At 41.0% G+C, this 71,410-nt stretch overlaps 3 protein-coding genes across 5 annotated transcripts; 2 read left to right on the forward strand and 1 right to left on the reverse strand.

Annotated features, from left to right (window-relative positions):
- Positions 1 to 1,550: 1,550 nt before the first annotated feature.
- Positions 1,551 to 5,949, reverse strand: MRPL32 (mitochondrial ribosomal protein L32). Its single transcript, XM_042914355.1, has 3 exons — positions 5,727 to 5,949; positions 4,173 to 4,354; positions 1,551 to 2,085 (listed from the first exon to the last, which is right to left on the reverse strand). Exons 1-3 carry the CDS (start codon positions 5,854 to 5,856, stop codon positions 1,831 to 1,833), a joined length of 567 nt encoding a protein of 188 aa, XP_042770289.1. The 5' UTR covers positions 5,857 to 5,949; the 3' UTR covers positions 1,551 to 1,830.
- An 84-nt stretch (positions 5,950 to 6,033) lies between these two features.
- On the forward strand, positions 6,034 to 16,633 carry PSMA2 (proteasome 20S subunit alpha 2). The gene is made up of 8 exons (XM_042914354.1): positions 6,034 to 6,137; positions 9,848 to 9,924; positions 10,918 to 11,050; positions 12,506 to 12,628; positions 13,382 to 13,463; positions 15,090 to 15,163; positions 16,207 to 16,264; positions 16,352 to 16,633. The coding sequence occupies exons 1-8, from the start codon at positions 6,097 to 6,099 to the stop codon at positions 16,466 to 16,468; spliced, it is 705 nt and encodes a 234-aa protein (XP_042770288.1). The 5' UTR covers positions 6,034 to 6,096; the 3' UTR covers positions 16,469 to 16,633.
- Positions 16,634 to 21,374: 4,741 nt separating this feature from the next.
- On the forward strand, positions 21,375 to 24,133 carry CA2H7orf25 (chromosome A2 C7orf25 homolog). Of its 3 annotated transcripts, none has more exons than XM_042914357.1 (2): positions 21,375 to 21,486; positions 22,473 to 24,133. In XM_042914357.1, the coding sequence occupies exon 2, from the start codon at positions 22,494 to 22,496 to the stop codon at positions 23,757 to 23,759; it is 1,266 nt and encodes a 421-aa protein (XP_042770291.1). In that variant the 5' UTR covers positions 21,375 to 21,486; positions 22,473 to 22,493; the 3' UTR covers positions 23,760 to 24,133. The 3 variants fall into 3 exon arrangements, with proteins under 3 accessions (XP_042770291.1, XP_042770290.1, XP_042770292.1); XM_042914356.1 differs by lacking the exon at positions 21,375 to 21,486 and adding an exon at positions 21,665 to 22,007; XM_042914358.1 differs by lacking the exon at positions 21,375 to 21,486 and adding an exon at positions 22,078 to 22,288.
- Positions 24,134 to 71,410: the final 47,277 nt, after the last annotated feature.

The raw sequence follows: 71,410 nt of genomic DNA on the forward strand, positions 1-71,410 counted from the left end.
ACTTCTAAAGCTTATCAACATTAAGAAATAATGATCTGTAGATGACTGCCTTCATATGATTACCCACATAATTAATTCTTCCAGACTCTTAATTTCATGCTTGGATAGAGTCAAAAGTTACTTACTGGGATTCCAGTACTTTGGAAGTTTTAAGGATTTGCTTTTACTAAATTGTACCACAATGCAGTATTGGTCTATACTGTACCTCATGAAATTGGTTCATTTCACTTCTAGGAATACTAACATGGATTACTGCATCACAGAATCCTCACTATGAAATCCCATGGGAGAAACAGCCCTCAGGTTTGAGTATGAAGAATGTGGTATATTTCTGGATCATGTGTCTTACCTTGTGAGGGTTTATCCTCGTAGGTTCTTTCAAGGAAAAAGTTCCTAGTTGAATTCCCCGCCTACTTCCAAAAAATATTCAGGCTACAGTGGCATGCATTTAAATGTATCTCTAGGTTTTATATTATTTTTTCTACTAATTTTCCATTTAATTGTAATTCCCTTATTTATCTGTGTGTTTTTGTGTTTTAATAAGTTTTCTTACTTTTTCTTTTTTTTTGATGAGGCAGGAGACACATAAAATAGCCAACTTCAGGTTCAGGACAGACACAAGAATGGGGCATGAAGAGGGAAATTTGAAATGAATTATGTTAAAAATGCCATTGCTACAAAGAGATAAAGTGAAAAATAAACTAAAAGGACATTCTAGAAGAAAAACACAAAAGACAACATTCTTAGTACATTTTCTGCGGACTAGTGAATTTACTCACATCTTTTAAAAATCTCTTCCAGGGGCGCCTGGGTGGCTCAAGCCACGGTCCGTGAGTTTGAGCCCTGCGTCAGGCTCTGTGCTGACAGCTCAGAGCCTGGAGCTTGCTTCGGATTCTGTGTCTCCCTTTCTTTGCCCCTTGACTGCTTGTGCTCTGTCTCTCTCTCTCTCAAAAATAAAATAAAAACATAAAAAATAAAAATAAAAAAAAAATCTTTAAAAACTATAAAGTACAAATCTCATGAGCTATCCAATAAATTCTGAACGTCATTTTGATTTAATGTAAAATATGAAGAGATTTCTATCTAAATTAACATAATATACCCATATAAAGTGAGTTCCACCAAAGGAAATTCTAATTTGCTAAAACAAAACCGAACAAACCTTCTCTTACTGCCACTACCACCATTTGAAGAAACAATACCCAGAATTCAAATTAACCTATTTTCAGGTGTTACTTAACCAAAAGTATCTGTGTATTTTTGTGTAAGACAAATCACTAGAAAACAAAACCAGAACCAGAACACATACTTTTTTTTTTTTAATTTATTTTTATTTATTTTGAGAGAATGAGACTGAGCAGGGGAGGGACCAAGAGCGAGGGAGACAGAATCCCAAGCAGGCCCCTTGATGTTACCACAGAATCTGATGTGGGGCCCACCCTCATGAACCCGAGATCATGACCTGAGCTGAAATCAAGAGTCAGACGCTTAACCGACTGAGCCACCCAGGCACCTCCAAAACATGTGATCTTTGCTAAGAATTTTACATAATTTTTCTGTACTAGAAATGTTAGGTTTACTCAAAACCTTACAGTATAACAGAAATGCACATATTAATCCATTGTGCCTCTGCATAAACAAGCATTTTCAGAGTTTACTCCTGGTATATTCTTCAAATTAACCCATATAAAAGTAACTGCTTTGAGAGAATGTTTTAAACTATACTGGTGATTTTAAAACAAGCATAAAATCAACATGAAAACAAAGCATCTTCCTCTCTTCCAGGACAAGTGTTTTATATGAAGTTATCCTCCTCGAATACCTTTGGTCTTAATGCTGGGTGAACCAGGACGGTCGCTTCCTGTCTCGTTCAATGATTCTCTTACCCTGATCTTGTTCAGATGGTGCCTCTCCTGTGTACAGCACCACAGTCTCCATGGGAGGAGCCTTGAAAGGTCCCCCTTCTTGTTTCCCTATCTGTCTTCTGATTTCTGCTGTCTCCTTGCACACCTTCTCATAGCAATAGCCACAAAGGACGTGCTTCAGTTTCAGGTGACCACATTCAGGACACACGTCAATATTGTTCTTTAAAAAATCAAACAAAAAAACAACAAAATCCTGTTTTAACAAGAAGCATAATAATGCACATCAATCACAGACAGGAATGACGCTCACACTTGAACTTTCTTGGAATGTTCACGTTGCATAAGGTCATGCACCATGTAGTTCAACCTCATCTTAATAAGGAAACAGAGGACAAATGAATTTCAATTAATAGAAAAAGTGGGACTAGAACTCAGGTTTACCAAGTATGAACTTGGTACATTTTTCTTAACCATACAGGCATATTATGTAAAATGAACTCTATTACCCAACCTTCAAATACTAAACATCTAATAAGGAGTCCTTCAACACAATGGGGAGATCCATATGGCCGGCATCTAATGTGGCCAAGGGATATGGAACTCATTTTTTCTTTCAATTTACTGTGGGGAAAACAAGGCGACAAACATTAAAATTGGCTTCCCCTATTTATCGGTGTACCCTAAATTCCTGTATGAAACATATGGTATAATAGTATATGTATCATATATGGTACAATAGTTGGCATATGGCATAATTTTTCTTTTTAAGAATGAAGACTGTTTGTAATCCTTAACATAAAACTCTCTTGTTATGCTACAATTTGAAAGTAATTTAATGAGTTTTTATACACGTCTGCCCTACTTTCATAAGGCATTTATAACCTCTATAGAAATCTCTTCAACAATGTTCTAAAGGTAGATTTCAAATAGAAAAGAAAAATTGTAAATAGGAGCATCAAAGAAATTCCAACCACTTCATGAGATTAACATATAAACGTTTGTGAGGCAAGGACAAAAACAACTTCATTTTTTGAAAGGAGCAAAGAACCCTGCAAATGACTTGCCTTGCCAATTTCTCATTTTCCTCACGACACTGGACTGCATGTCTAACCAGAGGTACAGGAGCTATACGTGAAGTCGGTGCTCTCTTCCCGACCACGACAGCAGCATAATGTACCGTGTGTGGCAGAAAACAATTTAGTGAGGAAAATGAATACACAGGGTGATATCCTTTTCCCTCAGAATAAAATCATGTCGCAGACTGGTATAGGCTCTCATTCTGAAAATCTTTGGTTCTCTCAACCAAATTGTATAAATTATTGTTGCTTTAATTAAGGACATACTTTTCAGCTCCAGACTTTAGGTCCAGTTCCAAATGTGACTCAGTAATACTTTTTGGCTTCAGTTCTAAGGGTGTGGTTTAATACTGAATGTGGAAGTTTATGCAAGTCGATTCTCTGTTCTTGAGTTTCACCTGTACTGAGCTGCTGCGGAATGTTATGGAGGAGAACCACTCAAATGATGGCTGGTAAAGCCTTAAGTGAACAAATCAAAGGTAGTAAACACTCTAATTTCTGTCTACTAGATTAATGAAGAGTGTATCTATGGGGGCAGGGAGCGGGTGTGGAGACCTGGAATTGTCTGAGGACAGGAACACACCAGAAAGTTTCAAGAGAAGAATGTGAGTTCAACAATCAGACTGCCTAGGCTTAAATCCTGGCTCTATCACTTGACAGTTTGTGACTACAGTCAAATTCTTTTTGCAGTAATGTCTTCATCCTAAAAATGAGCAAAGCTATATTTACTTTGGAGGGCTGTTGTGAGGATTCGATGAGATAATTCACATAAAGCACTTATATCCATCGTAGGTATTTAACAGATATTAGCCATTTTTATTACCTACCTAAGGATTTTCCTTCACAGCATTTTAATGATCACAGTGAAGAAAATAAATACGTAAGGGCTAGTAAAACACAGGACCCAATATATCTACTGCTTCTGACTTTAATTTTAGGTTCTGCCCTAATTAAGATGTTTACCCACATATAATTCCAAATCACCAGCTCCTAACAAAAGTCACACAGGTTCTTCACAACCCAGTCCTCTGCCCAGATTCCAATCTCTCCTCAACTGTGGTCCTAATATTTAGGCTATAGGACAATTGACATACATACATACATAGCAAGAGGCCAGAGCAAAGTACACATATAAGCTCTAAGGATGATTTACTGATAGGCCATATAAGTACCAGAAGACATGCAGTGGTGGATATGAGAGAAAGCAAACCCACAAAAATCAGTGTATTACCTTAACTTTAATAAGCTTCTGAGGGTTTCTTCTCCTACAGCGGTTAACTTCAATGCTGCGTCTGTTTTTAGGAGCTGCCATCCAAAAAATACTATCCAAAAGGCTGGAGATCTCCTTACTTCCGTTAGTATCATTTGCTGGTTCTGTAAATACTGCTGGACCTTGGACTGCTAATGCTGGTCCTATAAAAACAAAACATGGAAATGCAGAATGGATTTCTAGCTTCAAAATGACTGTTTACAGGTATCGTTCTCCTTAACAATCAACAGTGATGTCAATAGCCATATATAAAGTTTAGAATATTACATTCAATAGGCATTTAACAGAAACCTTGGCTATTAAAATACACTAAAACTTATACACAATTTTAAACAACACAAACAGAATTTTTCTTAGAGGCACCTGCTGAAATGAATCTGTGAAATTCTACCCAGACTTCTCACCTTTTGAAATACAGAACCCACGGGTTTGGTAAACATGAATAAATCACTCAAACTCCACATGCTACTTGGTAGGCAGTTCCTATTTACTTTACAAGTCAATCTAAGCTTGAGATTCCCAAAATGTACTTCCAACCTTCACTCAGTAACTGTCTATTGCCACCCTGCCCCCGCCCTTTTTTTATATTCCAATTGAATTAGCTCCTTTGTCATATAACCTGGTAGGCCCTTTAAATCACTTAGTTCTTCATAATATTTATTATCCGTTCTCTAAAGAACTCACCACTCTATATAATACTTATATGACTATCAACTATCAGGTTTTGTTTTCCTAAATGGCTGATCAAGTCAAAAAGACTCCTTTATCCTTTTCCTGCTGTTCCTCAGACCTGGAATACTTCTTATGGTTTTAGGAGTTCTTAAAAATACACAAAGCTAACATTTAACAACCGGTATTCCTTTTCAGTATATCTATAGAAGTATTGTTACGCATAGCTCAGTGGTTAACAGCTCGGCCCGTATGACCTTGAGGCCCTCGCGAGCCTACTTCTTCCGCTGAAAAGCAGTGGTACCTAAAGGGATGGTGTGGAGATTTCCGAGGAAGCACATGTAGACTTTGGCATATCGGGGACTCTCGGTTCAGACTCCCGGGGTATTATGTTCGTAATACCTTAGAATTAAGGATAGATGTAAATGCCAAAGCAATGACAATTTTAACCTTCAAGATACTTCTAACTGAAATTAGTTTCCAGGGAACACACCGATATCAACAGTATTCAACTGCAGAGCTCAAACACCACAAAGGAGGGCAAATTGCTTCAGGGGTTGAGAGGCTGATAAGGAAACAGGATCCAGATAGTAGCGCCCCTGATCTAAGATGGGCTTCGGTTACATTCCTTGTGCGAAAAGGACACAGAACGTTTTCTGTTTTTCAGGGCGAAGGGAAGCAAAACCAGCCGTTTTTAGTTTCTAAGTAAGGAATTAACCCGGACAACGTCCCCACCGGCGGCAGCGGATCAAAGCGCGGGAGGAGGGCGAAATATGAGCAGCGCTCACCACGATGCTTGGGGTCCTCTCATCCAATCCCTCCTCCACGGCGGCATAGCTTACGTACCCCACGAAGAACTGGGAAAGCCTCGCCAGCTCTGCCAAAGTTTCCGTTGCAGTCGTTCCCAACAGTTCCGGAGGAGTCCCCGGGCTGCCGGCCACGGAGGAACCGCCAGGACCAGCATGGCCGACGCCATCTTCCTCGCCTGAAGACCACTCCCACCTGGCTATTGGCTCCCGGCCCCATCTCGAGCATGCGCACAGATGCAGAGTCTGACAAACCTGGCTACTGGAACTACAACGCCCAGCAGGTCCCTGGAACGGCTCTGACTCTCCTCCAATCAGAGAGAGAGAAAGGAAGGAGCGGGGAGGGGAAATGAAAAGAAACCGGCGCCAGTGCGCATGTGTGCGGATGTGCTTTGGCACTCCAGGCAAAGATGGCGGAGCGCGGTTACAGCTTTTCGCTGACTACATTCAGGTATGGAAGGGGCACCGAAAGCCCTCCGCGTAGTCGAGGTTGCAGGAACTCCCCGGCTCCTAGTTTTTTTTCCGGCCTAGTTTCTGGCTTAATGCTTCCGGGGGGCACAGTAGGAAATAGGGATGGAAACGCGAGTTTGCAAAGTCATTTGCTTGGCTCGCCCGCGGCCTGAAAACCCCGATGCCGGGAAGCCGCGGGAACGCGGTTTTGGGGATCCAGGGCGACCTTGGGGCTGAGGGAGGGTAAGGCCTTCAGTCAGGGATTTGCTTTCTCTTTGGAAACTAGAGAATAAGGCAGTTTTGGATTAGCTGTCTCCGGGTGTCCCGTTCGGAACTCGGGATTTCCTTCCTGACCCACCACGTAGGCCTGATTGGGGAGCTTCTGGAGCTTAGAATCTTGGTCAAATCTCTGAGGTCCCCTTTTCTCTTCTGAAAACCTCACCGTTACAGTTTGGTCTGAGTCTTAGTCTCCATTTGGTACTTAGAAACCTCTTCCCGCTTCCGGTTTCTTCCATGCCCCTGTTAGAAGTTTAAGGACTAAAAAGGAAAGCGCGAATCTCTCTGTGTCGCTTAGTGTTTGTGGGCCCCAAACTACTAGACTACATTTACATTTGGGGCGGGGGGAGGGGAATGTCTTTACTTTGCAAAAGATTGTAGGCTTTTCTGTTTTAGAACAAAGGATTAAAATAATACGTATACTTTTCAATATTGTTCACAATGTAAGAAACCGTCAGCGCAGCGAAGGGTTTAATAAATCGACCGGGTAATGATTCAGTTTTACCATTTTCTTACGGATCGGTAATCTCCCATTTAGCTGAAATGTAGTTGTATCTGGCAACTGAAGGCAAGCAGGATCCAACTTGTTGAGTACTTTATGTGTGGGTGCAACTTAACCTACTCCATTTCTTCCTCCTATTATGTGAGATAAACGTTATCTCAACATCTTACAGATGAACCAACCACAGGTTGGTCAAATTAAGTTACTTGTCCAAGGTCTTACATGAGTAGCTGAGGTCACATTCAAACTGGGTTCTTTCTGATGACAAAATTAATACATTTCCTATTACTGTTAGATGTCTTTTTAAAATAGTAAAATAGTAATATACTAAAAAGTAAAGTACTTTCCAAGTGTAAACTTCACAGTTTTCAGTGGTAAATGAGGGTGTTTTAACCTTTGTATATGTGCTGCCGAAGCGAGCACTGGTGTTTTAACCTTTGAATGAAATGAAATTTTGTAAATCAAAGGTGTTATATACAATGATAGAGAACACTATTTGCTAAATAGTCACTGTTCATATTTGTGAACAAAGCAAACTTGGTTCTGTATCTTTAAGAGAGTGTAATCCTTTCTTTAGAATAACTGGAGCCGAAACAATCAAATATCATCAGGAGCTAAATCCTTCTGTAATAATGTCTTTAGTAAAATAAACTTTTTTTTAACATAATGGTTCAACTCTTTTAGATTTTAAAAATGTGTTTCTCGCCTCTTGTAATTAGAATTAAACTCTTAATGATGGAAGTGATGAGGCTGTGTTATAGGATGAAAAAGTGTTCATGTGAATTACATTCAGTTGAGGATATTGACAGTAAATGAGTAAACAAATTGGTGTCTACTAATACATTCTGAAAAACGTTTTACTCAGGAATTTTATTAAAAGAGCCTAAAAGAAGCAGCATAACTGTAGATTGGATAGTCAGGAAAAGCCAGTGCTTCAGGGTGGTTTTTGAGACAAGAAGGTGAAAAAGAGCAAACTATTTGAAGATTTAGGGGTAGAGAGACTTATGGACAGAGGAAAGAGGATAAATGAAAGTCCTGAAGTTGGAAAGAGCTTGAACTCTTACAGGAATTGATAATAAGGCCAGTGTGCTAGAGTATAGTGAGCAAAGAGTTAGTGTGGGTAGGGCCAATCTTGAAGAGCCTGGCAGGCCAGAAGAAGTTTGTATTTTAAGTGAACCAGGAAGTTATATTTAAGTGACAGGTGACCTGGTACAAAGGTAACTGACTGGTGGGATAAAAGTAAGGGTGGGAAAGAGGAAAACTAGTTAGAAGGCTGTATCGGTTATCCCAGCTAGAGGTGCTGGTGCTTTGGAATGGGCTAGTTGTGTGACTGAATACACAGATGGTTGATTGTTCAGTGAGCTCACAGATGGGCGAGCTTTCATACAGGAAGATGTAACAGTAGATGTTCATGCAGGTGATTGTGGGGAACAGTGAAAAGGTAAGTTTAAGTTTACCTGAGCCTTTAAAATGTTCCCAAGTGTATTTGAGCTCGATGTTGAGCAATAATTGAAAGCCAGATGGACCTAGTGGGTCATATGATTATTGAAATAGTGACTAACAACTACAGCCTAATTTTAAAAATTTAAATACCTATTAATGTTATTCCACTCAAGTTAACTGCTTTTGTCACTTAAGAGTCTTTAAACTGTCACACTTAGGTTTATCCCTTAAATAGGTCTCCTTGTGTCTCTGTCAGCTAAATGATGCGGACTCCTGGTACTAGGTTGTACGTTAGGATACTGACCAAACAGAGCTTAGACTTTGTTGAGGAAGGCGAACATTGTATGAGTAATTTAAGCATGATGAATCTTAGCCAGAGAGGAAGTATGGGGCACCATAGGCATGAGTGTGTGGGATTCAGCCTAGTCCCTGTGGCCAGGACAGCTTCTTTAAGGACATGAATGACATTTCTACTGAAGACTGAAGGATGACCAGGAGGAAAGAGTTCACCAGACAAGGGTGAAATGCATTGCAGACAGAGGGGGTTAGCTTGTCAAAGGGGTTTTTGAATTCTAAGAGTAGTCTGTGTGTCCGGAACAAAGCTGAGGCTTGGGTGACAAGAGAGTATCCATAATTTTATGAAGATAAATGACCTTCTGAAACTCGTTTTATTTTCACTAGTAGACTAGAGACACGGACCAAGCTATGTCATTCTGGACAAACTACTTTCAGTCAAAAACTTTTTAACTGTGAAATCAGGTTAGTTTATGATGATTTTAACTCAACAACTGGTTCGAAATAAAGTATGATCTTAAAAGCCAGGTTAGGGCTAGAATCTGGCTCCCAAACCCATGAAATCAGATATGTTAGGTATCACCAGCTCACAGCTTCTAGAAATAGCTTATATAGAAGATACTTTGTCCTGGCTGATAACCATCTAGGTCTTACATCTTAGGCCATGCCTACTTTCTAAAATGTGGAACTCCACCCATATGAAATCTATGCTGTTGTTTGGTATTTAACAGACATATACATGTTCTTAATAACACTATTTGGTATTTACTTGCTGCTGATTTTGTGCCAGGAACAAAAGGCATCCCTTTATTTAATCTTCACAACAAACTTCTGAAATGGCTGTAGTACTATTATCCCCATTTTATGGATGTGAAAACTGAGACACAGCAGGATTAAGTAACTTGCCTGAAGTCACAAGGTTGGTGAGTGATAAAAGGCAACAGTAATAATGATGGTGCTTAAAGAGTCAGACAAGAAGGAGGGGGAGAAAAAGGAAAGCTAAGTGCTTTACTATGTATATGTACAAATTGCCTGGTATCCTCAATTTCTGTACAGCTTTATAACGTGAAAGCCCAGCTATTCCTTGGTATTTGGTTAATGGATTTGACTTATATATCTGCCCTCTCTAAGAGATATTCCTATTATACATATTTGAAAATATGTGAATTTAGCAAATACCTTTGTTTCTTTTTAAGCCCATCTGGTAAACTTGTCCAGATTGAATATGCTTTGGCTGCTGTAGCTGGAGGAGCCCCTTCAGTGGGAATTAAAGGTAATTAAATGTTTCATTCATTTCACATGCCTGTTAATAGTTATCTTAAAGTGCTTTTGGAATTAATTAGTGATTAATATAAATAAATAGGGCAGCATAATTTTTAATAGTTCTTTCTGTTGATTTACAGTATTTTGAAGTTTATAGAAAAGTAATAAGCCAATGAGTACAAGAAGATGATTAATTTTTTTTTCAAAATAAATATAGCTCCTTTATCTTTTAGTTGTAATAACCCACAAGTAGTCTTTCCCATTGAGAAAAACTGAGCATTCTTTTGTTTTTCCACTGATAATAATCACTATTCTGTGGCAGTTTTTATCCTTTCTATAATTTAGAAAAATTTAATTATAAAACTTCATCTAAAGATACCCTTTTTTTAAAAAAAGCCTGTATCATTGATTTTAAATTTCAAATTACAAGAACAATAGCCAAGTAAGCAGAATTCTAAAAGGTACAGACTCTTCGGACTCTTCGGTGTCCTGGAATATTGGGTAATGCATTTACCTATAGGGATTCCTTAGCATAATAGAGATGACCAATGAGGGAAAAATGGATTTACCATTTAAAAAAATTTTTTTTTGATTATTTATTTTTGAGAGAGAGAGAGAGAGAGAGAGAGAAAGAAAGAAAGAAAGAAAGAAAGAAAGAAAGAAAGAAAACAAGCAGGGGAGGGGCAGAGAGAAAGGGAGACACAGAATCCAAAGCAGGCTCCAGGCTCTGAGCCGTCAGCACTGAGCCGGACAGGGGGGTCAGTCCCATGAACCCTAAGATCATGACCTGAGCCGAAATCAAGAGTCAGGTGTTTAACTGACTGAGCCACCCAGATGCCCTGAATTTATCATTTCTTAGGTGATTTTAATACAGAAAAAGTTTTATAAATAAGAAATAAAGGAATTTGGGTAAAATGCATCCATAATTAGAAAACTGTTGAAGCAGAATCTTTAAGTGACTAAACATTTAGCACTGTTTTTTTTTTTTTTTTTTTTTTTAAAGCTGCAAATGGTGTGGTATTGGCAACCGAGAAGAAACAGAAATCCATTCTGTATGACGAGCGAAGTGTACACAAAGTGGAACCAATCACCAAGCATATAGGCTTGGTGTATAGTGGCATGGGCCCAGATTACAGGTACTTTGTACTATTTGTTTTTCCTCACTGTTTTATGAGCTGCTTGTATACTTTGAGGAGAAAAATCAAGGGATGTTTTTCCTTTAATCTCCCAACTCTTCATTTTTGTGCTTTGCTTAGCAACAGCAGCATCACGGGCAGCTGAATTTAGTCTGTCTGCATGGAATAGACCAAGGGTTGCTTTAAGGATAACTCAGTGCCACTGCATTGTAAAAGAGGAGATCCAGTAATTCTCTTATCTGTTTAGTGGTTTTTCCCCTCTGATCACACCCCTTTTTTTCCATCCAAGGACTGGGCTTCAGAGGATTTGCTGTTCTCTCATGTATTTTAAAAACCAAAGCAACACAAGTTATAGTAAACTATATTTAAAAAAAAAAGTTACAAGGCAGCAAAAGAAAACATTGCCATCCCATTCAGAGTTTTCCCCATTATATTTTTGTTCTTAGCAAAGGGACAAAATTCTCAAGGCCCCTGAAACATCAGGGTACCAGCAAGTTGAAAGAGATTGGCAACTTTGTATGTTTGCCACTTAACGAGTAAAGCAAAGGAAGTAAAGAAAGTAAAGAAAGAAAAAACAATTAACTTCATTCCTGATTTTGGGGGAACAAGACAGAGCCAAAGTTTCACTTTCATGAGTTGGAAAAAGCCACAGTTGCTGGAATGTGGTCAAGCCTCACTACAGTGGATCCCGTTGCCACTGTGTATAGAAGGGATGCTGCAGTGCACTGATGGGGTAAAGTGTGAGGACAGGACAGCGGAAGACAAACTGAGTATTACACTGGGGGTGATGGTTCACATGAGTAGTTTACGAGCAGGTAAAGGTACATCTATTTGTCTTGCTAATTTGATTATTATATAGAATATTCTTAATACTATTTAATACATTTGTTATTTTTTTATGTTCTAAGTAGTTTCTTGCTGTTCCTTAATCTCTTAAGGGTACTCTTTGAAGTGCAGAGTAGCAAAAAGATTGAAGTAGAGTGAGAAAGATATGCCCCAAATTGTGTGTGTGTGTGTGTGTGTGTGTGTGTGTGTGTGTGTGTGTGTGTGATCGTGTGGGCATTTATGTGTGTTGGCTTGACTAAGATACAAAGACAGGGTGACTGCCCTCAGGAAAGGGGGCACAATCTTGAAGAAGCCATGGAGGGAGATAAGGCTCCCATTGTGTATGCTAAATCTGTTAGTACCGAGCTGACTGGTACCCCTTGTCCCTAATTTTCTTCCTTTTGCCTTGTCCTTGTCTCATCTCCTGTGGCTCAGCTCCTCTGTGTGGCTCTGTTTTCGTGTAAGATAACTGTAACCAGATGTAAGAGCAAGACTGGCTTTGAGCTGATCGTTACTATTCCATAGAAGCATGTAAGACTTGTGCTGTAGGTATATGCCTGTAGAAGAAGAGTCGTTAAGGAGCCGAGTGTCAAGATTTTCATGAAGTCTTATTTCTTCCTTGTTTGTTAGAGTGCTTGTGCACAGAGCTCGAAAACTAGCTCAGCAGTACTATCTCGTGTACCAAGAACCCATTCCCACAGCTCAGCTGGTACAGAGAGTAGCTTCTGTGATGCAAGAATATACTCAGTCAGGGTAAGTTGATTTTATTACTTGAAATGCAGCATGAATTAGAAAAAAGAAAACATTTTAGAAGAGTAGGTGTATTTAAAAAGAGGACTTACTATTCCTGTATTTATTGAACAAGTAGAGAAAATTACTATGATGAATATTTCTGATCTTAGTTGGAGCTAGAATATTTTTTAAGGAAGAGATTGGAGTGTTTTCTTGCTGTTGATCTACTAGCAAAATGCGGCTTCCACATAAAGCCCTTTTGCCAGTGACTGAAACACTTCCCTATGGGCAGGCAGTTATTTCTGCTTCCAAGTTTATCTTTCCAACTATAAATGATTATAAGCACATAATGAAAGCAATAGCTGTTGGACACATCCATATTCATTGTAATTCTCTTGAATCTGGGTATACACGTGGATGAGATAGTATAAAAGTACTTGCTAACATGTAAAGCTAGTGGAAAAAAACTGCATTTGTTGAAAGTTGTTCTTTGTTAAGACACAAAATGTTACTCCACACTTATTAACTCCAAAATTTGTGTCACTCCATTTACCAAAATGATTTGACTAGTGTTCCATAGTACCATAAAGAGAATTCGTTTTTGAATTGATTTGTTCAGAAAGATACTAAATACTGTTTAAGGAACTTAAAAGTCTAATTCATTTTACCTGATGATTTGCTTTGTTAAGACTTGAAAGTGTTAATAAATTCCTACCTTAGGTTGATTTTAACACCATGAAGATGCCAAATAATTTTTGTTTCTCCTTTCTTTAGTGGTGTTCGGCCATTTGGAGTTTCTTTACTAATTTGTGGTTGGAATGAGGGGCGACCATATTTATTTCAGTCAGATCCATCTGTAAGTATTATCAGATATACCGGAGGGATTAAAGTACTCTTTGAACAGCTAATAAAAACAAAAACCATAAAAAGTTTAAAATTTAGCAGTATTTTCTTTTTTTTCTTTTTCATTTGGGCTTTAGAACATATGGAGTAGTGCATTTGTACATTTAAAATGTTGGTAATTCAGTCTTCTGATTGAAGAGGGTACATTAGGTCTGTGCTCTCTGTTCTTCTTCCTTTTTGTATTCATTAAGTTCACACAGTGGAATGATTTCTTGAAATAGTTATCAAATCTCTTTAAATCTGTGGAGTTTTATTACTTTGAGAAATATTCCGATGAAAGATTTGGGTCTAGAAGACAGTGCTGCACTCCTTGCCATCTGTTTAATCCTGGGGCCGACTTGGAGTATGACTCTAATTACACACACAGACATGACTCTTGAAGACAGTGTTGTGCAAAGTGGGTGAGTCTGTCTACTCTAAAGCAGGAGATCGGCATCTGAGTTAGAAGGCATTCAGAGGGGCTACTACTGCTCTGCAACTGTGTGAGGAAGTTTCTTCCACAAGTTTCTTCCTTGTCTGAGGAAAGCCGGAAGAAAAAACAAGTATTCTGGGAGTTCTGACAGTGTCTGTTACCCCATCTCTGAGCCTCTGAAACTAAATGACATGCCCTCTTAGCTTTCTTCCCAGTGGGTAGCAGAAGCCATCATCACTGGAATCCAGGTTTCATCTTTTGCCCTTTTCTTCCCTGCTTTATTTCAAAGGCAGTTGTTTCTTTTAAAGAATGTTTGGTGTATTTCTTTCAGTATTTTTCTTAATGTGTGTGCATATGTATTTTTTTCAACAGATGAGGCCATGTTATATACAACATATTGCTGCTTTCATTAAACATTAGATTACAAAATATCAAAATTTCAAAATATTAAAAAAAAATTTTTTTTAAGTTTTATTTATTTTTGAGAGAGACAGAGACAGTGTGAGTAAAGACAGGGAGAAAGAGAACCCCAAGCAGGCTCCGCACTGTCAGCATAGAGCCTGACACGGGGCTTGGACTCATGAAACCATGAGGTCATGATCTGAGCTGAAACTGAGAGTTGGACATTCAACTGACTGAGCCATCCAGGTGCCCCAAAACTTCAAAATATTTTTAATGAAATACTGTCTCTTTTTACTTTGTTCAGCAGTGATGATAAAGACTTGATCACCATTTTTCTCACGTGTGTGTGTGTGTGTGTATGATTCTAGAGTCCTTCAATCCTAATATGCTGAAATATTACTTTTGATTATTTGCTGTAAGTGAACCTGTTGCCTTTAACTGACTTTTTCACATAAATTGTAACCATAAATCACACATATGCAAAGTGTACAATTTGATGAGTTTTGATGGATGTAAATAGCTGAGAAAGCTGTCACCACGATCAAATTACTGAACTTCTCTATAATCTCCAGAGGTGTCTTCGTTCCTCTTTGTTATTTAGCTCTCTAATCTTTTTAGAAAGTAGCCTCTCTTGTGACATACTTCATTGTATTCCAAATATTCTGTGAACTGTTAGAGACTAATTTATAGACCTAAAAAAGAAACGGCAGAGTGATATAACTAGATTAATGATTTAAAATGTGTTTCCCTTCTCTTCCTGATTAGGGAGCTTACTTTGCGTGGAAAGCCACAGCAATGGGAAAGAACTACGTGAATGGGAAGACTTTCCTAGAGAAAAGGTAGGCTTACTGAAACTCAGTTTCTTAGCAATCTCACTTTATGGTTCTCAGTGTTTTTAAACAATTAGTATCCCGAATCTAAACACATTTATTACTTTATATTCAAACACTCATTTGTTTAGCCTAGTTACAAATAAAGTAAAAACTTCTCTTCACCCTGGCTCCCTAGTCTTCACAGTATATTAAGTGGTAATATTATCTATTTATTAAGAACTTTTATTTCTGCATTCTTTGGGTTTTTTCCTAAATTTAATTGTTTTTATTTTTTACTTCATTTTTCCTCCTACAATCTCAAAGAAAAAATAGTTGGAATTGGAGTAAAAAATTGGGGAGGAAAATTTAAGTGACGTAAGTGATAACCGTTTACCTTATGACAGTTACAGAAAAAAATGGTGAAGCTCAGTTCCTGGTATTGGCAATAGATTGTTGTATGTGCTGGATGAAAAGTGCGGTACCGTGTAAAAATCTGCTGTCACTGCTCTTATTTCCAGCTATCTTCTCAGCATTGGTCCACCGAAAAATGTCCTACACGCATTTTGAACGGCAAAAATTTATAATTAACTCTATATAACCGGCAGATGAACCTTTCAGTACATTTTTTCACATAATGTTAAAAGATTATGAAAAATTTTAGACATGGGATTAATCAGTAAACAAATAATTTTAAGATCTTTCCTAAAGCACTTTCCTTTTCCTTTTACGTATTAATAGTCTTCAGACATTTCACATGAAGTTAAAACTTACAAGAACAAACAAAAGAAATTTTAGCAAAGGTCTGATTTCTTTATTTAAAAAAATTATAATATTCCCACCACATTCTGATTATATTAAAATATTTATACTGCTGTTAGGATTACAAGCGTCAATTTATTATTGGGGGACAGCTATCGCAATGAGTGGACTAAAAGAATTAATCTGTAGCTTAGTATTTGTAGGAGTGTTTTAGATTTTGAGAAATTCTTATGTTGCCGCTGTCATGTTTAAGTAACCATAAATAATGTAAGTTCTGCTATAAATCATTGCCTTTTCAAAAAATTCTTTAGATATAACGAAGACCTGGAACTTGAAGATGCCATTCACACAGCCATATTAACTCTAAAGGTTAGCACAATTTCTAACAATGGGATTTATAATGAGTTTATAATTAAGTGCTTGGAAAACTGACCTTTTGCCCTTCGTCTTCAATAGGAAAGCTTTGAAGGGCAGATGACAGAAGACAACATAGAGGTTGGAATCTGCAATGAAGCCGGATTCAGGAGGCTTACTCCGACTGAAGTTAAGGATTACTTGGCTGCAATAGCATAATAATGAAGTGACTGAAAAATCCGGAATTTCAAATAAGCCCTCTACTTAAACATGTTTAAAGTATGTTTTGTTTTGCAGACTTTTTGCATACTTATTTCTACATGGTTTAATGGACAGATGTTTTTAAAATGACACTTATAAATCATAATAAACTGTTAAATCCAACTTCAGCTTTTTAGGAGTTAGTAAAATTTTAAAATAGTTATCTCCTGCTTTTTATCACAGTTGACTTCTGGAAACTACATTGCAGAGCAGAATGGTGACACACTCTTTAATCTTCATGCAATTTTGGTTAAGTCAAATCTTGTTAACCTCTTTACTATCAGATGTTGTCCATGTTTCAGGAAAGCAAAATGCTGATTTTGGTAAACACTGCTTTTAGAGCTGGGAGAATCTGCAGGCTTTCATGGATTCATGAGACAAGATGGGAAGCGTGGGTGCTTTGTAGGCACCATTAGGTGTGGATCAGTGAAACTGTAGCACACTGAGATTGCACTGGAGCTGTGAAGAGTGCCAGGCCAAAGAGTCTCCTATAGGAGATACATGATGCAAGTGGATAAAAATGATGTACTGGTTCCTATTGGTTTCTCCATCACAAGTAGGTAAATGTATTTAAAAGGAGTCCCTTAGATTCTACTAGACTTTTTAAACTCGAGGATAAACATGAGTATGGAAATAAAATCCTAATACTTAAACATCAAAACTATGGCTTAAGGGTCTCCCTTATTCATGTTATCTCAGTGTAATCAGAACCTTGGCTTTAAATTAAGGCCCATACAAACAGGCAAATAACGCGATCTCTGGTTTCATCAGATGTGTAGACATTTGCTTAGTTTTTTGTTTTTTAAAGCTTCTTAGGATAAGAGAAATCATCATTAGTTTGGCTCACAGAACAGAGGTTATGAACATCATTCTTACCAACAAAGATACAGTATGTAGTTCTATGATTTAAATGTGGCTCAAAAGATCTTGATTAAGATTTAGCTGAGTGTAGGAGAAAAGAGTCTTACCTTGGACAGTTTGGTCAGGATTCCCAGTTCTGCTCCCACAATCACGACAGCACCATATCTTAGCATAGGCAGCAGCAGGATTATTATGAAAGATGGAAGATGGCAACTTGATATCCAACATCCAGATGTTGGTCTTGAAGGCCTTCTCTAATCATCTGTCCTCATGTCATGGGCGCTTGGTATACTGCACACTGGAAAGAGAACATAGTGGTAAAAAGGAATGGGTTTGGGGTCAGATCTTAACTCTCATTTACAGGCTAAGTGACTGTACAGGTAATTATCTCAGAGGGTTTTCTAAGGACAGAATTTGATGATGCCAATGAAAGGCCTGGCAGGGTTGACGGTCAAGTACTCTAAGGTTTAGCTGCCTTTGATTTGCGTAAGCCCTCCCTTCTATCCAATATTCAAAAACCAGAGGAATGCCAAAATCCTACAAATCAAAGAAGGGAAACATAAGGCAGGCATATTAGGGACAAAAGGAAAATGTGTGTAAGATTCCCAATGGGGGCTAACAGAGTAAGTCCACAGAATAAAGGGAGGAAAAACTCACTGAAGCAGATTTATGTCCATATTCTGTTCTTGCCTCTTGCCCCGTTAAATGCAAAGCCTAGTTCAACTGAAGCTGCCTAGAACACTTTTACCTTTGTTCTCAGTTTATTCTTTTCATTAACCTTAAAATTAAGCCAATCCTTTTTGTCTCAGTTCTTGGGGAACTCAGTTCTTTGGTCTTATGACCCACTGCATCCCAGAATGCCCCACAACCCTTCAGTCATCGCTAGCTTGTGGAGTTGAGCTGCTTTTAATCCACTTATGTGTCACAGTGCTCCTCATGTGCACAGCCCCCCTCCATTCTCAGTTCATTTTGTATCCTCCCAGTCTTAAAAAGTTTGCCTCCACTTGTGCTGTCCATCCTCTTTTCTAGTTCCTCACTGAAGTTGGCAGAATAATTAGTTATGAACCATGGAAGTGTTTAAAATTCACATGTGGGGGCAGGAGGGAGTTGGAAAGGCGAGATAAGGATGAGGGGCAATACTGACCTTTATAGTTCTCGAGCACCGGTTCACTGGGCACTGACTGGATGATAAGGAGGATCAAAAGAGCTTTCACATGTTCAGGGACTGAAGCCGCCAACTCAGCCCCTTAACCCCACCTCTGTCACGTAACTCCACGTGAGCGACAGCTTCCTAAGCATGAGCATATTTAAAAAGTTCGATAATTCTAACACTTCATCAAAGGCTGTGCCCCTGCGTTTCATCACTTTGAACTTTTCTAGGTTTTCCAGCAGGTACTGTCCTCCATATTTCACACAGTAGGCTTACCCAGTTATCTCCGGATTCCTGAAGTTGAGCCACTATATAAACTTTATATCCTGCAAGATGGGAATTCAGAACTCTCCCTCCCTTCTCTCTGCCTCAGTTTAATTAGATCATAATATTCAGTTTAAAAGTTTCTGTTACGGCTGTGGAAGTATGCTGTTACCCCGTTTCCTAAATAATCTTCCTGCAGGTAATACTGCTTCACTTCTTTGTGTTCTGTGTAGCCATCACCAACTCCCAGATTCCCGTGACAGGATCGTAAAACCTGCATACCGTTTTCCTCAGTATATCGTGTTAAGTGACCTTAACGGTTCTCTCCTCAGTCCTCCAATCCCCCACCCTGGTCCCACAACACCTCCAGAAGTTTCTGTCTTGGAACCTTCTGTCTTTCTGCCCTAATCCAGCCAGTTGCAGGTTTGAAACTATGTTCTCTCTCCATTGGCTGGTATAACTTTTTTCTCCTTTGCAGTTCTTAGGACTTTTATCTGCAGCATTTTGAAATTTCACAATGACATGTCTGTCTTTGGGTTTCTTAACTCAGGAGGCCTTTTCACTGTAGAAACTAAGATCTTTCAGTTTTGGTAAATTTCATAGTGTTTGAGAAATATTTTTTGCTAAAGTTTTCACCTGTCTTTATTGTGCATTCTAGTACAGTTTTACCCATTCTTCCTACTCTTTCATTGATATTTTAACATTGGCGATACCATTTTTAATTTTGAAAAACTCATTCTTGGGGCGCCTGGGTGATTTAGTTGGTTAAGCCTCCGACTTGTGCTTAGGTCACGATCTCATGGTTTGGTTCATGAGTCCTGCACTGGGTTCTCTGTTTTCAGTGCGGAGCCCCCTTCTGATCCTCAGTCTCCCTCTCTCTGCCCTTCCCCCACTCGCGTGCATGCTCTTTCTCGAAAATAAACATTAAAAAAAAAGAAAACTCATTCTTTGTCACCTTTCCCTTAAAAAAGTCCTCATGTTTCATGAATGGAACACCTTTTATCTGAGGATGCTAGTTATAGAATACTTTTCAAAGCCATTTGTTCTGCTTTATGTTTACTTCAAATTCCAAACAGAAGAATGTTTGGAAGCACTGTGTTTGCGAGCCCTGCGCCTACTTACTCAGGGATCCTGCTATAGGCCATCTTCTGTGGTCTTTGATTTGTTCGGCTTCTCCAGAGAAAAATAGGGAGAGGAGCGTCTGCATCCTAGGAGGGGCAGAGGAGGGACTAATAGTATTTCACATTCCATAGGAGACTGTCACTTCATAATGTGTCTCGAATCCCTCTGACTCCCTGCCTTTGACATGGTAAACTCTAGTTTTCTACCCAGGGAAGGGTGGCTAGCTGTCCAGCTTGCACTGCACCTGAGAGAGCATTTAGCTGTTTGTTCTCACAGACTGAAGCCGTGCCCATTTTCAGTCCTGCCTCACTGCTCCCCTCCCTTCTGTCTTCCAGGCACCTGCAGTTCCAAACCCTTTTTGGGCTCTGCTCTGTGAGTCACTTGCTGTAGACACTTCCTCCACTGTGCTCACTGCTCCATTTACAGAGAGGCTGCCTGGGTTAAACAACCTCTTTGTGGTGGACTACCTGTAAAATATATTTACTTTTCAGTTTGCGAAGAGGATCAAATAAGTTAATATGTGAAAAGTACTTAGAGTAACACCTGCCATATACTAGGCATTGAATGGATGTTATTATTGCTCTTGGTCTTCCAAAAATGTGTTGACATATCTCATGTGCAGTCTCATTTCTTGTTCTTTTTATTTTCGTGGGTCTGTTGCTTTTTCTTTCCTAAGACTGCCATTCAAGTAAGGCTTGGGGAAGGAGCAGGCACACATGGGATTAATATTAACTTGAAGCCCATTTTAATTTTTTAAAATTAGCTTTATCAAAAGTCCTAACCTTTTGGTTGACTTTGGACACTCTTGTTAGCCTAATATAAGTTCCTCCCTCAGAAGCCATCCGATTATTTGTCCTCTTCAGAAAGGCAGCATATCTCTGATACCACACTTCCAATGGAGAGCCCAGGATGGTGCAGTAGAAAGTGCTTTGGCTTGGAATCCAGACTCCCAGCTCCGGCACTTACCAGCTGTGACACCTTTGACAAGCTTCCTGCCTGTCTCCTCTTATATTAAAATGAGCTGAAAATCTTTCTGGAACCACCAATGCCTGTCACTTGGTAGGAGTTTGAGCTTGACAGCAGGAGTGGGGTACTTGGGCACAACTGGGAGTTTTCTCCACCAAAATGCACGACTCCCGCCCCAGGGAAAGTCCAACCGAGCGTAAGACCTAGGGCGCGGGGTCGGCCTCATAGACTGAGTGGCCGACGACCCACTGGGAATGATGCCCAGCCCCGCGAGCTTCGCCTCCGCTCCTTTCCTGGGCCCAAGTGGCGGCGAACCCCCGGTGCCTCCCTGCTCCGTGCGTGCGAGAAGCCGGGTGCCCTCAACAAACATGGCCGCCGCGTTAGCGTCAGCCACGCTCGGTAGATCGCGCTGCCGCCTGGGACTCGCGGGCTCGGCGTCACCCGGCGCGGGGCCACGTGACGTGAGAGGCTGCCGAGGCGGCGGCGCTCGCGCGGGCTGAGCAGCCGCGGCGGCTAGAGTGGGGTGGGGTCCGCCAGACGAGGTTTCCCGGCGGGTCCCGGCCTCGCGCACGCACGTGCCCGCTTGCTCGCGCTCCCGGTCCTGGCGCTGCCGGTGAGGAGCCGGGGAGGCAGAGGGAGGGAACGGGGCGCCCCTACCGAGACCGGGAGGGGGCTGGGCCGGCCGGCCTGGCGGGGGGAGGGGGCCGGCTCCGGGCCGCCGCGTCCCCCCCCCTCCCCGCCCCCCTCCGCCCCCGCTCTGGCCTCCACGCCCGGCGCTGGTTTCGGGGGCTGTTTGAGCCAGAGTCTGCGTGGCGGGGTCCTGCTGTGCGGGCGGACCCGTTAGGGTTCCAGGGCCCAATGTCCCCCCCCCCCCCCCCCCCCGCGCCCCCGGAAGGCTCCGCAGACCTCCGGGTCGTCTCGGGCTGCACTCGTGGGGTCTAGTTAATCTTGGGCTTGTCCTTCCTGGTGTGAGCGGGAGCCGAGTTGGTGGGTCCCGTAGCTCTTTTAAAATATACTGTGTTGACGTCAAATGCAGGATCGGGGCAGTCTTGATTCCTCGGCGGGTGTACCGTGTGCCCGTGGCATAGCACGAGGCAGTCACGTCAAGGAGAGCGACTCACGAAGGAGGAAAAGGTTAGAAAGGCTTACAGTATGGGTTTGGACAATTTGCTGTACCCGGCTAGTCATTTTTAATCTAGTCACGTTCTCTACACTTTCCCAGCCTTTTAGAAAATTGCTCTCCCACCAAACAGCAAAGCTGCTGCTGAGCGAATCCCTCATGTAGTAGATTGCGGAACAACTGCGCTTTATTCTGACCCGGGACGTGCCGGATACTACCTTCAAACTGAAAAAAAAATAAAGGTCTAAAAAGTGTGTCGAACCCGGCATACCAAAGGAAGAGTTCAGAAATACAGGTATCATCCTTAGTTGTCAGAGGAGGGAGTCACTCCCAAATCAGTCATGCCCAAGTCCAGGTTCATAGACTCAGACTCCATAAGCTTTGTTGCTAGATTGAACTTCTGTAGTCCTCAGTGAAGAATTGATTGCCATGATTTTTGAGGACTATTTCAATTTGCCTTGTCTTGTTTCTTTTCACAGGAAAGGAATAATGCTGTCAGCATGTCCGCACACTCCATGCTCTGTGAACGAATCGCCATAGCCAAGGAACTGATCAAGAGAGCGGAATCACTTTCTCGATCAAGGAAAGGTGGTATAGAAGGTGGTGCAAAGCTGTGCAGCAAATTGAAGGCAGAATTAAAATTCCTACAGAAGGTAGAAGCTGGGAAAGTAGCTATTAAGGAATCCCATTTACAGAGCACTAATCTAACACACCTAAGAGCCATTGTGGAATCAGCAGAAAACTTGGAAGAAGTTGTTAGTGTTCTTCATGTCTTTGGTTACACAGATACCTTGGGAGAAAAGCAGACCCTTGTGGTGGATGTAGTTGCAAACGGTGGTCATACGTGGGTGAAAGCCATTGGCCGCAAGGCTGAAGCTCTACACAACATTTGGCTGGGCAGGGGCCAGTATGGTGACAAGAGCATCATTGAGCAGGCTGAAGACTTCCTCCAGGCCAGTCACCAGCAGCCAGTGCAGTATAGCAATCCTCACATCATCTTTGCGTTTTACAACAGTGTCTCCAGCCCCATGGCGGAGAAGCTTCAAGAAATGGGCATATCCGTGCGAGGAGACATAGTAGCGGTTAACTCTCTGTTAGATCACCCTGAAGAGCTCCAACCAAGCGAGAGTGAGTCCGATGACGAAGGCCCTGAACTTTTGCAAGTGACCAGAGTAGACCGAGAAAATATACTAGCAAGTGTTGCGTTTCCAACAGAAATTAAGGTTGATGTGTGCAAAAGGGTAAATCTGGACATTACTACTTTAATCACATACGTATCTGCCCTCAGCTATGGAGGCTGCCACTTTATCTTCAAAGAAAAAGTGCTCACAGAACAAGCCGAGCAAGAGAGGAAAGAGCAGGTGTTACCACAGCTGGAGGCGTTTATGAAGGACAAAGAGTTGTTTGCTTGTGAATCTGCTGTCAAGGACTTTCAGTCTATTCTAGATACCTTAGGAGGACCTGGGGAGAGAGAGAGGGCCACTATGCTAATTAAACAAATTAATGTGGTGCCAGACCAGCCTTCTGAGCGTGCCTTGAGACTAGTGGCCAGTTCAAAAATCAATAGCCGCTCATTAACAATTTTTGGGACGGGAGATACTCTAAAAGCCATCACAATGACTGCCAATAGTGGTTTTGTCAGAGCTGCCAACAACCAGGGTGTTAAATTTAGTGTGTTTATCCACCAGCCCAGAGCGCTTACTGAGAGCAAAGAGGCCCTGGCCACCCCCTTACCAAAAGATGACACAACTAACAGCGAACACTAATGATATCCTTTAAAAATTGTCATGGAAGTAAGTTACTTATACCAAAGGCTGGGTCTTCCCATCTTAAATGGGGAAGAAAAAAAGGTCTATAGTACACATAACATTTAGAACTCTTAAACCAGTAGAGTTGATTGTGTGTGTCATCTATAAAATATATAACCTCCTACAGCAGTAGCAAAAGCACAAGAGACAACCTTATTTATCAGACTGTCTACATGATAGCAGTTAAGAACAGAAATACATCTATATTAAAGCTTTTAGCTGTGTTGTAGTACTTTTGTTTGATTGAGTAGGGCAACAGCCCCCTAGTGGTCATCAGCATTTCATGGAATATGGCTACACTGCATCTTGCATTAAATATCTGGAGAAAACTCTGAAGCTTGTTTTTCATTATGGTGATTGATCAGTTGATGTGGGTTGAGGCTGGGAAGTAATAGTTTATGATTAGTTTTAGACTGTAAAGTTATGGCCATTATCAATGAAAAGGAACTTCCTTGGTTGCTATGTGTCAGGCATACTCTGGTGGTTAAAGAGTACATTAATGTAGAGGAAAATAAAGTGAATACTGGTCATGGGAGTCCCATGAGCCTATGGATATGCCTTTGTGAAAAGAAAGGTAAGCAGCAGTCCCACTCCTGTAAAGCTGGGACATTTAAGGCAAAATCGTAATTTGAATAAATGGTAAAAGAATTAAGCATTTAGATCACATTTTACTTTAAAGTACAAATAGTTCCCATAGTGCAAGTATTTGACTCATAAATACTGCCTTTACTGTTTCTTTTGCAAGTGGCAAGTAACAACTGCATTACTTCACTCTTGTGAAATGGTGGTAGGGGAGATTCCATACTTGTTGCACGACAGAATTTGTAATTAAAAATAAATTTTTATGTCCACATTGCCCTAGGTGCTTCATTTACAGCAAAACAAAATTAGCAAAGTAGATAGGTACTGACAACATTTTAAAAAATGGGACATTACACCTTGGAGCTTAAGTGTTAATGCAAGCTAAGTGTAGGAAATGGTATTAGAACACATTGCCACAGCCTAACCTCTTTCTGTTGCGCCAACTTTACTGTTCTGTGAGAAGGGAAACTCAACTTCTAGCCACAGTGTTTGTTGGGGGCAGGGTTTTAGAATTTGGTTATAGGATGTCTGTGAACACTGAGATGAAATGAAAAAGTAAACTCGGGGGTGTTTCTCTTGGGAGAGATTCCATTATTAACTAGGAACACATTTCCTAGGGGAAAAGGCTGAGATTGGGGTTCGCATTTAGTGGGGAGAGGTGGATTTAACTTGTATTGCAACTGAAATTGTGTAGTGTTAGAAATTGGGCTTAGGCCTTTTCAAGCACTTATTAAGGTACTATTAAGGTACTATTAAGTACCAAGCATTATTATAATAGTTTGGTCTAAAAAAAAAAATGAATTATTGGTCTTTGCACTAAGGAATTCTTATTCTGAAATGGAGCTGAACAACTGAAGTGTGATTAACTTATTGAGTGTTGTCATGTGTCAGGCACAGTATGAAGGGCTGAGCTTTCAAGGAGTAGCAGGAAGAAGATAGATTTTTATTCCTTTCTGCTATGAGTTGGCACCAAAAAACTTGAATCTTTGCCAGCCACGATGTGTACAACTACAGTACTCTTTGAAGAAATTGATTTCTGAAGTGTCCATACCTGTGCTTCTCCCATGATCATTAACCTTTTCTAGACATCCAGTTGTTAACAATTCCCAACAATCTAGTCAATGATGCAAGCACTAGATATGGACACGTGGTGGGGCACTGGATCCTAAAATATAAAGAAGTGCCTTCTCTAGAAAGACATACATGCACACTCCACCTATATATATCCTAGACCTGTTACAGCCGACCAAAGGAAAAAAAATTAGCAAAGGTAAAAAATTAATAAAAGAATGAGAAAAGAGAATGTTGTTAAATAGCAGTTAAAAACTGTCAAGTCCAAGGAATCCTATGGTTATAAAGGAAATGAGATGTCCAAAATGCTATGAAGAGTGGATATACATAATGTAAAAACTATGGCTACGACCAAGAATTGAACGCGGTGGGGGAAAGTAAAAGTGTGTTAAGGCCTCATCTTCTTTAGAAGGGAGTCAACAGCAACTTTGTCATTTTTGCCGTTGAAAAACAGAACAATATAATTTGAGGTGTCAAACAGGAAATGTGACTGATGGTGTAAGTTAAACCAAGCTGACTGGCTTTCAAATGAGGGGTGAGGATGGAGAATAAATCTAGTCCATATAGGTAAAGACAAGCCAGAAGAACTCTCAAGGGAGCAGAAAAACCAGAAAGCATAAAATAAGACATGTAAGACCAAGAAGGATATAAAATAGCTGGGGAGAAGATAAATTAGTATAGGGAAATACACTGTATTTGTATATTGTCTGGATAAATTTGGAAATCTCAATGAAATACAATTGAAGAAATAGAAGACCTAACTAACCAATAGCCATTGAAAAAATTACAGAGTTATTAAATAATGACCCAAAAAATGTCCAGGTACAGTTAGCTTCATTAGATAAGTTTTTGCTTACTTTTAAATATCAAATAATGCTCTTGCTCTAAAAGTAACGTGGAGCACAACACTATAAGCCCCATGGAAAATATGCAACATGGTCGCTGTGGTGTTCCTTTTACTGCCCCTCTGCTGTCTGAAGAGAGCTCTGGCCTGCTCCTGCTTGAGGGCAGGGCCTCTGTGGAGGGCTGGAGCCCTTTGGCTATGTCGGAATTCATGTGACAGTAGGCTGGTCATCTCACTGTCATTACTGTATCAGGAATGTTTTCAAATTCATTTTATGGAATATAAGCATAATTCTGATACTGAAACCTGACATTGTATCCTGAAAAAAAAAAAAAAAGCTACAGCTAAGTTTCAGTTTTAAGAATATATGCACAAACATCTCAGTTAAAATGGAGCCGAGGCAGAGAACACTTCATCCCGTGGGAATATTGTTTCCCAGAGGATGAAAGGCAGAGATGAGTCCCCAACCTTAATACTGGGGGTTTGGGGATTAAGCTCCATGCTGGGGTAGAATCAGAGACATAAGGCTCACTTGAGATGAGGTTATCCCCAAGACGCCTGTGTAAAGCCAGAACCTTTGGAAATCTGTGGCCCCATGAAAGAAGATCGTGCAAACATTGCCCAGGAAGGCAGCAAGGAAATTTGACTCTAGTGGCTCTGAGCAGAAGAAAATAAGTCAGATTTGGGCTTGATTTGCCCAGCCTATGCTGTACATGGGTTTAGAGTCCAAATTCTATTAGTAGCTTCCTGAGGATGTAAAATTAGTATAAAAGTTGTCTCAGGCAAGTACTATCCCTCAGACACCTGACAGAAACGTATGTGGCATCATTCTGGGCTTGGGGACACTTCAGTTTCCCAAGTCTCACATAAGCATCACAGAGTCCCATGGAAAAACCAAACTTGGCGTGGATGAGCTTTCAGTGTGACATCCTGAAAACATGAGGAAACCCACCATCAGTGAATCAGCAACACAGAGTTCCTCAGTATTGGGGTCTTTGATGTGTTCCACATGTATGTTCTGGGGACAAGAGGAATAATCCAGAATGGCAAATGGAGGCTAAAATACCATTTGCAACAAAACATTGGGCGCAGCTAAGTTGGAGGATGTGGTTTATATCTACAGAAAGAGAGCTGGGTTAGCTCAGGTAGGGTTTAGCTCAGGTAGCAGATGCTACCTACCCAGTCACAGGTTGTGCTGGCATTGTGACCGGAGAGCTTGTCCCTTGCAGAGCTGCAGAGAACACCGCATCTGTGGGAAACTTGTTTCCAAGAGGGAAAAAGAGATGAGCCAAGCATCCCATGCTGTCCTCTCAGATTTAGTGATCACATAAATGGCTCTATATTCCCACAGTGGAACAAGGCCAGGAGTGTACTGGGGGGGCAGAGAGAACCCCCCCCCCCCCCGCCCTTCCACCATCATGGAAATCACAATAGGAAAAAGACATTTCTGTCTCCACCCAAATAAAAGGGATTAAGGAACATAAGTGTGCGGGCAAACAGGGCTTCTAGAAATATAAAAACTCTCACTAAAATTAATAGTTGAGAAACAAACTTTTAAAAAGTTGGTTAGACAAACCTAAAGAAAAAATTCTGAGTTGAAATATAGATCTTAATAAATTTCCCAGAATTCAACAAAAAAAAGTTAAGTGTTGGAAGATGTGACCAGATGACAAAGAGGACACTTAGGAATATCCAACAAGAGTCACAGCAGATATAGGCTGGCACTCTGAGCCTGGCCCCAGTTCTCACTTCCTTTGCCTGCCAGTCCTGTAGAGGCTGCAAACCCTCATCCCCCCAGTCTTATCCATAAGTGCCCAAATTCCTTGCCAATGAGACAGAAGTGGGGTTCTGTTAGTGCTGCCTCCTCTTTGTGTCTTCCTCCTGGTTAGTGTGGGTGATGGTGAGGCTCACTTATGGGAAAATGATAGCTAAGAAGTGTAAAGGGGATGAGAAAATTGGGGAAGTCACCATTTTGTCATTCTGAATTAAATAATTTTATAAGGATGAGAGAAAGGCCAATGGAATCTTGTACACTTTGGTGCTGACCAACCTGGTTCTTCCTTCAGGATTTGTTGCCGTGTAGAAAAATAAAACCTCAATTTATTTAAGCCACCTCGGCTTTTCAGTTACATGTAGTTGAAATATTTCTAACAGGCATTAAGGTCAGGCAGGATTTCCTTTCTTTTTAATGGCTAAATAATGTTTCATTATATATCAATATATCTATATCTATATCTATATCTATCTATCTATATCTATATCTATCTATCTATCTATCTATCTATCTATAGATTCATTGCTCCATAGATGGACACTTAGATTGTTCCTATGTCTCCTCTCTTGTAAATAATGCTGCATTGAACTTGGCAGTGCAGATATATTTGTGAGTTTGTTTCTTTCTGATAAATACCCAGAAGTGAAATTGCTCGATCACATGGCAGTTCTATTTTTAATTTTTTTGAGGAACCTCCATATTGTTTTCCATCATGGCTAAGCCAGTTTACATTCCTACCAACAGTACCCAAGGGTTCCCTTTTCTCCACATCCTTGCCAACACTTGTTATACTTGTCTTCTTGATGATAGCCATTGTAACAGGTGTGAGGTGATCTCACTGTAGTTTGATTTTCATTTTCCTGATGTGTACTGATGTTGAGCACTTTTTCCTGTACCTGTTGGCTATTTGTGTATTTTCTTTGGAAAAATGTCTATTCAGTTCCTCTGCTTACTTTTTAAAATGTTTATTTGTTTTTGAGAAAGACAGCATGAGCAGGGAAGGGACAGAAAGAGGGCAACAGAGGATCCCGAAGCAGGTTCCACACTGACAGCAGTGAGCCCGGTGAGTCGCTCACAAACTGCGAGATCACGACCTGAGCAAAGTCGGATGTTTAACCAATGGAGCCACCCAGGCCCTCTTCTGTTTATTTTTTAATTGGATTTATTTTTTCTGTTGAATTGTATGAGTTCCTTATATATTTTGGATGTTAACTCCTTACTAGAGATATGATTTGCAAATATTTTCTCCCATTCTGTAGGTTACCTTTTCATTTTGTTGATGGTTTCCGTTGCTGTGTAGAGGTTTTAGTTTGATTTAGTCCCACTTGTTTAATTTTGCATTTGTCACCTTTACTTTTGGTGTCACATCAAAATATCATTGCCAAGACCAAGGTCAATAAGCTTATTTCCTATATTTTCTTTTAGGAGTTTTATGGTTTCAGGTCTTATGTTCAAGTCTTTAATTAATTTTAATTTGATTTTTGTGCATGGTGTAAGGTGGGGTCTAGTTTCATTAATATTTGCATGTGACTTTCTAGTTTCCCCAGCACCATTTATTGAAGAAACTATTCTTTGCCCATACATATTCTTTTGGCACCTTTGTCCTTAATTAATTGACCATAAATGCATGGGCGTATTTCTGGAGTCTCTATTCTGTTCCATTGACTTATGTGTCTGTTTTTATGCCAATACCATAGTGTTTTGGTTACTCCTAGCTTTGTAATATGGTTTGAAATCAGGACGTGTGATGGCTCCAGCTTTGTCTTCTCAAGATTGCTTTGGTTCTTTGGGGTCTTTTGTGGTTCTATACAAATTTTAAGATTGCTTTGTCTACTTCTGGGAAAAATACCATTAGAATTTTGATAAGGATTGCATTGAACCTGTAGATTGGTTTGGGTGATATGGACATTTTAACAATATTAATTCTAATCCTTGAGCATGGAATATCTTTCCATTTATGTGTCTCATCTTCAATCTCTTTCATCAATGTCTTATGGTTTTCAATGTACAGATCTTTCACCTCTTTGTTTAATTTTATTACTAGGGATTTCATTCTTTTGATACAATTATAAGTGAAATTGTTTGCTTAATTTCTTTTTCTGAAGATTTGTTTTTAATGTATCAAAATACAACAGATTTCTGTGTATTGATTTTGTATTCTGCAGCTTTACTGAATATTAATTTTAGTTCCAATAGTTTTGTGTCTGTGTGTGTGTGTGGACTCTTTAGGGATTTCTATCTATAATACATCATCTGCAGATAAGTTTTTTGGAAGCTTTACTTGTTTTTTATTTATTTGAATGCCTTTTATTTCTTTTTGTGCCTGATTGTTATGGTGAGGACTTCTAATATTACGTTGAAGAAAAGTGAAAAGAGTCAGCATCCTTTCCTTGTCTGTTCCTGATCTTAGAGGAAAAGTTTGTAGCTTTGAGTAGGATGTTACTTGTGGGTTTGCCTTATATGGCCTGCATTATGGTGAGGTACATTCCCTCTAACCTCAGTTTTCTGAGAGTTTTTATCATGAATGAATGTTAAAATTTGTCAAATGCTTTTTCTGTGTCTATTGGGGTAATCATATGATTTTCATTCCTCATTTTGTTAATGTGGCATATCACACTGATTGATTTATGGATGTTAGACTATCTTTGCATGCCTAGAATAAATCCCACTTAATTAAGGCATATAATCCTTTTAAATTGTTGAATTTGGTTTGCTAATATTTTGTTGAATATTTTTGCACCTATGTTCATCACAGATGTTGGCTTGTAATTTTCTTTCCTTGCAGTGTTTTTGTCTGGTTTTGGTATCAGGATCATGCTGACTTCATAAAATGAGTTTGGAAGTATTTCTTCCTCTTTAATTTTTGAAAGAGTATAGGGATTGGTATTAATCCTTTTTTAAATGTTTGATAAATGTCACCAATGAAACCATCTGGTCCTGGACTTTGTTGAAAGGTTTTTGATTACTAACTCAATCACCTTATTATTAATTGATCTATTCAGATTTTCTATTTCTTCATGAATCAGTCTTGGTAGGTTTTACGTTTTAGAAATTTTCCGTTTTTTGTAGATTGTTCAATTTGTTGGTGTGTAATTGTTATAGGAGTCTTTATGATCATATGTATTTCTGTATTATCTGTTGTAATGTCTCCTCTTTCATTTCTAATTTTATTTATTTGAGTCCTGTCATTTTTTTCATGGCAAGTCTAACTAAAGTATGTATGTTTTATTTACCTTTTCAAAAACCCAGTTTAGTTTCATTATTCTTTTCATTTATTTTCATAATGATCTTTGTTATTTCCTTCTTTCCTAACTTTGGGCTTAGTTGGTTCTTCTTTGTCTAGTTCCTTGCGGTGTAAAGTTAGATTGTTAATTTCTGGTTTCATAATTCAAGGGTGATCTCTTCTGGTGCTGTAGATGAAGTTTCTTTAAAATTATTTTTTAAATACACTGTGCCACATATGTATGTGTGTGTATGTTTGTTCTGGGTCCCTATAATTCTTCAGTGTTAACACAGTTTAGTAGGGCTGTTATCATCAGCTTCTCCCTTCCTTCCTTTGTCATCAGATTCTCTCTCCAAGGGATTCCACACCCTTGCTTTCTTCCAAACTCAGTGCCTGCTCCGTACTGCCATGTCTAGTAAGAAGTACTTTCCAAGTCTTTTCTTTTTGATTCTGGTGTTCCTAGCCCTCAGACCCTCCTGGTCTCAGATTGACTATGGAGATAGTTCCCACTTCTAGTGCTGTCCTCTACTTTTGGAAATGGGACATTTTTGTTTTCTCTCAGGTCTATTTTCCCCAGGAATCTTCCACATCTCTGCTTTTCCATGAAGTTTCTTCCAAATCTGTTGACTTTAGGTGTGCATTTCCCCATTTATTTGTAAAGTAGGAGTTTGTTTTCTTCTCTGTATTATAGTTATGCCATAGGAGTAGATTGTGGGTGTTTTATTTGCTCTCCTTTTTGTTCCATATGGTTTAGAGGAGAGCAGTAGTGAAGATGACTCTAGGTGTCTGTCATTAATTGTTTAATAGCTCCCATTGAATATATATATCACAATTTTCATGAACTACTATACAATCTATTGATGGACTTTTAGGAATTTATAGTACTTTGCTATTATAAGCAGTTCTGAAAAGAAATCTATCCATCACTAGGGCTACTGTTGTGTAATTTGTTGTCTAAACCAAGAAACTTGAAAATACAAGAAGATGCTAAGACAACAGGGCTAGCTTCTTGAACCAGCTGTCCTGGGCAAATTGGACACTCTACCTTACACAACACATAAATTCCTAACAATAGAATTAAAATATTAAGTGTTATGTGCCTATACCAATTTATTGCCAGATTGCCCTCCAATAAATTGAACCAATTTACAGTTACAGAAATGGTTTGTGAAGGCGTCTTTAACCCATATACTTAGGAATACTGAGTATCATACAAACTTTAGAAAATTTTAACAAGTATATAAAAAAGATTTCATTATCTAAAATAACATGTATTTAATTGTGAGTCAGGTTGTTGGTAGGTTTATTTGCCATTTATGTTTCCCTTGCTCTGAATCACTTTATATATATTTTTAAATTTAAAAAAATGTTTATTTATTTTTTAGAGAGAGAGTGTGAGTGGGGGAAAGGCAGAGAGAGGGAGACACAGAATTTGAAGCAGGCTCCAGGCTCTGAGCTGTCAGCACAGAGCCACAGAGCCCGACATAGGGCTCGAACCCACAAAGCGTGAGATCATGAGCTGAGCCAAAGTTGGTTGCTTAACAGACTGAGCCACCCAGGTGCCCCTGAATTACTTTATATCTTTTGGAGCATTCCTATTATGTTTTTCTATTTCTTTACTGATTTATAGGTGCTCTTTGTATAAGAAGGAAATTATATTTTTTATGTGTTACATATTGGTAAAATCTAGTTTGTGTGTGTGTGTGCGTGTGACTAAGAAAATTCTGTTATGTTTATCAAACCCCATTGCCCTTTTTGCCCTGAGCACACAGCTGAACCACATTTATCAGCCTCCTCTGATAAATGGGCTGACTTTTATCAGATGGGACCATGGAATATGGGTAGAAGTGAAATACACTACTTCCAGGTTTGGCTTTAAACCTTCTTGCATAATCCTTCACAGTCTTTTTCTCTTTTGTGGCCACATACAAAAGAATTAGTGGAAGACTTGGAGCCTGTGGGTTGGTGGAGGTACCAAATAAAGGGAACTGGGTTAATGGTGTCTATGGTGTTAAAAAAGAAACAACAGGCCCGAAAAGGAGTCACCTGTGCTAAGCCCCATGTCACCAAACCAAGACCTAATACCTAACCTAATTTCAGTTTCAACCTTTTCCAGGATGTACCCTTTAACCAATGAACCTGTAATTACCCATTCAGCACTAGTGAGATAATCCTCACCAAATACAGCCCTTCCATTCCCCTTAGAAGGATGACCTTGCCTAAAACAATGCATTTTTTTTTTTTGCTAATAATTTCCTTTTTCTGCCCCTTTCTGCCTTTAAACACCCTTCCCTTTGTACAGCTCAGCAAAGCTCTTTCCTATTGCTAGATGGGATGCTTGCCAATTCATGAATCCTTGAATAAAACCAATTTGATCTTTACATTTACTCGGGTGAATTTTTTTTTTATTTTTTAACATTGGTGAGCAAAGTCTACCTACATGAGCAGAGTCTAACACTGTCGATAATCCACTGATAAATATATGCTTTGCCTTAATTAATGGTATTTCTCTTGTCTTGGAGATGTTTTGCATTTCATGCAATCAAATTATTAGTCTCTCTTCCTGGATTCTGCATCAGTCTTGAAAAGGCTTTCTGAAAGTTCTCTTGTCAGATTGCCAGTTTCCATTTCCATAAATAATATATGGCAGTGCTTAGCTCCCTATGGCCTTACCAGGATTGGACTTTTTATATTTTTTCAGTTGGTAAAAAAAAAAAAAAAAAGAGAAAGAAAGAAAAGAAATCTCACTTATTTGGTTACTAGTGAGTCTAAGACTCTTTATATATGTTTAATGATCATTGTATTTCTGTCATAATTTGCTTGTTAGTATCTCCTCTCTCTCAACTGAGATGTTTTACTTTTCATTGATTTATAACATCTGTTTATACAAATTAAGGATTGTATCAGTTATCTATCTAATATGACAAGCTATCCCACAATTTAGTGGCTTAACATAATCACCGTTTTGTTGCATCTCATGATTTTGTCGGTTAGGAATTCAAGCAGGACTTCCTGTGTGATTCTTCTGCTCTGAGTGGCATTGCCTGGCATTGTCACTTGGTGGTACTTAACTGGAAGCTCGCATGACCTAGAGGTTCCACAGTGGCTCTGCTCACATGGCTGTCACCTTGGCAGGGATGACTGGGAGGCTGTGCTCAGCTGGTCCCTCTCCCTCCTCATGTGGTCTCTCCAGCAGCCTCTTGCGTCAGCCAACTGCTCCAGGAGCACAACCGGTAGTGCTTCCTCTGTGAAGCCAATAGAAAGATTCCAAGTGCCCAGAAGCTAGCCAGGCATAAAAGAAGGCCAGCGCCAGGGCTCAGGGCTCAGCCTTTGGAGGTGACTGTGCTGGGCTGGCACCGGTGTGAAATAAGCAGTCTTTTCTGATTCCCCAAGGGCATGCCGCTTGTCTTTTCCTGGGAGCCGAGTATTTGCTGTAACACCAGAAGACAGGAAGGGAAAGCATGCAGTCTCTTAAGACCCAGCTGGGCCCAGAAATCAGTACAGCATCTTCCCTACTCTAGTGGTTAAAGCAGGCCAGGGGCTCACTTCAGTGGGAGGGGACATAGGGCCCAGCACTTGATGGAAAGCCTATTATAGAATTTGTGACCATTTTTAATCCACCATGAGGATTCAAGCCTTTCCCTGTTAAATACATTGCATATTCCTGATTTTTGTTTTAGTCTTTCAATGTTAGGTTTTTTTTTGTTTTTTGTTACACAGATGTGTTGAATTTTTATGTATTAAACTATGTTGGCTTTTATTCTTCATTATGGCTTCTGGATTGTGTCAAGTTGAGAAAGGCCTTCTTCATCCAAAATTACTTTTAAAAATGAAATTCCCCTATACATCTTTCTGGTGTCTATATGGTTTGATTTCAGTGTGCGCATGTTCACTATGTATGTAACGTACACACGAAGTCAGAACCTTTAAAATATTTTCCAAAATAAAATGAGCATCAGTCTTTTAGTTCTTTTTATTTAATTGTATTCTTGCTCCATGAACAAAATCTATTTTGGGCTTCCATATTATACTAATAAAATAACATTTTATATGTACCGCAACATAATTTTGAGGACCAGTCCAATATAAATGAGCTCTTCTCATAGATGCTTAAAGTTGATATTCTGCTAAACTGTTGAAAACTATTTAAAGAGCATTTTCACTGGGTGTGACAGAATTGTGCTTCCATTTTTTCTTCATAACTGGACTCCATGCAGCTTTTTGGGGTATTATCTTCACCCTTCATTGCAGTTTGAAAGGAATTCCTTGGATGTGATCTTTTCTCTCTTCCCAGAGTTTTGGCTGACTGTTTGGATCATCCTGACAAGAAAGCAATACAGATAGGACTATATGAGGTTTTCCACCTTGGATGTAGGATTAGCCCAGGAGACAAACATTTTTCCCACAAAACAGTTCATTTTAAGGAAGAGTTTTTGCATCTCCAATCAGGCATATGTAAACAGAAGGCTCATACAGAATGTCTACAGATCCAAACTAAAATTAATTTCAAATTGCACATTTTTGTTCTTTTCTTCTTTTGATGGACAACTGCATCTACCAGTGAACTACAGAGTAAAAACAACACACACCCACAATGCAGACATGCACTTATGCACATGCACACGTGTATGTGTATATGATGCGGTGTTTTCTCCCTTTAAATAAAAAAGCAAAACGAAACTTTTCTACAAAACAGTCTTCAAAAACTTTCTGCAAAAGAAAATAATTGTCCATCATTAAGAATTAAGGGTGGAATTCGTTTTGAGTGGTGAGTGTGTGTGTGTGTGTGTGTGTGTGTGTGTGTGTAGGGGGCAGTCAAGGTGGCCAGAGGGTTGTGGTTCCTAATCTCTAGCTCAGAAGAAAAAAGCAGACAGCTTTTGAGGACTCTTTTCTAGGATATTTGGCAGAGGATGAAAAAGGAATTAGCCAGTTGGAGCCCCTTAGAAGTTGAAGATGGCGATAATAACTACATATTATTAACAATAACAATACAGTGATAAGAAAAATGTCATCTCAGGGCCTAATTTAGTCACTTATAAAACAGAGGGAACTACATAAATTGTCTTTAAATTCAATTCTAGCTCCATGGTTTCCAGTTTTTCTTTTATTCACCCCCCCCCCCCAAAAAAAAAGTGAGTACAGAGCTGGTTTAATGATCTTACATTAATCTCTGAGGATGAACTAGTCATCTAGGAGCCCCTCTGGTGTGAAAGACAGTTCCCAGTGTGAGGAATGCAAAGACAGATGAAGTCTCGGTTCTGGTCCTCATGGAGATTTATGTATATGCTAATAATTATAGTCTCAGGATTCACATGCAAGACACCGATTAGCCTTAATATGTAATTTATAAATCCAGGCTAAATGAATTACTATCAGTTTGGCCATAAAGTCAGGATACTTAAGAATCAGTTTGCTATTTGAACATATTTCCCTATCTCTGGTGCAATGAAGGAGGCTGGGAATAAAAAGGACTTCGGGGATCATGTTTGCCCAGCCCATCTCTGAGGTGAAAACAGAGTTCAGGAGAAACGAAGAGGAACAGAACCAGAATTCCGGTTTGCTAATTACCAGCTCTTCCCACTGGGGGGCAGCACCGCGGAATGGTCAGACCTTGGAAGTCCAGCCAACTCTGGTTTGATTCCTCAGTTCGCACTCTGCGTGGGCCTTGGGCCAAGGACTTAACCTCACCGAGCTGTGGTTTCCTTGTCTGTTGAATAAGAATAGTATTTATTTTATAGGATTGTTTTGAGGCTTTAAATGAAATAAGATACTGTATGCATAGCGTTTAAAGCAGAATCTGGCACAATGACAGGGCCTAGTAACCATCAATTGTTATTTAGTTATCATACTTCCTATACCTTTTTATATGTAATTGCTCTGAATTTGTGCTAATTACAGGTGGTTGGAACCCTACTCGGCCTGTGGAAGACCTTGTGAAACTTGACATTGGCACTCCATGACCACGCACGTCCTAGAGCAGGGTCCTAACAAGTTTTAATGAGGGCTATTTTAATTTTCTGTGATGAAGAGAATACTGGCTCGGGATACCTTTCCTGTGTGTCTTTGTGGATTTGGGAGTACAGGGGTATGGAATGCGGGGAAGGATGGGGCCTTTGTGGGCAGGTAAATTCTATGTGGAGAGAAGTTTAAATGCTGACGTCAGACTGTTCAAAGACTCCAAGATACACAAAATAGATCTTTTTGCCCAGATTCAAGACTGTTCATTTACACGTGTGCTGCTTGCTACCTGTCCAACCAATTCTGAGTTTTACCTCTACCCACCACTCTCCAGGAGCCTTCTGGCAGGCAGTGGCGGGGAAGACGCTGCCGCCCCTTCTCAGCCGTGCACACTGACGCCACCCAGAGGGAGGATGGAGAACTACGGAGGCATCAAGTTCTTAAGGTCAACTTCAGTACTGGTTCTAGTAAAAGCTCTAGGCTTTGTTTATCATTTTTCCTTCTCAACTTATAAACTGCCTTAAATCTATTTTTTTTTACGTTTATTTATTTTTGAGACAGAGAGAGACAGAGCATGAACGGGGAAGGGTCAGCGAGAGAGGGAGACACAGAATCTGAAACAGGCTCCAGGCTCTGAGCTGTCAGCACAGAGCCCAACGCGGGGCTCGAACTCACGGACTGCAATATCATGACCTGAGCCAAAGTCGGTCGCCCAACCGACTGAGCCACCCAGGCGCCCCTTAAATCTATTTTTTAATCAAAGTGGTGATACAAGTCATATCAGCTCCTACTAAATATTTTTGTGATTTTAATACCCGTCAATCTATTATTTAAAGACACGTATGACACAAAGAGTGAATCACACAGTGTCACCAGCAGAGCATTTTTAGATATGATGTGTGATTCTGTGTTCCGTATTTTACCATGAACATTACAAAGGGAATGAAAATATTTGTCAAATAGGCTTATTTGGGATGGAGAGAGCCGTCTCACCGTATTTATATTCTTTGTGTCATTTCCCGACTTTGTCATCAGTTCTATTTGCTCCATTATTAAATACCACCATCTGGTGAGATTCTAGCCCTCTTGGCCTTTCTTCTGTTGAAGATTCTTGTGATCTTAGTCTATAAAAGCAAAACAAATGGATAACGTGTGAGTTAGGACCAGAAAGTAAATTTGGTTCCGTCTGCTTAAAAGGGTGCTTGTGCATTCTTGGCTGTGCCCCATTCTCTTTTGATTTTGCACAATGTGTATTGAACTGAGGGGACTTACTCTTCATGCATAATTTTTAAAGTAGAGAACATTGGTTCAAAAGAAAAAAAAAATGTGACAGTAGGAGAAGGTTACAATCCTGAAGAAAATCCTGCTGGAAGAAAATCAAATGGGAGATGCTAATAGATCCTATTCATTTCTGAATTCCTGAACACGGAGTCAGGCTATGGCTTACTACCACAGAGGGGTTGTTTTTATTTCCACATTTATCCAGGGTGATAGGATGGGAGCCAAGCAGAGTGGTGGATTATAAAAGGTGTAGAAGTGGGCTGCTTGGCATCTGACTCTTGCTTTCAGCCCACATCATGATCTCGCGGTTCAGGAGATCAAGCCCCATGTGGGGTTCCAGAGCTGACAGCACGGAGCCTGCTTGGGATTCTCTCTCCGCCCCCCCTGCCCCGCCCCCCAACATGCGTGGTCTCTTTGTCTCAAAATAAATAAATAAACTTTAAAAGGTGAATGAGTGAAGAGGGAAAACCCACAAAAATGGGCTAATTGAAACAAAAGCAAAATTCAAACTGGAAAGTCAACCAAGAGTCTCTGTGTAAAGTCAGGGAGCAGAGTGTCCTTACAGGCAGTGGAATCCCCAAGCAGGTCTGTTGTTGGTGCCACTGGACTCTGAGCGATTGTCACCCAAGTCGGTAAGGTGGCTCGTATCTGGCTCCTAGATTGGCTTTTGACTGGTCTCCTCAGTAGACGTGGCATGTATTCTGTCTGTGGTTGCTTTGTTTTCCACTGGCTCTGTAATCACAGACTCGTCATCCATTGAGCCTTGGCTAGGTGGAATCTTTATTTCTTCTGTGAGCATTGGACTTATGGTCTCAGGTGGCAAAGTTTAAGATAAATCTGAGGAATAACAACAATGACAACAACTGTAAGGACAGCTAATGAAATGTGGCTCTGTATTAGACTGTTTTCTTCACTCTGCTGAGTTTATCCTATTTTTAAATCAAGGCAATTAGATAATAGAAAGGGGACAATGACAAACTATTTTAGGAAAAATTTGCTTTCATTTCAAAATCATGCCTGCATCACAACGGTCCAGGTAACGTGAGCTCTCCTCCACTCTCTTTTGCAAGGATTGTTCTTGGCCTCTAACTGTTGATACAAGTGATCAGATCACTAGGTCTGGAAAGTAATGAACTTACCAAATTTGCACCTTCTAAGGCATTTTATATGTTAAATCAGGTAATGTCTTTTTTATAAAATCTTTGTATTTGAATGTCTCCAAGGAAGGGAAATAATCTTTTCTATATAAGAAATCAATAGAAATATACAACAATCAGCCCAATGCAGTTAATTTCCCAAATAATTTCCCTTAACATCCTTGCTTTTCCTGGTTCAAATCTATTCAGACAGTGGTTTAGGTGACTGGAGTGTTCTAAGCTTAGCCATTGATGGGACTGTTCCAATCCAGCAACATGGAGAATAAACTTTTCATTCGAGAAGGAACAAAACTATATTATCTTATTAGTGAACTCCTAAACCAAAAAAGTATAGAACAATAAAATGTTTTTGACTTCAGGGACGCCTGGGTGGCTCAGTTGGTTAAGCATCCGACTTTGGCTCAGGTCATGATCTTGAGGTTTGTGAGTTGGAGCCCAGTGTCGGGCTGGAGCTCAGAGCCTGACAGCTCAGAGCCTGGAGCCTGCTTTGGAGTCTGTGTCTCCCTCTCTGTCTGTCCCACCCCCACTCACGCTCTGTCTTTCTGTCTCAAAATAAATTAAAAAAATTTTCTTAATTAAAATTTTTTTTCGACTACAAATTGACAAAACAAAATACAAGCCAGTAAAGAGAAATAAAGGTAATATCTACTTTGCCCCTGTTAAACCCGAAAAGTTCAAAGATGCTTCAGCATTTGTGCAAGGTTTTGAAAGTGTGAGTAGTAGAAGGAAACTGAGGCATGTTGGCAGCTAGTTGAGTCAAATTAGTCATATTTAGAGACCCTTGTTCTTTGCTATTAGTTTCTCAACCCATTTTGAAATGTTGCTGCAAACATGAATACACTTTGTAAGTAAAAGTGCAGATTCCTCCAGTCCCATCACCACAGAAAAATCTGGAAGTTTCAGTGCGCTTCCATTCAGAAGGGCCCAAGCATGAGGTATGAAGGTGTAAGAGGAGAGGAGAGCAGGCATTATTGCAGTTATGGAAGAGGCCAGGAGGTGGGGCTGGCCAGACGTCAGGGCATCCTGGCAGGTCCTATTGTTGGAGGCTGGTGGAGGCTGATGAGGGAGGCTGCCCTTCCGGAAAGTCGTCACCAGCTTGTTGAGGAATGGACCTGTCTTGGCATTTTGCCTCTGCATCTGGGAGCTGGGGGGCCTCTGCCTCGGGTGTAGGACCCGTGATGGGTGGGACATGATTCAAATATAGCAGGACACCCAGTTTTAAACTGTTTGTTCCTGTAACTTATGGAATCACCACAACGTTGTCTTCAGCTTTTAACCTTTGATAATGACCACAGTACCACAGTCTGGATTTCAGCTAACGTTTTGAAATGTAAAGAAAAATTACTTGCAAGTGACATGGACAGAAATAATTTCATCCCACAGGCTTCTTTCCCAAGACTTACCTGGGGGTGTCTCCTCAGGGAGGTGTCAGTGGCAAAGAGGGAGAGTTATCACGACTGTCCCCTTAGGTCTACCACCTGCAGACTCTCCCCCTGTTGCTTCTGCACATCTTAAACTCGAGAAAGAGGTGTCACATATGACAAGCCTGCATTGCTCATCTCAGGAGGGTGCGGTCTACATACAGGTCCAAAGGCAGATGTGGGACAGAGGTCCTCCCCAGAATGGAGAAGCACGTATTACCCTATTACAGGTCCAGGACAGACAATCAATAAAATTATGGTCACACCAGGGACTGAGAGCAGGTTGTTGAATAGAAGCATCTGATTTTACGTGTGAGTGTTGCAGAGGAGACAGTAATTGTTATCATGCAATTTAATATTGATTGCAATAAGTAGTTATAACTAAGTCTAATTAATAATACCCCGACCATTTAAAATTACCTGTAATTCTAAGGTGCTCATGTAGCGTTTATTGCACTGTGGAGGGGGGTGAAAACAGGTTTGCAAAGCAAATTAATAATGTTTCGGAAAGGGAAGAAAACTAACAGGATGTGCTGGGCACATTGCCAGGCACTGATCTGTCTCATTTACTCCTGACCAAAGCTCTTGGAATTATTCCCCTCATCTGATTTTGACAGATGACCAAACTGACGCTCAGAGAGGCAACTCGCTTGCCCAACAGTGAGTGAAGCCCGAAGCCCAGGCCTTCTAAGTACAAAGCCTGTGTCTCTAATATTTTAAGACGTAAGGGCAGCCGCAGATTTCCTGTCACCGAGAAACCACTCTAACCGTGGTCTCCACTTGATAACACGGGAGGTGCTCTTTATAGTAGTTTAGAATATGGTTGAGGGGCACCTGGGTGGCTCAGCCGGTTAAGCATCTGACTTGGGCTTAGGTAATAATCTTGCAATTCATGGATTCGAGCCCCGCGTGGGAGTCTGTGCTGACAGCTCAGAACCTGGAGCCTCCTTCAGATTCTGTGTCTCCCTCTCTCTGCCCTTCCCCTGCTCACGCTCTGTCTCTGTCTCTGTCTCTCAAAAAATAAACGTTAAAAAAAAATTTAAATATGGTTGAAAGAAAGCTAAGATGTCTGGCAGCCCAAAGTCAGCTAGAGGGTGAAAGCACTACATCTGTTTAAGGACTCGAACATAAAGTCATTTGTTCTGAAAATACGAGCCTCACTAAAGGAAAGAAAAAATAAAATTCAAATTCAGTTTTGGAAGCAACCGAACTCAGGTGCTGGGCCCAGGCATCATTAAGGCCACCAAAGGTGGGTGAGAAGGATGGCTGCCTGAGTTACCAGGCCCAGCAGCTAATAATTAACACTGCGTTCCAATCACAATGTCTGTGACTTCCGGTCAGCCCAGGCAGTGATTAATCACCCACCTTTCCCTCCACCTTTCCTTGGTGGCGCACGTTGGGGGGGTGGGGGGGACCGCCTCCAAATGCATCCCTGGGGGAGATAGATGAGATGGATCTTTTGAGCTCTCCCTCCATTCCCGCGGCTTCTCTATGTTGGATATTTCTTCTCAGATCTAGTTAATCATTTCTCCTGCTTCAGTACTATTCCTGAGGCCACCTGGGGCCCTTTCCAGTGCTCAGAGCATTTTCTCATCTTCAACAGGGCGGCCTTCCCAGGACGTGGGCTCCCCCTTTTGTGTACCTCGCCCCTGTGCCCTTCCTGGGTCCTTGTTGGACTTGTTGCCTCTGTCACTTGAGTGACCCAATGGCCCAGGCTCAGAGGAACACCGTGCTTTAAGAAGCACAGACCAATAGGCAGAAGTCATGAGTGAGGACATTGGGGGGGTTCAGTGTTTCAACCCCAGAAGCACTTTGAATGCCTGCTTAGGACCTTTCCCATTTTATGCCCTCCCCCTCCCGCAAACTATAGAGTTTTTCATTCTCCATGCACCACCCTCATCCTCCTCTTCCACGCTTTTTCCACACCTATCCCCCATTCTTCCTCAGCCTCAGACCCCCCACCCCCTTTCTCTATGTACTTTTCCTCTTCGTGGGACCTTCCGCAGGAACTGGTCTTGTGGGGTGGACCTTCCCCTGTTAGCTGAGAGGCATCTGGTGAGAATAGGTGCAGTGCTGGATAAGCTCATGGAATGGGGACCAGAGGCTGACAAGCACAAGACTCTCTGAGGCAGGCAAGAGTTGGGCCAACCGTGAACATCCCCTCCTCCCCACCGGTTAATGGATTCATTAACAAAGGCCTCTTGAGTGAACCTTGGTCACTGCAGGGCTGGGGACCCGAGGTGTGGGGCACACGGCCTCGCCCCCTCTGTACCTACGTACAGGGCCAAGCCTTTTCTGGGATAAGTGGTTATTGGGCAGCCTTTCTCTACTAGTTTCATTTGTGTGGGCAGATCTGTGCTTTTGATCAAAATAACCTATTTCCAGTATCCATCCATAGAGCACCTAAAGTAAAGCCAACGCCAAAGTCTTTCTGTCTCCTTTTTTGTTCTGATTACAAAAGCTTAAAAACGGAAGCTTCCCAGAAATACGTAAAATAAGATCTTGAAAGGTTTTTGTCAACCATTTGGTTACACTTCCATCCAGGCACGTTCATCTCATGTGCTACATTATCCTTATAAATGAGGGGAATGCTATAGATACCGCTTAGGAATTCACTTCCCTCCAAGCCCCCAATTAAAATGCAGTTCATTAAAGTTAAAGTTAAAATCTTGGGCATTAATCACATCAGTTCCAAAAACCCGTCTTCAGCCATCCCAGGGCAAAGGGCCAATTTTTGCCCAAAAAATTTTTTGTTTTGTTTCTATAGAAATGTACCTTTTCTCTTTCTAGAGCATGTTCCTGCATTACATAAATAGACTAGTTTTTGGAGGAACTCACCCTTGTGTGATGCTAACTGAAGACGCTGTGTATCTCTTTTCTCTCTAAGATAAAGAGGCCTGAAGAAGAATAAAATAAGCGCCTTTCTAAAGAAAGCCTTTCCCTAGAACCAGGGCAGCATATTTCTGAAACTTTTATTAGTTTTCTTTCCTTGAAATTTCAGGATGCCATTAAGGATCTAGAAACATGGTGGTCCAGCCTTAAAGTAGCAATATATTTTCCATAAAATTTACAAATATCAATCAATAGACATTAGACAGGAAGCTAAAAGCCCAGCCTCTCTGCTGTGAAACAGACAGGAAAGGAGATTCATGAGAATTCTAAACTGAGAACAGAATCATCCATCGTCTTATCAAAATAATTTCGGGTTTCTTTGCTGAAACTTGTGTGATCTATTCCATTCCTTGTTTCTGTCCCTTAGCCTGTGAGATTGTTACTGACTTGTTGGTTCTGTCGGAGAAACCTCCAAGGGGCCTGAAGACAGGCAATGTGAAATGGCTCACCAATTAGCCATCTGGGTTAGATAGTCAGGAAATGTGAGTGAGAGCATTTGGTTTATGAGCATTTTATTTTGCCTTCGAACATCCCCTACAAGGTCTCAGTTATCAGCGGGCAGGGAGGGGGGTTGTCTTGCTCTGTAGACATAATAGCAACCTTTTAACCTTTTGATTGGAGATGTCCCTGCTCTGACCAGCCCGGTGGCTCAGATGAAAGGTTTCGCATTTCTCTTCGGTCTACGAGAAGAGAAGAAGAAGGTCCCATCCTGCACCTGGGAAAATACACACAACCTACATCCCGGAGCGTCCTGCTAACAGCTTTCTTATCACAATATTTTAGTAAGGTGTCTGAGGAACCAGGCACAGCAGCTACAGATGCTCACCTACAAGTGAACCGGAGGCTCTCACCGCATTCCACGGCCCCTCAGGCTCCCTCCCGTCTGAGTCATGGACGGGAGCTGGGCCAGACGTCTGAGCGGCCTCTTTAAGAACTTCACCAGGAAGCCTACTGGCCACTGTCTGTCCTCGCTGTGGACAGACACACCGTGGCCCTGCTCTAACGCATCACTGGTCTTAATGGGGACTGCTTTGGAAAATGCTATCACCTGGTTCTTTCAACTGCCCTTTGCCTTGGGGAAGGAGACAAACAAATGTCCCTCCTAGGGCACCTTCCCTTTCCCCATTCTCTCCTTTGCATCCATGTCTCGTGTGTCACATGACACTGTTACCCTCTAAGGATCTTCTTTTTAGGTGCTCTGAAGCATCCCCAAAGCTCCTTGACGGTACCGTCTGCCCTCCAGGACTGTGCGCTTTCCCCTAGAATTGGCTCACTTCTCAGCAAGAGGGACACAAAAGGCCAGCCACACCAGAGGTTATGGATGGTGCCCTTTGACAGGTGTGGGGCCCTCATGGCCACGTGCTGAGGTGCTCAGTACTGTCGAACCCAGTCTCCAGGTGAGGAAGCTGAGGCTCTGGGCTGCTGAGTCACCAGCCCACAGCGACAGGGTTCTCACGCTGCCGGGGCGAAAAGACCAGTTCTCCTAATTCCTGTTCACTTCCGTTCCCGCTGTCCACAAATACAGCTTTGCTGGAGACTGATATAACCAGGCAAGATGGGCACAGTTGAGAAATTTTTTTTCTTTTTCAACTTTTCACTTACATTCTAGTTAGTTAATATATAGTGTAATAATGGTTTCAGGAGTAGAATTTAGCGATTCATCTCTTACGTGCAACACCCAGTGCTCATCCCAAGAGGTGCCCTCTTTTAATGCCCATCACCCTTCTGGCCCACCCCCCCAGCCACCTCCCTCCATCCATCAACCCTCAGTTTGTTCTCTATCGTAAAGAGTCTCTTATGGTTTGTTTCCCTGTCTCTCTCTCTCTCTCTCTTTTTTCTCCCTTCCCCATATGTTTATCTGTTTTGTTTCTTAAATTCCACTTTTGAGTGAAATCCTCTGGTATCTGTTTTTCTCTGACTGACTTGCTTCACTTAGCATAATACGCTCTAGTTCCATCCACATCGTTGCAAATGGCAAGGTTTCATTCCCTTTGATGGCTGAGTGATACTCCATTGTCTATATAAACCACATCTTCTTTATCCATTCATCAGTCGATGGACATTTAAAGTGTTCTCTCCATAGTTTGGCTATTGTTGATAGTGCTGCTATAAACATTGGGTTGCATATGTCACTTTGAATCTGTATTTTTGTATCCTTTGGATAAACACCTAACAGTGCAATCCCTAGGTTGTAGGGTAGTTCTATTTTTAACTTTTTAAGGAAACTCCATGCCGTTTTCCAGAGTGCACCAGTTTGCATTCCCATCAATAGTGTAAGAGTGTTCCCCTTTCTCAGCATCCTCGCTAACATTCTGTTGTTTCCTGTGTTGTTAATTTTAGCCATTCTGACAGATGTGAGGTGGTATCTCATCATGGTTTTGATTTTGAGTTAAAAACACATTTATGCTTCAGAAATGATGAAAATATACATGTGTCTTTAAATCAGAAAATCCACCAAGAATGTAAGACTTCATGAAGTGAAATGATTTTCTATTACTTGAGATATATATCCAGACAAGGGTTTGTTTTTCTAAGAATTAGCTAGATTTTGTTTCTACCACAGATAATCCTGAAAAGATAATTTTTCTTTAGTCTCTTAATTATAGGTTTCTACCACTCTGACAATTTCCAAATTTCTGTCATATGTTTTCAAAAAATTTTTAAGTCTACTTATTTTGAAAGAGAAAGCGAGCACAAGTGGGGGAGGGGCAGAGAGGGAGAGAGAGAATTCTAAGCAGGCTCCATGCCATAGGCACAGAGCCCAATGCAAGGCTCAAATTCACTAACTGTGAGATCATGACTTGAGCTGAAATCAAGAGTCGGATGCTTAATTGACTGAGACACCCAGGCACCGCTACAGTCATATTTTAAAGCGTTGTAATAGGTATTCTTGTTTTTGAAAATCCAAATTTGGAAGATTGACCTAAAAGTACCCTTGTTTCACTTGTGTTAGCCAGGTTTCATAGTTAATAGGAATTAACATATTAAAATATAGAATTATGTTTATTTTTATTTTTCCAATTCTAAAAGTAGTATTTGTTAGGAGAAGAAATTTGAGAACTATAGAAAGTAGAAAGGATTTAAAAATATCCCATAATTCTAGTATCATTGTTAAAATTTTAGTAGTTTCTGCCAGTCTGTCTTTTGTCTTTTAATATTGTATATGTATTAAAATCTATATTGTATGTAATATATTATATGTAATTTCTTATATGTAAATTTCACAGATATGAACATTACTGTGCCTATATATATATATATATATGATAATTTGTACATTTGTAGTAGTAACATTAATAAAAATTACCCAAATGTTATTATAAAATATATATAGTAAAGACAGTTGATTTTTAAAATAAGGAATAGGGTTAAAATAATGGAGCTTGTCTTCAGATGTAACTAATTACACTGACAGACTAAAATAGCTATGTTTAATATATGCTGGAAGACAGTTTTACTTAGTATGAAGTATAAATATACACATCCCAGAACTTAAGGTGGAATTTAAATAGTGTCTATTTACAAAACATTGTGTTACAAAAGGTCATTTGTAGATTGTGCTGGGAGGTGGGACTTGGGAGCCAGAGGATACCTTCCTTGAAGAAGGGCTGGTCCTTCCATGTCCACGGTCTGGTTAAGGGTCGTGGGCTGGGCTGGGCGGGATCGGCAGGTGAAAGTGAGCAGCAGGCAGATGGGGAGAATAGAATGGATGTCCAGGGAGGGCTTTCTTTGTGGGCACTTCTTTCTTCTTTTGCCTTCCTCCTTCCCTTCTCCATCTCCTCCAGGCCACTCCTGGGGGCACTGAAGTGGTGGGAGTCGGGGAAGGGAAACAATGGGGGGTTCCCTTCCCTTTCTTTCACTGTCTTCTCTCTCCTTTTTCCTTTTTTCCTACCAGGTCTGCCTTCAGGAGACTAGGAGTGCCGGGCCCCCAGACCCAGGGATGGTGGGTAAAGAAGAGTAATAAGTAGGATGAGGGTGGGCTTGGGTCTGTATAAGGTAGCAGGGTATGGCACAGGGAGGAGACTTTATTTAGCTTCTGAGAGAGAAAGGAGTTTTTTAAACAGTTGTATATCTTCAAACAGCCACTGATACGTAAGAGGATAAAGTGGTTTGTAGCAGACACTCTAAATGGATCACTTGATTCAAAATCCTGGTCACATCAGGCGGTAGCGAACATCCAGCTCTAGGTGGTGAAAAGAAAAAAGCTGAATTCTACAGAGTACAGGGCATTGAGATATTCTTTCGTTAAATTGAGGAAAAGTTAGAAAAGTGAACATACGGTGTTATATTAGTTTCAGATGTGCGATATTATGATTCAACAATTCTATACTTCGTCCTCATCATGATCGGTGTACTCTTAATCCCCTCCTTCACCTATTTCACCCATTTCCCCCACCTTCCTCCTCTCTTGTAACCTCCAGTTTGTTCTCTGTATTTAAGAATTTTTTTGCGTGTTTGTTTCTTTTTTTTCTTTGCTCATTTGTTTTATTTCTCAAATTCCACATATGAGTGAAATCAGACGATATTTGTCTTTTTCTGACTGACTGATGTATTTCATTTAGCATAATACCCTCTAGATCTATCCATGTTGTTACAAAAGGGATAACTCACTCTTTTTTATGACTGAGTAATATCCCATTGTGTATATATACCACATCTTCTTTATCCATTCATCTTTCAATACCCATTATTGGACGCTGGGTTGCTTTCATATCTTGGTTATTGTAAAGAATGCTGCAATAAACATAGGGGTGCATAGACCTTTTCAAATTAGTGTTTTCATTTTCTTTGGCTAAATATCTAGTAGTGGAACTGCTGGATCGTATGGTAATTCTGTTTTTAATTTTTTGAGGACCCTCCAGACTGTTTTCCATAGTGGCTGCACCATTTGCATTCCCACCAACAGTGCACAAAAGTTCCTTTTTCTCCACATCCTCATCAATACTTGTTTTTTGTCTTTTTTATTTTAGCCATTCCAACAGGGATAAGGTGTTAAGTTGTTGTGGTTTTGATTTGCATTTCCCTGATGATGTTGAGCATCTTTTCATGTGTCTGTTGGCCATCTAGGTGTCTTCCTTGGAGAAATGTCTGTTCATGTCCTCTGCCCATTCTAATGAGATTATTTTATTTTTTTGGTGTTGACTTGTACAAGTAAGTTCTTTATATATTTTGGATACTAACCCCATATTGATATATAATTTTCAAATATCCTTTACCATTCAGTAGGTTGTCTTTTCATTTTATTGATGATTTCCTTCACTGTGCAGAAGCTTTTTATTCTGATGTAGTGCCAACAGTTTATTTTTGTTCTTTCCCTTGCTTCAAGGAGACACATGTAGAAAAATGTTGCAACAGCTGATGTCAAAGAAATGTCTGCTTATGTTGTCTTCTAGGAGCTTTATGGTTTCATGTCTCACATTTAGGTATTTAATCCACTTTTGAGTTTATTTTTGTGGATGGTGTAAGAAAGTGGTTGAGTTTCATTCTTTTGCATGTAGCTGTCCAGTTTTCCCAGCATGATTTGCTGAGGAGACTGTCTTTTCCCCATTGTATATTCTTACCTCCTTTGTCATAGATTAGCTGACCATATAAGTGTGAGTTTATTTCTGGTCTCTCGCTGGTCTCAGTTCTGTTTTATTGATCTGTGTGCCTATTTGTGTGCCAGTACCATACTGCTCTGATTATTATATTTTTGTAGTAAATGTTGAAATCAGGGATTGTGATACCTCCAGCTTTGTTCTTTTTTCTTTGGATTATTTTCTCTAGATTATATCTCTAGATATTTCTCTAGATTATTATTATTCAGGGTCTTCTGTGGTTCCATACAAGTTTTACTCTTATTCTATTTCTGTGAGAAATACTGTTGGGGGAATTGAGATTTTCTTATTCAAATAGTTGAGAGCAAATTGGCATGTTCACCAATTTGGAAGAAAGTGACTCAGTCCATACATATTGACTTGGGAAAATTTAACATTGGTTCTTTTTCAATGGTTCTTAGATTTCCAACCTGCACATCATTTTCTTTTAAGAGATTCTGGTGTGTGTCACGTCCTTATTCATAGAGGCTCCCTGTTGCGTTTGGCCAGGTGACATCGAGTAATTAAATGGATCCAGGTTAAGTCTCCAACACCATTCAGGGCTCAGGTTGTCAACCCTTCAGTTATGTTACCAACCATCAGAAAAAAATTATAGTGGTATCGTTGGGGGGAAAAGTTATACAAAACATTATATTATTTCCAGATTATCTTGAGAGCGGAAGGAAGGCAGGGAACAAGTGATGATGTGGCTAAGCAGTAAAAATTACAGAGTTTTTGGGGAAGAGGTTCACTTGCAAAGTTGAATTGGGACAGACATAGAAAATGTGAAAATAATCAAAATCAGGCATAAACAGCCAATAACTCTTTATTAAGTGCCTACAATATGTTTAATACTGTTCCAAAGATATGATATAAAGTGTGAAGAAACTGTCCTAACTAAATCTTTCTAAATGATTTGGTTGGTTTCACAGTGTGAGGAAGAAAAAAGGCCTGGCATCTTTATGGAGTCTCAACCCTGAGGCAAGCAGATTTTGTTCTTGGCTGGGAACCGGGAGTGAGTAAGTGAAGTTCGGAAACAGTAAGACCTTGAGAAAACCCTGGCAACTGCACGACGAGATGGGCTGTCCCTGATGCTAGTGGAGGAGGCAGCCTGGCCCGAGGGAGCAGTTGCCACAGCAAACCATTAAGTTTGGGTCTCAACCTCCTAAGTCTATAAATTTAGTCTCATCCGCGTCAGGGGCCAGAGCAAGGGCAGAATTGCCAAAACAAAACTCCTGGGAAAATGATGACAGCCAGGGATGCTCATGCGTGAGTCCTTCTGGAAGACTGTGACTATCGAGCAGGCCAGAATGTTCTCGTCAGCTGATCACATGGTATCAGGGAGGTGATGACACCCACATACCCAAGTTCCCCTGGAAGCGACCTGGCAGCAAGGACACGCTAGTTAAGCGGACACTTGCAACAGCTCATGCTACTCCCCAAGGGGCACAGGAGACAATCCTGACATGGCGACTTGATTTTCTACTTTTCATCCCTTTAGTTCATACTGCCTTTCTCTATGATCCCATACCTCAAATCTTTGCAGTCAGATGTGTTTTGGATTTCGGACTATTTTGGACTTTAAGAAAAAAACATTATAACATGTATTGCGTATCCCCTAGTAGCATCTGGAGCAGCACTCTGTGCAAAAACCGCATTAATATTTCAGCAGTGAAATACACACACACACACACACACACACACACACACACACGCACACACACACACGTGAATACTCACATTAAATTAAATGGGATATGTAAAGAATATAAATCTTTTCTCCTCAAGCCAGCCCAGGTTTTGTGGCTACCTGAGATTGTTTTTATGCAGCTTTAAGGGCTTTATGGGTCTCAGAATTTCAGATAAGGGCCTGTGGACCAGAGTTACTGTTTATGTGCCTTTTGAATCCTGGACCTATTTCTTATCAATAATGAACTCATGAAGTGCAATCTGAAGCCTTGGAGCAAAGGGCCACCCTGTAGCGGTCACTCCATTTCAGTGACAGTAGATGTCATCTGTGCATCTTGAATCCCACCCGCTTCCTGGCCATCGACCATGCCTGCGGAACCTCAACCCAAGTCTTTCTGGGTAGGTTAGCCAGGCAGGAACTCAGGAACCAGAAGCAGGGGGTGGAGACATAGTCTCAGAAAAGGAGACAACGGAACTAACATTAGACCCCTACCACATGCCAGAGGCTTTTCAGAGGCCGAGTCACTAAACAAGGACAGCAGTGATGCGCAGGGGTGCATCTCCACTTTCGCCAGAGAAACAGGATCAGAGAGCCTGAGTGTAATTCTATTGCATAGCGGTGAGGTTCAAGCATTTTGGTGTCTAATATCCCTACCCTTGCTTCCCTCCTCCCTCTCTTCCCTTCCTTCCAAGTGCAAATACAGAGTCGGGTATTAACTATACTCCTCAATTCATTCTCATCCGTGGTCCATGTGGGACCAATTTCTTGCATCAGCTCTCAATATCTTCCATCAGCTCTCTGGATGATTCTGATGTACTAGAGAGTTTGGGAACCAAGTGTTATAGGGTGGGAAGGAGAGAAACATATTAGAATGGTACACCTTGGGTGTTTTTCATGCAAATATTTGAAAACATTAATGTTGCAGCTGCTTCTTGATAACAAATATGTCCTTCCCACGTAACTACTTTGGTGCTCTTATATGTCCTTGTACTCTGTCTCTTGGGCTCTGGTGTGGGTATGAGTTTCTAGAAAATATAGACAAAGCTGTGCTATAAAGGTCTTGTTTTGGTTCCTACTGTTTCCACTCAGTACTCTTTCCATCAACAATCCACTCTGCTTTATTCACCTTTAGGTTATGGCTTCTAATTGCATTTGTCATATTTATTTATCTATTCTCCTGCAATGGACCTCTAGATTGCCTCCAACTTCCCATGACTTCAGATAACTCTGGGATGAAAATGCTGGTGTGCACCAGGACCTACACATGAGAGTTTCTTGGGGTGCATCCCAGGGAGTGGGATTTCTGGGTCCCAGGGAAAGACCCTACTTAAACTCCAGACTGACTGTTCCCCTTTACGGTCCCTAGTCACACCTACCTACGTTCTCAACAATCTCATTTTCTCTTCATTGTATCCTGCCATCTTCTGGAATAATGTGGAAACCCCCTTTCTAGAATGGAGTTCAAGGCTATCTTTTGATCCCATCAGATTAGGGTCAGGATTAGATCCTGGAGCCACCTGAGTCTGTAGGTGAGGCCTTAGCTGAAGGAGGCCATGTGCTTGAGGCAGTTTTCTCAGAGTACAGTCCAGGGATCCCTGTGTTACCTGGGGCTGTCCTAAGCTACTAAAGGAGACTCTCTGTTCACCCCTCTTCACCTTCCCAGGGATCCTGCTCTGCATCCAAACTCAGGAACCACAGGGTTAGGTCAAGTTTTGAAAGAACGTTAATGGAAATAGTTAATCTGATGGGTGGGGCATTGAGCCACTAATTTACATTCTTCGTCATCACCATCGCCATCATGACCATCATGACCACCTCGTCATCATCATCACATCATTATTATTGTCAACATCAGCACTACTAAGAACAAAAATGTTACCGACTTGTCTTTATTATGGTCCTATTTAATTCTTATGAGAAGCCTATGCCTGAGGATCACTCCCACGTTGGAGATGCAGACTCCTGACCAAAGGTATAAAAGTCTCAAGCATACAACTAATACACCAGGCTCCTGGGACCCCAGAAGCTGCCTCTTATTCCCTTGGTTCTATCTTTAATGAGCTCCTTCCAAAGTGGAGGTTTATGTGCCTAAGGAGGTCTATTGGGGTGTGCCCTTGACCCCAAGCTGTGATTCATCCACTGTGGGGAGTAAAGGAGGTAAGATTGGGCAGAGGGACTAGTTAAAATCTGGTATAGTCACAACTGAGGCATGGGGAGCCTTGGAGCAAGGACAGCCCTTCAGAATTGCCCTGTATGGGGCAATAAGGCCTGGCTTCTGTATGCCTCCTTGAGTCATTGGGGCTGAGTTGCCCCTCCTTAGGAGCGTCCCTCCGGACAAGGAGTCTTCCCTTGGCCCAGAGCAATTTGAAGAAGGGGCTCATGTCAAAGAAAAGCCAAAGCTGGACAGTAGTTAAAGTAGTAAAAACAGATTTTATTCAGGACTATCACAATCAGGGAAAAGAGACCTCAGTTTAGAACTGGGCTGAATTCCGAATTATTGCACAGGCAAGTGGGGATTTATGGCCAAGGAACAGGGTGGGGGTCAATGGATGAAAAATTACTAAGAGGAAACATCAGAGGTTGGAGGGGATTCTGGCTAAAGGGGCCTAGCAGGATCTTGGCTGAAGGTAGGCTGGGGTGATCCATTCCTGGGGAATGGGGGAGGGTGAGGACCTAATCAGATGTTAAGGGTGGGGGGTTCTTGCTGAAGTCCACCTGATGGACCTACGAGAAAGCTCAGGAACCTAACTAAAGTTTGGTCAAGCAAAGAATCTTGGGCTCCACAGACATTAGAGAAATGGTAAAGGCTTAGCTTTTGAACAGAATGATCATCTAGCCCAGTGCCCTCATTTTGCAGAAGAGGAAGTGGAGGCTGAAGGCAGCCATGAGCTCCCTGAGGCCTCATACAGAGAGGGAAGTCCCGGGTGTGTAGGGCTGTGGGAAGGGCACGCCTGGGGGGAGACAGGCCTGGCCTTGGGGTCCGCTCTGCTGTGTGTTCCTGCGGCGGGTCACGGCCCTCTCCATCACGAGCACTGAAACAGTATCCCTCTGGAGCCGCCCTGAGGATGGAGTCCAGAGCGGTTACTCCCTCTTTCCTGTTCTAATTCCCAGTGAACTGCAGAAAGTCAGTGCTATCAGAGAAAGTCAAATTTTTCACAGTGCTCACTTTTTAGGATTATTCTTTCTCCATTTGGACACATTAATAATTTGTTATAAAGTAGAACAAAATGTCTACAACCCTTTTTCCATGCCAGAATTTAGTGGCAATCACATAAAACATTTGCAAAAGCTGACACATAAGACCTTAAACACATAAAATGTCTAAACCTTTTAGGACGATTATTATTGAAATATTTTTTTATTGTTCTCCGACTAAGGAAACTTATTTCTTTGGAAAATTTGTTTTATTACTATTAGATGGGAGAGCTGGATTCACATTCAAGAATGTATCAGGCCTGGGGGCATCTGGGTGGCTCAGTCAGTTGAGAGTCTGACTTTGGCTCAGGTCATGATCTCCAGGTTTGTGAGTTCAAGCCTCACATCACGCCCTCTGCTATCAGTACAGAGCCTGCTTCATGATCTCTGCCCCCTCTCTCTGCCCCTCCCCTGCTTGCGCTCTCTCAAAAACAAAATAAAATATTAAAAAAAAAAGTGTGTATCAGGCCTGGCAAAGAGTACGCTCTTAGATTTCTGGCTGTATCTGCGTGTAAGGACTGAAGGGGTCAGGAGGCTTGCGCCGCTTTTCCGTTTAAGGCATGGCTTGTTTTAACCTGTACTGGCCACATGGGGGAGCTTTAGGCCTTTTCTGCACAGCCCAGCCGCCCTTTGGATGTTAATGGTGCGGGCACCAGAGCCACAGCTACCTTTAGACCAAATGCATAATCCCTCTTCCGACAGGACCACCAAATCTGGTCATCCGAGGCGGCCTTGTCACTAAAAATTAGTGTCAATTTAAAGTTACGTAGGAAGACAAGGAAGACATTTCAGGATTCCCTTGTGGTAATGGTTTGTGTGGAACAGTTCATCTTTGTAGTTGAAGACAGAATTACATTTGCAAATAAGCTCAGGTTGCATATGTTGTATTTTATAGGATCAATACATATAATTTGTCCTTAAGTTTGGAAAGGTGAAAAGATTTTGGGGGGTCTTCCAGCTTTGAATGCTTTTTATTATTGAAAATTTCAAATTATATATATATATATATATATATATATATACACACACACATACATATACACACATATATGTAATACTATGGTGAACCTGATATGTCATTATATATATATATATATATATATATATATATATATATCATACACAATTGTAATTATTAATGTCTGGGCAATCTTGTTTGAACTATACTCTCTTCAATGTTATTTTGAACCAAACCCCAGACCAAATCTTCTAATTTTATCTGAATATTTCCTTATGAACCTCTAAAATAGAATAATCAGAATACTATTATCCCACCCAAATAATTAACATTAATACCTTGGGGCACCTGAGTGCCTCAGTCGGTTGAGTCTGACTTCAGCTCAGGTCATAATCTCAAGGTTCGTGGGTTCAAGCCCCGCGTCAGGCTTTATGCTGACAGCTCAGAGCCTGGGGGCCTGCTTTGGATTCTGTGTCTCCCTCTGTCTCTGCCCATCCCTCACTCATGCTCTGTCTCCCTCTCTCAAAAATAAATAAACATTAAAGAACTTAGCATTAACACCTTAATACAACCAAATAACCAGTTCGTGTTCACAGTTTCCTGTCTTATTAACTTTTTAATAGTTTGTTTTAATCACAAAGAAAATAAAGTTCCTACATTGTGATATGTTGGTATTTCTCTTGTGTCTCTTATGATCTCTGTGTTCTTTTTGCTGTTGGAAAAACTGGGTCTTTCCTTCTGGAGGATTTCCCACAGTTTTGATTATGCTAATGGCTTGTGGTGGTGCTGCATCCCCTGCAATTCCTATAAATTGGGAGTTTAGACTTGGTAAGAGGCAGATTATCCGTCGGATCACTGCCTGGATTCGTTAATACTGAGAAGCTGCAAAATAGAGAGACTGTCATTCTTTTTCTGTTTATTAGCTGGGATAAAGAGACTTTGCCCCTCATCAACCACATGGATAGCTCAGGTTCAGATTATACAAAACAAGACAAGACAAATGGCTGAGGATTTCCCTTTTTTATTCACCAATATTCTCAACAATGTGTTGATTCCCCAGCGTCCACTAAAGGTGACCAACAAGGTTTTTCTTATTGCATCATTGTGAGTTCACAGATTTGAATACATTTGATGGTTTCCACCCCATTGCAGTTATTGTGTTATCTTTGCCAGGTGGGGGCTTATTCGTGTTGGCTTCTGAGCCCTGTTGTGTCAATCCCAGTAGTCACCAAGAGCTTTGTTGCTGTTTGGTAAGGCAAGATGTCCAAGGTCATCTTAGACTCCTGGTCCCTTGGTGAGATGATATTTATAGACCACAAGCTGGGCGTGCCAGACATTTTATGAAGAGAAGCTGTTTTTCATTTCCTGAGAGTCATAAGGAGAGAAGGGGACCAGGCATCATCAACCCACTTGGGGATTTACTGGTAAGATCAAGTGGCGGTGTGCCATGTGGTGTCCTTCCATTTCTTTCTTTGCACAGCCAGCCAATGCCACTGAGACAGTGCAGTCAGCAAGGGACTGAGGGCTGCTGCTGCTCAGCTCTGCCCGAGACACTGGGTACACTTGTTTCCTCCTGGAATCCAAGGGAGACCAACTCAACTACAGCTGGCAATGTGAGGGGAAGGGGAGGGGCATTGGGCTCAGGAATACCCAATCCAGGCCACAGCCAGCCACTCACTAGCTGTGTGCCATGGGCAAGTTATGTAAGCTCTCAGGGCCTCAGTCTCTTAATCTGTAAAATGGAATTAATAGCATCTGCCTAATACATTTTTTATGAGGCTTAAAATAGATGATCTTTTTGGATGCCTGGGTGGCTCCGTCAGTTAAAGATCTAGCTCTTGATTTCAGCTCAGGCCATACTCTCATGATTCATGAGTTCGAGCCCCGTGTTGACCTCTGCGCTGAAAGCACAGAGCCTGGTTGGAATTCTCTCTCTCTCCCTCTCTCTCTGCCCTTCTCCCGCTCATGCTCTGTCTCTCTCAAAATAAATAAACATTAAAAAAAGAGATGATCTTTTCTCGCTTAATGAATTTAACCTATGAAGAGCCTAGCACAAAACTGGACACACATTAATATAGGCTATTACTTCACATCCCCAAATAGTAAATTAGGAATGATTATTTTAACCCTAAATAGTAATTAAGTACCCTACTCTAAATTAAATCAAGCATAGTGTGGTTGTGAAAGCAAACAAACAATGAGGAAGAAGTCTGGAAAAGGAAGCGGGTGAGCTATTGGCTGGTCTGGTGTTAACCATTAGATTAAGGTCTCAAACATTTTCTGTCTTTAGATAAATTTGTTAAGGTAAGTACCTTCCTATTTCTCATCTTCCAAGAAAGTTGGTGGTAAACATATGTTACACCTTCAATTTATGAAGTCAGGCAGGAGTCCATTTCATAAATATTGAGCTAAAAAGGCCATGACCAGAGGGAAGGACACCAGTGTCTCTAGATTCTCTGACATGGCGCCATCTTTGTTCCTGTTTGGTGATCTGGGAAGTCACCTTCCTCCACCCCTGCTTCACCTCTGCCCGTGACAGTGATTCCTTGCTTTCCAAAGTTGTATTTCTTGACCCTCTTTCTCACATTTAGAAAAATTCCCCAGAAGTTGGGATAAGACCATCGCCTAAGTAAAAATATCTATGTGAAATCAAGCCTGTCACCGGCACTCTTATGCATTTAGGGTAAAAAAAAAAAATCACAGAAATGAATGCAGGTAGAAGTATTCTTATGTGTTGCATCATCAACATGCAGATAATGTATTTTGAGGCTCACATATTACAATATATGTATAACTGCCAGAAGTACTTCCCTCTGGGTGCCTGGGTGACTCAGTTGGTTAAGCATCTGACTTCGGCTCAGGTTATGATCTCACAGTTCGCGGGTTCGAGCCCCACACTGAGCTCTGTGCTGACAGCATGGGACTTGCTTGGGATTCTCTCTCTCTCCCTCTTTCTCTGCCCCTTCCCCGACATGTGTGTGTGCACGTCTGTGCTCTCTCTCTCAAAAACAAATAAATAAACTTAAAAAAAAGAAGCACTTCCATCAATGGCTGGGCCCCCACATATTGTACACACATCCTGCACACATAACTCATTTCACTGTATTCTTTGTTTAGTTGACTGAGGGCAAAGACAATTTTTTTAAAATGTTAAGTGCCTAGGGCAGTGGCTATTACACAAAAGCTCAGCGATACTTCTTTAATGGTGATCACTGAAGTCTGTTAAGATTCCTTCAAAAAAGACTTATCATTTTATTAAAAAATTTTTTTTAAATGTTTATTTATTTTGAGAGAAAGAGAGAACACATGTGCAAGTGGGAGAGGAGCAGGAAGAGAGGGAGAGAGAGAATCCAAGGGAGGCTCCGTGCTGTCATCACACAGCCCGATGCGGGGCTCAAACCCATGAACTGTGAGGTCATGACCTGAGCCAACACCAAGAGTCAGACCCTCAACTGAATGAGCCACCCAGATGCCCTGTGGACTTGTTTTCGTTTTAAAGTACCATTCAAGTTGTGCAAAATTTAGAAAAATAGTGACAAGAAAAAAGACAAATGATCATCTCATCACCCATAAAACTAGTGTGAGCATTTTGCTGTCTCTCTACATGATGACATTTTAGAAAGAATAGTTTACACATTTTCCATATTGTAGTTTTCTTTTTTTCTTTTTTCTTTTTGAGAGAGAGAGAGAGAGAGAGAGAGCATGAGAGGGGAGGCACAGAGAGAGGGGGACATGAAGGATGTGAAGCAGACTCCGCACTGGCAGTGCAGAGCCCAAAGCGGGGCTCGAACTCACCAACCACAAGATCACGACCTTAGCCGAAGTCAAATTCTCAACCAACTGAGCCACCTAGGTGACGCTATATTGTATTTTTCTTAACCTAACGTGATGTCATAAGCATAATATATATGATATATATTATATGATATATATATATCATATATATTATATGATATATATATATCATACATATTATATGATATATATATCATATTATATTATATGATATATATATCATATATATTATAATATTATATGATATATATATATCATATATATTATATGATATATAATTGTATTTAATTGCACAATTTTTAACATTTAGATCATTATTTAGATTGTTATATTCTGATATAATAAATAGAACTTTAATAACTGTGGGTCCATAGAATTGTTCGATGAATTCTGAATTTTCTCTATTACAAAGTGAAAGATGTGGAATATCTATATTAAAGGATATGAATATTTTTATGGATTGTGACGCCTACTATTCACTTCTCAAAACATTATGTCCTCTTATAACCTTATCATACATATGTATGAATATATGTTTCATCACACCTTAACGAGATGTGGGCATTTCAAAAAGATGCCTTTTGTGATAATGTCATGAGAAAACTGGCATTGTGTTTATTGTTGAGGGTAAGCATATTTTCATGTTTGTTACTATTTGTGTTTCTTTAGGCGATATATAGAATTATGGATCTTGACCAGATCTTAGCAGTCATCTGCTCCAGTGTTCTTTAATTTATTTTTTATAAACAGTAGTATGCATTTTTCAAATGCAAGTTTATACATACACTGTAATCTCTAGAACAGATACATGTGTCTGATTGGCGTGGGAAGGAGGGTCCCTTGAGCCCAATGACTCAACTTGCCCTCAGTCCATGAGACTGCTGTACAAAACCCTAGCCTTCTGTGAACTAGAGTTTGCAAACCACCCATTTGCCTCTAGTGTGGTCTTAGCCCCTTGGCAGATATCCCTGCTGAATCCCTGCAGAGGTAATTTAGCGATGTGTGGAGCTACAGACTGTGTGTGATCTGGGAGAGAGCAAAGTGCTACGCTGACGGCCAAGGACGATCCACAAAAACCCCTGTGAATGTGTAGGCAGAGGTGGGGAGAGTGCTGGGAATATTTCTGCTGAGAAAGTGTGGCTTTCTCTAATTCTTTTACATTACCTAACGGTATACCTAACATTGGTATCTGAGCATCTATCTCACAAGCGAAACGATAAAGGGTGTAATGACTCACATTATAAAAGGACCATAGGGTCTCTTTATGTGGCATCTTCTCCGGAGCTTATTTGTAGATCATTAAATACTTAATAGAGGGATAAAGAAATAATTGATGTGTTCTGGGCCACTGGTGTTTAAGTGGCAATCAGATATAAAAACAAAGCAGATCTGAAGTTGCACTGATTTATGTGTCTGATTTGGAAATTTTGCCTTTTACTGGCCAGAGAGCCAAAGAATGAAACCACGCAATTCGATATCTAGGTACTTGCCAATTAAAAGTTGTATATCCAATCTTGTGCTGGTTTTGCCTCCGCAGGGCATCTTCAGTGTGCCCACCTGTCTCCCGGGGATCTTGTTAAAATGCACATTCTGATTCAAAGTCTCTGGAGTGGGAGTAGGGTGTCTTCACTTCTAGAAAACTCCCAGTGCTGCCATTGCTGTGGTATTGCTTTGAATAGCAAGGATCTAGGGAACCTTTCAACAAATTAGTTAGACAGTCCAAATGTCTTTCATCTCTCCTCTTTTAGAACAGATGAGGACACGGGGTGCCTGGGTGGTTCCGTCAGTTAAGTGTCCGACTTCAGCTCAGGTCATGTACTCACGGTTTGTGAGTTTGAGCCTAGTGTCAGGCTCTGTGCTGACAGCTTGGAGCCTGGAGCCTGCTTCGGATTCTGTGTCTCTGTCTCTCTCTGTCCCTCCGCTGCTTGTGCTGTCCTTCTCTCTCTCTCTCAAAGTAAATAAACACTAAAAAAATAATTAAAAAAAAAATAACAGATAAGGACCATTTTTTTCCCATACAGAGACTAGAATTCCAAAATTAGAATCACTCATTCAAATTAAACTATGCAACCAATCAATAAACTAAGTAAATACAGACATCCCAGGAAGTTTTCCTGCTCTTGTGCTCTTGGCCCAAGCCACTTCCATACTTGTTATCTCTTTACCTCGAGGTTGAATACAAGCAACTCACAGAGTTAAAGAGCCACTTGATGAGCAGATATTGAGCACATTATAGGGTTGTTGGGTTTCTCAGCCTTGGCACTATTAGCATTTTGGACTGGATAAATCTTTGCTGTGGAGGGCCATCTTGTAGGATGTTGAAGAGCCTCCCTGGCCTCTACTTACCAGATGGCAGTAATATTCCGACTGTACCTCTATCTCCCCAGCAGCGTGCTGGCTCCTGACAATCAAAAATGTCTCCAAGTGGGGCGCCGGGGTGGCTCAGTCGGTTGAGCGTCTGGCTTCGGCTCAGGGCATGATCTCACGGTTCGTGAGTTCCAGCCCCGCATCAGGCTCCGTGCTCACAGCTTGGAGCCTGGAGCCTGCTTTGGATTCTGTGTCTCCCTCTCTCTCTTCTCCTCCCCTGCTTGCACTCTGTCTCTGTCTCTCTCTCTCTCAAAAATAAATAAACATTAAAAAAATGTCTCCAAGTAAGAACAACTATCCCCTGGGGGACGGGATATCACCCCCCAGTTGAGAACCACTGCTCCAGATTGTGCATGGCTTAGGAAACAAATAGAGGAAACTTTTGAGTAGAACAAGGAAGAAGGTGGTATTTTTTGCTTGCTGATTTTCAACACCGGCAAAGTCAGGGACTGGGCACTGAGATCTAAGGGCAGTTACACTTCAAGACCTTCATGACCATGATCCAAACTTTGTACGTGTGCATCTTATTGGTGGAACCCAAATGACTTGCTGAACCCTTGTAACAAGTGTGTTTAGGTAATGTGGCGGTTTGCTTTTCCCCTCTGCAGTGAAGGAACACTTGCTAGACACATCTAGAATGGACACAGTCTACAGGTCCACCTCTCTCCTAAGCCTCAGACTTCCCAATAGGACCCAAATATGGAGAAACTGAACTTTGGCTAAGCAAAAAGCCTCATTAAAGCTTTTTATAAATAGCAGGGCATTTCTCCTGAAAAACTTTAACATGATTATTTTCTTCTCTGAAAAAATCATTACGGCTTAGTAAGATTAGAATTAGTAGAGAAATACACAATGCCTCTCTCACCAAGCCCATCTTATGGCTGATACTATGGGATTACAAAATGGGTAGACTTTCCGTCAATAAAATAACCTTCCTTATGAAAGATTCATGATCATTGCTAATGCTTATAGAATGCTTCCTATGTGCCAGGAGCTTTTAAGAGCTTTTTCTAGATTAACTTATTTAAACCTCACAACAATCCCTAAATTATAGCTTTTACAGATGAGAAAACTGAGGCCCTGAGACCTTAACTATCTTAACCGAGGTCACCAAATTATCAAATGACAGGGTTGGAATTCCAACTCATGGAAATCTGGTTGTAAACTCTCTTTTTACTAACTAGGATTCAACTGGACAGCATCTTATTATTTAGAAAGATTACGTGGTCGTAACAGGGAGAATATGACAAAAACATAAATCTGTCTTTAAATTTGTGAAAAGACAATTAAATATTTGTATGAAGGAAATGAATGGAAAACCCAGCTAAGTGATATAGCAGCATGAATAGGGGTAGCAGGTTTTCATACAGAATTCAATTAGATGTAACTCAAACCTAAAAGACGTAGGCTCTTTGTGAGGCTAATCCATTCATCATGCTATGGAACCCCTGTTGTAATCTGTATATACAGTTGAAGGAAGACTATTGGTCTTTAACTAGAATTTAGACAGCTTCTTTCCTGATAACTCTAGCTGTTAAGAACTGCCAGTTGTGGCACCTGGGTGGTTCCGTGGGTTGAACATTGGACTCTTGATTTTGGCTCAGGTCATGATCTCACAGTTCATGACTTTGAGCCCTGCATCGGGCTCTGCGCTGACAGAGCTTGGGATTCTTTCTCTCTCCCTCTCTCTCTGTCCCTCCCCCTACTCCAAGATAAAGAAATAAACTAAAAAAAAGTAAAAAAATAAAATAAAATAAAAAAACCCTCCTAGTTATTCTCTAAATTTTAGAGAGTGATGTAATTATGTTTTAGTTGCTTAGCATATTTTAACTTCAAAAAGATTTAAATTTAAAAATATTAACAGAATCAAGACCATTGTGTTAATGTTTTTGTAATAAGGAATCTGAATATGTCTATAAGATTTGGTCTATTAGAATAGCAGTCAGCTTTTGTTAACAAATTAAAAGTGTGTGATTGAGTAATTGATTTAGGCTTATAATTTCTAGGTTGAAATTGTTCTAGGGTTGTAAATAATATTAAATCATTTAAGAAAACCTAAAGTTCTTGTTTACAAGTTTAATTTATTAAATCCATAGTCCAATATTAATATATTTAGGAAAAGGTTGTTTGTTCAATCAGACAGTTGGTTTAAAAGGAAATCACTTGTCTGAAATTTATAAATGCCATTATATGTATTTGAAGTTTAAAAATTAAGTTTGTAAATAGAACCAAACACGAACCAAAGACCTTTTAAAAGTTATTGGTAAAGGGTTGGTAAGGATATGGAGAAAAAGGAACACTTGTGTACTGTTGGTGGGAATGCAAACTGGTGCAGCCGCTGTGGAAAACAGTATGGAGGTTCCTCAGAAATTAAAAATAAAATTACCAATATGACCCAGTAATTCCACTTATGGGTACTTACCTAAAGAAAATGAGAATATGAATTCAAAAAGACATATGTACCCCTATGTTTATTGCAGCATTATTTACAACAGCTAAGATATAGACGAAACCCAAGTGTCCACCAATAGATGGACTGATATACAATGGAATAATACTCAGCCATAAAAATAAGGAGATCTTGCCATTTAAAAACATGGATGGACCTAGAAGGTATAATACGAAGTGAAATAAGTCAGACTGAGAAAGAGACAAATACCATATGGTTGCACTTATATGTGGCATCTGAAAAACAAAATAAATGAACAAACAAGAAAACCAAACAGACTCTTCATCCAGAGAACAAACTGGTGGTTGCCACAGGGCAAGTGGATAGGTGGGGATGGGTGAAATAGATAAAGGGGATTAAGAGGTACAACTTCTAATAAAATAAATAAGCCACAGGGATGAAAAGTACAGCATAAGGAATATAGTCAATGATATTGTAATAACATAACACGGCGACAGATGGTGAGGACATTTATGGTGGTGAACACTAAGTAATGTATATAATCGTTGAATCAGTTTAATTATTGTACACCTGAAACTGATATAACATTCTATGTCAATTACACATCAATAATTTAAAAGTTTTTAGACTTACATAGTGAATAAGATATATAGGTTGAACTTGACATTTTAAGGAAGAACTATATATGTTTTGAATTTGTGACTTTAACAATAACTTGAATATTGATTTTTAAACACCAAAATAAACCTCTGATTAATCCTTTCTGTTTCAGGCACTCTCCTTGAAGACATCATACTGCCCCCCACCTCTCCATCTGCAAAGCCTCAAATACAAAATCATTGAAGAAACAGTGAAAAGCTTCTCGGGATAACCAACAGGGAGGCAGATGAATTTGGGGAAACACAGGATAACCTTTCGTTAAATTAGGAGCCCAAGGTTTCCGATATGAAAGAGAAAAACTGGATGGCATATTTTGATTAATAACGTATTTCAACACGTTTGCCTTTCTTATTCTGCTCCCTTCTTTTAGAAACATCTGGATGAGTTTCACCATTCAAAGATCAAAACAGTGAAGCAAGTCTTCATAGCAATTATGAAGCCAATGTATTTCACAATAGACTTTTTAGTGCTGGCTGTTAATGCTTTTCAGAATATTTCCTAATTTACTCATGCAAAGGAAGGCCTCAACTTTGAAAACTTCCGTCTTGAGGACAGGGCTAAAATCAATATATTGCTCGTGAAAAATTCAGAGTAAGATTTGATCCATTTGGCTTAGAATGACATTATGGTTTTATTATAACTAACTCCTATCTATGTATTTTACAGATTCTGTAAACTTCTAACTCCAAAACTGGCTTTTAGCAGCAAAATAAAGCAAACGTCTTTGATGAAAGAACTAAACAATATAATGAAGATGTCAATGTATGGATATTCTTCAGTTATTCAAATTAATGTAATAGAATCACATACACAAACACGTACCTCTTTCCTCACTGAAATTGTGAAAATGTATGTCTTCTGTGCATGTGCATTTTGGTTTCTTTTTTAGAATCAGGATTGGCTCCTGGATCAGACTTCATAAGGGCGGGGCAGGGTGGTGCATCAGATGAGGTATGCTGCTTCGTGTCTCATGTCTCATCTGGGCTTCAGATCCTTCATCCTGGAAGGGAGAGGATTAAAGATGACCCCAGAAGGATATTCAGCACTCATAGGATATTTTTCTGCGGTTTAAAATCTGGTTTGCTATTCAGAAATAATTTGGTGGCAAAAGCAGTGGAAAAAATTGTAATGCTGCCATTCCTGGTCATCTGAGCCGCCCCCATTAAGGGCATCCGGATGGCACACGCTTTTTCCCAGAGCAAAGCTCTTTCACCCTGGGGAAGATGCCAAACCTTGGTTTTCTGTGTGTGAGAAGGCAAGGCTCACAGCTCCTCACAGGATTCGGTGATGGGGAACTCACACGCTGGCTGACTCACAGCATAGTGCTTTGCAAGATAAGGAAGAGTCGCCACTAATCATTAATAACAGAGCATGGCGTCCGTCCTTGCTCAGCAAGACTGCAAGGTGATCCAAGGCTCTGGTTAGCCATGTCAAGACTCTCCTGTCCAGAAATCTCCCACCTGGTGTTGTCACCCCTCCCCCAACTTCTCTTTCCATTAGATGCTCAATATCTTAGGGCACATTCCTTCTCACTCCCCCTCCCTCCTCTCTTTCTCTTAAGAGAGAGTCTCGTAGTTTTAGTTTCTAAAACTAAGCCTTTGTTTTGGGCTACAGCCCACGGGTCTCCTGTAACGGATTCATCCAGGGCACTTACAAAATTGAGGTTTCTCGGCCTCAACTAAGACTTGGGCCAGGTTCTTATTTTTAACGACCTCTTGGGCTTTTTCTTTGGGTCCCGAACTTTGAGATTCCATCCTCTAGGTACGAACGACGTCACTACTTAAAATATAGAAACATACTTAAGAGGGCTACATGGGTTTAGGTCGAAAAAATGGAGTTTAATTCTGCATTTCAGTCATTAGGAAGAAAGTAGGGCAGGCAGTAGAGTGTTTGAGACACGTGTCCAGACTCTGGAAATTCACCTCTGCCACCTGACAAAACCAGCTTCACTTGACCAAGTGATTTCTGGCACCTTCCTGTCCCCACAGCTGTTTCTGAGGTTAGGGTGACCTCTTAGTAGATGAGTTACTCAGGAATGACAGTCTGTCAGAAGGCATAATTCAAAATCTTCGGGCAAGGGTGAGGTATGGAGTAATTATCAAACGGATCCTAATTTTTTTGTTTATTTATTTATTTTGAGAGAGAGAGGCAAAGGCAGAGAGAGGATCCCAAGAGGGCACTGCGCTGACAGCACAGAGCTCGATGCAGGTCTCTCTCCTACGAACCGCGAGATCACGGCCTGAGCTGAGATTAGGAGTCAGACCCTTAACCGACTGAGCCACCCAGGTGCCCCACTGATCCTAATTTTTAATTCGAGTAGGCTATAACTTTAAAACTGTGGAAAATGAAAAGGCGCTTGGTTGTGCATGTGTGTGTGCGTCTGTGTGCGTGTGGTATGTTTTGCCTTCTGCTGAAACAGCAGTTCAGGTGATGCAAGCCTCCTGTTCAAGCACAAAACAGATTGTTTTCCTCCAAATGCCTCGGACGTTGCTGGAGCTCTGAGCCAGAATCGCTATCCTTACCGTGGAGAGGGAGTTCATTCCAAATAAACACTGTCCGTGAGGCTGACAGATTCCTGAAATGAACTTCAGTTTGGGTTCCTATTTACTATCAATTCCTAAGAAAATGATCTGAGAGCACAGTATGCGCACAGAACCTTCAGCTGGAGTGAGCTGCAGGATAGAAGAGGTGAGTTGGAGGAGTTGAGTGTTAAATTGTGAAAATACCATATCGTGTGTTTTTATTTATTTATTTTTTTTACGATATTTTTGAGAAGCAGCTCAGGCTACATCAGCAGCATTTCCTACCCTGGCCAAAGGCCATGTGTTCCCTTCTCCTTTGGCTTCTCTTCTGAACCACCACCCATATCGCTAAGCCAGCACAGACTTGCCATCCTGAAGACCGCATGCGCTTAGTCTGGGGCCTGGGGGGTGGGCTCATCGAAGCTTCCAAGGCCGAGAATAAGGCGCCCTGGGCCAGCAGAGGGCGCTTTCCACCCAAATTGGAACTGCCTCTGAATTTGCGGCCTGGACTCCTAGCCTCCTTCCTTTTAAACCTTTTGAAGCAATTTTCAGACAGCTGAACTTGAAATTGCTGCCTGGCTTTGTGCATCAAATGGCATATGTAATTCCATATCGGAGGCGTCTATGTGATGCTGCTCATGAAGGCCTCGCATGCGGTCCTTTGCCACAGAGGGAGAATGCCTGTAACTCCCCAGTGTGTTGGCTTCAGGTTAACTGTTTGAATCTTGCCTCGCTGCCCTGCCCTGGTCAGAAAACCATGGTGTGAGATTGGACTCCTGATGAACTTTCTTGTTCTTTGTCCCTTCATTTATGAGATGAGGCTGCTACAAACACGCACTAGGATAAACAATGACCTCAGCAATATAATACAGCTCCGGGCTAGAGCCAAAGCCAGGATCAGAGACTCACAGCATCTCCAAGCTGGAAAGAAACCATGGGGAGGGGACACCTGATCCAAGCCCCCATCTGAGGGGCATAACAGCTTCCAGGATGAGAGAGTGCTGTGCCCTTGGCGGGAGCCCCAGGACTTGGAATTGCAGCCTATTGTTGTCCAGTTTATTGAGTTTCTGCAGCCTTGGGTGTGTGGCTTAAGGAACCACAGCTTTTGACTCCAAGGGAAGGAAGAACAAGCTCTCTGGTGTGGCTGATGCATGAGTCCCAGTCCTTCCATGAAACCATACCATTCCAAGAGGCAGTGGTCAGCCTTACTCTGTTTTTACTCCATCTGCAGAATTCACTTGTTTATGGGCTTATTCATTCAGCAGGCACTTTTCAAGTTCTTCCTGAGTATCAGTTTCTGTGCGACATAGGGGGGCTATAGCCACAAGACAAGCATCGCCCTTGCACAGCTTAAAAGAACACTGGGACGATGCAACCAGTCTGACCCTCTTCACGTTTGTCTCATGCCGTTTCCCTGGGTAGTGTCCTGAGTCGCCACACTGCATTCTGATGCCTGTGGAATTACTGCTACATTTGTTTTCAGTGGTACCATTTTGCACAACCCTCCCAACCTTCCCAGCTCCGTGCCTTGCAAGCCCACGGGAAGGTTGCGTGTCCCTGCCCTTTACGGTTGAGTGGGGCCATATGACTGGCTCTGGCTGGTGACCTGTGAGTGTGATGTGCTTTGCTTCTAGGCCACAACATTCATTATGGGTTCCAGACCTTCCAAACGAGAGTTCTGGAGAAGGGAAGGCAGCTGCCCCTCAGCCTTGAATGAGCAGAGCCACCTGCTGACTCTCAGGGGTCATGTCTCCTGAGTGAGAAATAGATCACGGGCTATTTCTTACCAGGAGCTTATCCCAAATGATTATCCTTTTATGGGACATAGCAGTGTGGTTCCTTCTTTCTCTGGGTTAATTACTAGGATAAATTCATTTATCTCCTCATTAATTAAAAAATAGGCAGTGAGTGCCTCCTGTGTGTCAGGCACTGTTCTGGGGAGGCAGCGTGAACACAGAATCAATAATTTGGCCTCTCACTGAGCAGACCTTCTGCGGAGAAGAAGAGGTATGATCATAAAAACCTCCAAATAAAAACAGAAACACAAAGGCTTTGCAGTTAATGAGACTATTCCTGGCATTTCAGCTTCTTGTGCAGGAAGTGTGTGCGTGACCACACGAGAAACCCAACACTGCCACCTGAGTGGATTGTGCTCGAAGGAAACCTCACAAAAGATGAGAAGACTAGAGCGTATGACCTTGTGGGGGATGCTGGTGAATGCTTCAAGGCGGCCAGTCGGGTGAGAGAGAGGCCACAGGCACCCCAAATCAGTACCCAAATTCAAGGCAGGAATTCTCTCCATTCTCTGGCTTCCCCCACGCCCGCTCTCACTCGGCTCTGTCTAACCCATTCTCTGGCCACAAGGGAGTTAGTGGGAAACAAAAAGGAAAGTAGTCTCCGAGGAAGTAGGGGGACCATCTGTAAAAGGTGGGGGGTGTCCCTTTTGCCACTTCCTCAGGTGCAAAGGGGAGAATCAAGCTCACAGAGAATGGGAACACTTTAGAGTCATTTTCAGGCTGAATCCCAAACAAGTGTTTTATGTGGTTTGGCAAGCCATTTCCCTTCTTGGAGCCTCAACTGTGCATTCCTCTAAAATGGGACCAGTGGCTACTTTACAGCATCGCTGGGCAGATGAGAGGCAATCTGCATGCAGAATGTCTGGCCGCACACAGTGCCAGCGCTTGGCCAACTCACTGGTAGCCATTGTTTCACGGAGGTCGAATGTTCTACGGTCCCTTTTCTTATTCACAACACTCCTGAAGAGGGGCTCCTGTTGTTGTGATTCACCGTATAAGACAGGTGGTCTACAGAGTATTACCTCTTTGTCAGTAGGTCACCACGCTTATTTCTTGAGATGCCTGCTTTCCATTGACCATCAGCTTTTGTATTTCAACGAAAGGAACATCTGTAAGGATGATGTCTGATTGAACATAATTAAGACAAGCCCTTAAACACCTGAATCATGTGGGTGCTGAATACCAAGTTCTGGGTTGTACTCAGAACTCACAAATTCAGAAATGCTTCTTATGATACTTGTTAGTTGCTACCTTGGGGAGCTAAACACCCAGCACAAGTATTTAGTCCTGTCCCACCTGAGGTTGTGGGTCACGGACTCCTAAGAACTGCCATCAGACTGGAGGTTGTGAAGTTGTCACTGCTCATCTGTGCTGAGTTCTGCGGTGCCTGCGGGCTGCCCTTACTGGAGAACTCAAATTGGTTCTGAGTTTATTCTGTATGGGAGATACCCGAGAATCCAAATCCTGAAACGAGCATCCATCTGATTAACGTTTATGGTAATTGAAGCATGAAAATATCCGCCACCACTGGCCTTTTCTTTCTGGGGTGTTGGTTAAGGAATGATGGCACCTTGGGCACATTACACTGTAGAGGACCTATTGCTTTCTAGAAAACAGTTTCTTGGGGCGCCTGGGTGGCTCAGTAGGTTAAGCATCTGACTTCAGCTCAGGTCATGATCTCGCGGTCCGTGAGTTCAAGCCCCACGTCAGGCTCTGTGCTGACAGCTCAGAGCCTGGAGTCTGTTTCAGATTCTGTGCTCCCTCTCTTTCTGACCCTCCCCCATTCATGCTGTCTCTCCCTCTCTCAAAAATAAATAAACGTTAAAAAAATTAAAAAAAAAAGAAAACAGTTTCTTCTTTTCCATATGTCATGAGACCTTATGTAAGTGTCAGCTTTTGGTATTTTAGATGATGAATAATAAAAGATACTAAATCAAGTCAATACTCTATCATCATTCTAACAGAGTGCTGGACATTTTTGCTATAATGTCCTTAACATAACTGGGCAAAAAAATAAAAAAAAAAAACCTTCCTTCTGTCCAACCACAGCCAGTTAACTTCCTTATATAAAAATGTAGGTTCCTTTTTTTTTTATTAGGCTACAAAATGATTTCAAGCAAATGAAAACCAAATGTATACAAAAATGGGCCGTGTGTATTTGCAAACATATATCTCAGTGGTCCGCTCCTTCAGACTCTGGAGCAAAGAGCAGCCAAATCCCCCTCTTTGTGCCATTAGAAAGAATACAATTCATACCTGTTGAGAACATGTTTGTGTCATTGTATTAAGGAAATTGTATATTATAAATAGCTCCAAGCATTTTGGACAGAACCATTCCAATGTTCGGTTAAAAACTACCCAAATAACAAATACATGATCATTAAGCTCTAAATACTTACTACGGAAGAGACACTTTCCTTATAAATAGAAATTAATC

Source organism: Panthera leo, chromosome A2 (assembly GCF_018350215.1).
Source record: "Panthera leo isolate Ple1 chromosome A2, P.leo_Ple1_pat1.1, whole genome shotgun sequence".
In the NCBI taxonomy this organism is placed as follows: domain Eukaryota; kingdom Metazoa; phylum Chordata; class Mammalia; order Carnivora; family Felidae; genus Panthera; species Panthera leo.

Excerpts from the sequence above, each read along its gene's own strand:
- PSMA2 (XM_042914354.1), top strand. The coding sequence starts at position 6,097 with ATGGCGGAGCGCGGTTACAGCTTTTCGCTGACTACATTCAG. Across the intron at positions 12,629-13,381 it reads CAAGAATATACTCAGTCAGG|TGGTGTTCGGCCATTTGGAG; the intron begins GTAAGTTGATTT and ends TCCTTTCTTTAG. Across the intron at positions 13,464-15,089 it reads TATTTCAGTCAGATCCATCT|GGAGCTTACTTTGCGTGGAA; the intron begins GTAAGTATTATC and ends CTTCCTGATTAG.
- MRPL32 (XM_042914355.1), bottom strand. The coding sequence starts at position 5,856 with ATGGCGTCGGCCATGCTGGTCCTGGCGGTTCCTCCGTGGCCGGCAGCC. Across the intron at positions 4,355-5,726 it reads CTTTCCCAGTTCTTCGTGGG|GACCAGCATTAGCAGTCCAA; the intron begins GTACGTAAGCTA and ends TTGTTTTTATAG. Across the intron at positions 2,086-4,172 it reads AGAAGCTTATTAAAGTTAAG|AACAATATTGACGTGTGTCC; the intron begins GTAATACACTGA and ends GATTTTTTAAAG.
- CA2H7orf25 (XM_042914357.1), top strand. The coding sequence starts at position 22,494 with ATGTCCGCACACTCCATGCTCTGTGAACGAATCGCCATAGCCAAGGAA.